The 72,089-nt window shown below is 40.1% G+C and overlaps 1 non-coding gene across 1 annotated transcript; it reads right to left on the bottom strand.

Annotated features, from left to right (window-relative positions):
• Window positions 1-36,124: 36,124 nt before the first annotated feature.
• Window positions 36,125-36,230, bottom strand: LOC114115977 (U6 spliceosomal RNA). Its single transcript, XR_003590077.1, has one exon. It is a non-coding gene; the product is annotated as a U6 spliceosomal RNA (small nuclear RNA).
• Window positions 36,231-72,089: the final 35,859 nt, after the last annotated feature.

Below are 72,089 nucleotides of genomic sequence, written 5' to 3'. Positions count from 1 at the left end.
GTTGGGACTGAGAATAAATTAGAGCAAAAAAGTAGTAGCTCAGTGATTGGGAAGCTGAGATGCAGTTTTTTCAGCATTGTGGTCTTGAAACAAATACAAATTAGAGTCCTTGGGTGGACCAAGGAGGAGGAATGCTCTCAATAATTTCAGATTTCTATTTAGAGAACTACTCCTGGGAGTAAGCAAGTGCTTACTCCTAAGCACACATAAAAGAGTACAACCAAATTTCAAAAGAAACTCAGTCCAAATCATGTACTAAGGTGATTTATTCTTATTTTACCACTTCAACAAAAGCAAAGCAAAAATCTTCTCTGGAGAAGGATAATACCAAAAAAGAGTCTCTAATTATCTCTAATTTTTATAAACAATGTCTGGAATTCAATGAAAAATTAATTGGCAAAGAAGAATACAGGGTCAAATGACCAAAACTAAGAGAAAAAGCCTTGATGAAAGTGAAAGAAGAAAGTGAAAATTGGCTTAAAGCTCAACATTCAGAAAATGAAGATAATGGCGTCTGGTCCCATCACTTCATGGGAAATGGATGGGGAAACAGTGGAAACAGTGGCTGACTTTATTTTTCTGGGCTCCAAAATCACTGTGAATGGTGATTGCAACCATGAAATTAAAAGACTCTTGCTCCTTGAAAGAAAAGTTATGACCAACCTAGACAGAGTACTAAAAAGCAGAGACATTACTTTGCCAACAAAGGTCCATCTAGTCAAGGCTATGGTTTTTCCAGTAGTCATGCATGGATGTGAGAGTTGGACTATAAAGAAAGCTGAGCACCAAAGAATTGATGCATTTGAACTATGGTGTTGGAGAAGACTCTTGAGAGTCCCTTGGACTGCAAGGAGATCCAACCAGACCATCCTAAAGGAGATCAGTCCTGGGTATTCATTGGAGGGACTGATGTTGAAGCTATAACTCCAATACTTTGGCCACCTGATGTGGAGAGCTGACTCATTTGAATGGACCCTGATGCTGGGAAAGACTGAGGGCAGGAGGAGAAAGGGACAACAGAGGATGAGATGGTTGGATGGCATCACCGACTCAATGGACATGGGATTGGGTGGACTCCGAGAGTTGGTGATGGACAGGGAGGCCTGGCATGCTGCAATTCATGGGGTCGCAAAGAGTCGGACACGACTGAGCAACTGAACTGAACTGAACTGAAGAGAAAAATACCATATAGTAGAATTATATGTATAGGTGAAGAGACATTAGAGACATCAGATATGACTTTAAAATAATTGTGATTAATAAATCAAGAAAAGAAATGACAAAATAGAGAAATTCTCCAGAGAACTTGAGTCATAAAGAGAAGTCAAATGAAAATCCTAGTTCTAAAATATACAATAGTTGAAATTAAGGATCCAATAGATGGATTTAGTGAAGGCTAGACATTGAGTGAACTCCAGGAGTTGGTGATGGACAGGGAGGCCTGGCGTGCTGCAATTCATGGGATTGCAAAGAGTCAGACATGACTGAGCGACTGAACTGAACTGAACTGAACTGAGACGTAGAAGAAGATAGAAATCAGAAAGCAGAGCAATAGAAAATATACAGACTCAAGTACAAAGAGAAAAACATGAATAGAGAGATGGAAAAGAATATAAAAGACATATGACACAGTGTCTTTGTCTAAAAATGTATTCTCAGAGTCATGTCTCAGAGTAAGTGGAAAGTAGGGTGATACAAAAACAATATTGGTGGAGATGCTAGCCATAAGTTTTTCCAAACCTGAAGGACATCAATTCCCAGACTCAAGGAGTTATATAAACTCCAAATAGCATAAATATAAAAAAAACATACCAAGACATCTGATTGGTAAAATGCTGAAAAGCAAAGCAAAGAGAAAAACACATGCAAAGCTATCAGGAAAAAAAAAAAAAAAAGACATTCCTTTTAAAGAACGGGTAATATAATTTATGGGGCTTACCTGAATGGCTCAGCAGTAAAGTATCTGCCTGCTATGCAGGAGACTCAAGTTCAATCTCTGAGTCAGGAAGATCCCCTGGAAAAGGAAATGGCAACCCACTCCAGTATTCTTGCCTAGGAAATCCCATGGACAAAGGAACCTGGCAGGCTATAGTCCCTGGGATCGCAAGAGTGGGACACGACTTAGCGACTATACCACCATCATTAATACAGTTTATAGTGGGTATCTCAAAAGAAAATCATGAAAGCAAGAAAACTGTTTGTAGTTTTGAAAGTAACTACCACCCTAAAAGTCTATATCCAGTGAAAATATCTTCAAATATAAATGTGAAATAAAGATATTTTTTGAAAAACAAAAGTTAGAGCATTTATCATTCTGAAAAAAATACACTTAAAGTTGGTAAAACTCATTGTAGGCAAATTACACACTGAAATGAAGCTAATTTTAAAATAAAAATAAATACTAAATGGAATTATTTAAGCAGAAATAAAATTATCCCAGAGGAAAATGTGGAAATATGGAAGAAATAGAAAATACTAGAAAGGATGAATCTGTGGGTAAATCTAAATGAATATTAATTGTATAAGACAATAATTGTAATGTCTTCCAGAGTTTGAAATATAAGTAAAATTCAAATATATGTCAAATATAGAACAGAAAGTTCAAGGGTTAATGTGTTTCAGTTCCTTGTATTTTCACAGACATAGAGACTTACATTCATCCCTATTAAGTTAAGCCTACATGTTATGTTCTCAGTAGTAACCACTAACAGCAGAGAAACACATAACTAAAACGCTAACATATTTTAATAAAATACTATTGTTCTAATAAAGGATTTGGACATCTTTTTTAATGTTTATTACTAAGTAGCTTATATTTTTTTGCTATTAGTAGTGATATTTTAATGTTATTTCTAACATATTATTGCCAGTAGATAGATGTATAACTATTTTTGTGTACTTATATTTAACCAACTAGCCAAATTCTCTAATTCATAATAATAATTTTTTGAGTTTCTATTTGGCAATTGTATTTTTGTGCAAAAGTAATTTTTTTCTTATGTTCTGTTTCTTTCTATTGTTTTATTGTGTTTGCTATAATATTTAATACAGTACTGAGCAGAAGCAGAAACTAGACTTCAGCGCCTTGTTTCTAATGTTTAAGAGAATCTTTATATATGATATTTGTAGTTATTTTTTGTGAGATAACTCTTATAAGGTTAATTAGGTTCTATTTCTAATTTACTAAAATTAGTTTTATTATGAATATTATAAAATAAGTTTTATAGAGCTGCTCAAATCATTCCTTTTTTTCTTATTCATCTGTTAATGTAGCTAATTACATTAATAGATTTTTCTAAAGTTAAACCCTCATTATCAGCATCCCCACCAAAGTGGTACATTTGTTATAGTTAATGAGTCTACCTCATTATCACCTATAGTCCACAGTTTACCTTGGGTTTATCCTTGATGGTATGCATTCTGTGGGTTTTGACAAATGTATAAAGACATGCATCCAACATTATGACCTTTCCAGGTGGCTCAGTGGTAAAGAGTCCACCTGCCAATTCAGGAGACACAGGAGATGCGAGTTCGATCCGTGGGTTGGGAAGATCCCCTGAAGAAGGAAGTACACTCTAGTATTCTAGCCAGAAAAATCACAGGCATAGAGGCCTGATGGGCTGCAGTCCCTGAGGTTGCAAATAGTTGGACACAACTGAGGAACTAAGTGCACGTGCACACACACACACTCACACACACACCCCATTATAGTATCATATAGAATAGTTTTTTGCCCTAAAAATCTGCTGTGCTTTTCCTATTTATTTCTCCTTCTCCCCAACCCTTGACAAACTTTGTTTTTCTCACTGTATCCATAGTTTTGCATTTTTTCAGAATATCATATAGTTGGAATCATTCAGTGTGTGGCCTTTTCAGATTGGCTCTTTTCACTTAGTGATGTACATTTAAGATTTCCCCATGTCTTTTCATGGTTTGATAGCTCTGCACTGAATAATAGTTCATTGTCTGGAGGTACCATCATTTATCCATTTGCCTTACTAGATATCTTGCTTGTTTCCAAGTTTCAGCAATTATGAATAAATCTTCTATATATATCTGTGTGCAGATTTTATGTGGAGATTAGTTTTTTACTTACTTGGTTGAATACCTTGGAACCCAATTGCTGGTTGGTCAGGTGGCTCAGTGATAAAGAATCCACCTGCCAATGCAGGATGCCCAGGAGATGGGTTCGATCCCTGGGTTGGGAAGATCCCCTGGAGAAAGAAATGACAACCCATTCCAGTATTCTTGCCTGGAAAAGTCCATGGACAGAGGAACCTTATGGACTACAGTCCAGGGGATCACAAAGAGTCAGACATGACTTAGTGACTGAGTACCACCCAGGGATACAGGATGAACATTTTTTCAAAAGCTGATTTGCAATCTGTATATCATCTTTGGTGAGGAGTTTGTATTTTTTGACCATTTTAAAATCATGCTGTTTGTTTTATTATTGATGAGTTTTAAGAGTTCTTTGTACATTTTGGATAATAATCCTTTATCCAGATGTATCTTTTGCAATATTTTGTGGTTTGTCTTATTTCTTGACAGTGATTTAACAGAAATCTCAAGAGGGAGATAGAGCAGAAGTTTTAAATTTTAATGATGTCTATCATATCAATTATTTCTTTCATGGATCATGCCTTTATTGGTATATTTAAACAATTATCATCACCAATCCCAGTGTTATCTAGACTTTCTTCTATCTTATCTTCTAGGAATGTTGTATTTTTATGTTTAGGTCTATTATCAATTTTGAGTTAATTTTTGTGAAGTGTTGAATGTTTGTGTCTAGGTTTATTTCTTTTTGCATGTGGATATCCAGTTGTTTCACCACCATGCCAATCTGATTTTTAAGCTATTCAATGAGTTTTAAATTTCAAAGAGTGTTTTTCATTGTTAGAAGCTAGCTTGGTTTATTTGCAAGTCAATAATTTTTTATAACCTTTTTTCCTTGTTCATATCTTGTTCATACCAACTTAAACATTTTTATGCACAGTCATTTTAGTGTGTGTCTGATCACTCCAGTATTTGAAGTATATACGTCAGAGCCTAACATTTGTGACTGGTTAGTTCTGTGAATGCATGGTGAGTTGCTTAAGTCGCATTCGACTTTTTGCAATCCTATGGACTATAGCCCGCCAAATTTCTCTGTCCATGGGATTCTCCAGGCAAGAATACTGGAGTGGGTTGCCATGTTCTCTTCCAGGGTATCTTCCTGACCAGGGATCGAACTCACATCCCTTGCATCTCCTGCATTAGCAGGTGGTTCTTTACCACTAAGGCCACCTGGGAAGCCAGGTTGGTTGATTCTGCTGACTCTTGATCATGGCAGCTCACCTTCTTATGTTTATGATGTTATTTTTTATTATGAGCTTATATTTGCTTGAACTTAATTGATACCTCAAAAGGCCTGGTTTGACAATGCATTCTTCAAAGAAAAATATGTGTTAATTTTGTAAAGTGTTAGGGACATTATTAAGTTAGGACCAGTTACTTAATTTCTTGGCATACTGTTTCCATGACTGAATACGTTGTAGAATTTGAGTCTCAAACCCATTCAAGAGCTGGTCTATGGTTAAAAGTTCTCAGGAGATACTATTATCATCATTATTTTGTATTCCACCTAGAAATGTAGTGAAGACAAGATTCCTCATTTTCTTACTTCACATCAAACAAATTCCTAACCATCATTGAGTCTGCAGCATCTTCACTTGTACTGACTTTTGGTGGAGTTTTCAGTTTCATCTCTAACTTTTCACTGGTCTAATACGGTCATCCATTCCATATTATTACCACTAACCCTCAAGTTCTAGGTTCTGCTTAACAGTACTCGCTATCAGGGTGACCTCTTCTCAACAACATTCTGGTTTCTGGATCTATTCCCTTAAAATTCTGTTTTCATTTCCCTTTTAGGGATCTCCCCCACACTTTTTAGGGAGCTCAATAATGCATAAGTATATGTGTTGTCGTTTATACCTCATCTAGGGGATTTGCTGAAGGAAGGTTTTTCAAATTATCCAGTCTAACATGACTTCAAGAAGCTAAAGCTGTATTGTTTTGTTTTTATATCAACTGTGGATTCATTGCCTTCTCAAATCTCTCTGAGGGTATTGATCAGAGTTGTGGGGATTTTTTGGTTTGTTTTTTTCCCCCCCTGTCTCCAAAATTGTTTTGTCTTTCCTCCCAAGGGCCATATTTCCTACTATTTATTTTTGTATCTTTTTAACATTCTAGGCAGTTTGCTCAAATATCTGATGATCTTAGCTTGTTTGCCCATATTTCAAAGTGAAATAACTAAGAATCTGATTGACAATTTGTGTTACGCTAGCAGAGCTATTTAACCCTTGAATGACAAAGTGGGTAACTCACAGCCACAGGGGTCCCCTAAAAAAGCAAAACTCCCTAAAACCTACATGTCTTCTCTTGAGAATTTCTTAAGAGAGAAAACTGCTGATAGCTTTGCCTATAGGATAGATGCCTAACTGCCTTGAAGGTGCTAGACCCAAGAGAAAAGGAGGAACTGGAGATGGTGATTCACTGTTTCATTGACCTATTTTCAATTAATTTCCAACTGGCTCAGTGGTAAAGAATCCACCTGCCAGTGCAGGAAACACCAGAGACTCGGATTCCATCCTTGAGTTAGGAAGATCCCCTGGAGGAGGAAATGGCAACCCACTCCAGTATTCTTGCCTGCGAATCCCATGGACAAAGGAACCTAGAGTGGGCTAGAGTCCATGGGGTTGCAAACAGTTGGACATGATTGAACAACTGAGCACACACACAGTGTTTTTAGTTTCACACTTAGCTCTAACTTTAGCCTTTCATTGTTCTTGATGTTTCCACAGTTTTGTTGGACTGGTGCCCTCATTAGCTGTAGCTCTGTGCTTATTCTGAACTATGACTCTCCTCTTGCACCATCGGATACCACTCCTCCATCTGCTCTACTTGTAGAAAAATTCTTCTCACTGCTGGAACTTCTATTTCCTTAGTTGTTAAGGTTTTATTTTTTCCATTATTACTTTTGTATAAGATTTCTAGAGGAAGAGGAGAAAATATTTTTACATTTTTTAATCAAAAGTTAATTGTTTTATAATATTGTCTTAGCTTCAGGTGTACAAAAATGAGTCGGATATATATATATATATATATATATACACACACACATATATATTTCAGATTATTTTCTATTATAGGTTATTAAAAATGTTGAATATAGTTCCCTGTGCTATACAGTAAATCCTGTTGCTTTTTTATGTATAGTAGTTTGTACCTGTTAATCCCATAGTCTTAATTTATCCCTCCTCCTCACTCTATTATCCCTGTTGGTAACCATAAGTTTGTTTTATATGTCTGTTTCTGTTTTCTATCTAGATTAATTTGTATTATTCTTTAGATTTCACGTATAAGTGAAATTGTATAATATTTGGCTGTTTGTGTCTGATTCACTTCACTTAGTATGACAATCTCTAGGTCCATTCATGTTGCTGAAAATGATAATATTTCATTCTTTTTTTGGCTAAGTAGTATTACACTGTATATATACACCTTTTTAAACCAATCCTTTTTTTTTTAATTAGAATTTCTGTATGCCTGAACTCTGACTATAATAATTAGGCAGAGTGTCTTCGTTCATTTATGTTGCTATGACAAGATACCATAGACAGAACAGAAATTTATTGCTCACAGTTCTGGAAGCTAAAGTCTAAACTCAGGGCACTGGCAGATTCAGTGTCTAGTGGGGACTCACTTCCTGGTTTATACATAGTGATCTTACTGTGTATTCATGTGACAGAAGTGGCAAAGGAGTTCTCTTGTGATTTTATTTAAAAGATACTAATCCCATTCATGAAAGATCCACCCACATGACCTAGTCACCTGACAAAGGACTCACTTCCAAACATCATCACATTGGGGATTAAGTTTAAACATATGGATTATGAGGAGGCACAAATATTCAATCTTCTGCATAGTCTTTCCAGTTTAGGTGGTCATATATAACTATCTGTGAAAGAATCCTTTAGCTTGAGGTTTTCTGAATTTAAGAAGAAAATATGTTGGAAATAGCTGACTTTATTATTCTGCAGATCAATTCCATAACAATTAAGAACATTGGCTGCAAAGTCAGAAATATCTGATGTCAAACCTCAGTGTTGACATTTATCCTTTTCATTTATGTGTGACCATAAGTCACTTCACCTCTCTGCATCTCACTTTCCTGATCTTTAAAATGGACATACCCATATTTATCTCCTGGAATGAATTGAATGAACATCACATTGTAAACTCTGAGTAAAGGCTTCTCCTGTAATTGAACCTATAATAAGAACCATACAATATGTTCTGGTTATATACAGTCTTATCCATGACACATTATTCCTCAGATATCAGTTTTACATTTTCCCAGAGTTTAGGTGAGAAATTCTTTTTGATTACTACAGGAGGCCATGTTTCCTTTCAGTTGTTGTTCTTTACTCCCAGATTCCTGTATGACTCTTTTGTGATCCCAGAGCCTGAGCCTTTTTCTAAAACCAGCTTGAATATCTGGAAGTTCTCGGTTCACGTATTGCTGAAGCCTGGCTTGGAGAATTTTGAGCATTACTTTACTAGCGTGTGAAATGGTAGTTTGAGCATTCTTTGGCATTGCCTTTTCCAGTCCTGTGGCCGCTGCTGAGTTTTCCAAATTTGCTGTCATATTGAGTGCAGCACTTTCACAGCATCATCTTTCAGGATTTGAAATAGCCCAACTGGAATTCCTTCTCCTCTACTAGCTTTGTTCACAGTGATGCTTTCTAAGGCCCACTTGACCTCACATTCGAGGCTGTCCGGCTCTAGGTGAGTGATCACACCATCGTGATTATCTGGGTCATGAGGATCTTTTTTGTACAATTCTTCTGTGTATTCTTGCCACTTCTTCTTAAGATCTGTTTCTGTTAGGTCCATACCATTTCTGTCCTTTATTGAGCCCATCTTTGCATGAAATGTTCCCTTGGTATCTCTAATTTTCTTGAAGAGATCTCTAGTCTTTCCCATTCTGTCCTTTTCCTCTATTTCTTTGCATTGATCGCTGAGGAAGGCTTTCTTACCTCTTCTTGCTATTCTTTGGAACTCTGCATTCAGATGCTTATGTTTTTCCTTTCCTCCTTTGCTTTTCACCTCTCTTCTTTTCACAGCTATTTGTAAGGCCTCCCCAGATAGCCATCTTGCGTTTTTGCATTTCTTTTCCATGGGGATGGTCTTGATCCCTGTCTCCTGTACAATGTCATGAACCTCCGTCCATAGTTCATCAGGCACTCTATCTATCAGATCTAGGCCCTTAAATCTATTTCTCACTTCCACTGTATAATCATAAGGGATTTGATTGAGGTCATACCTGAATGGTCTAGCAGTTTTCCCTACTTTCTTCAATTTGAGTCTGAATTTGGCAATAAGGAGTTCATGATCTGAGCCACAGTCAGCTCCTGGTCTTGTTTTTGTTGACTGTATAAAGCTTCTCCATCTTTGGCTGCAAAGAATATAATCAGTCTGATTTCAGTGTTGACCATCTGGTGATGTCCATGTGTAGTCTTCTCTTGTGTTGTTGGAAGAGGGTGTTTCCTATGACCAGTGCATTCTCTTGGCAAAATTCTATTAGCCTTTGCCCTGCTTCATTCCGTATTCCAAGGCCAAATTTGCCTGTTATTCCAGGTGTTTCTTGGCTTCCTACTTTGCATTCCAGTCCCCTATAAGGAAAAGGAGATCTTTTTTGGGTGTAGTTCTAAAAGGTCTTGTAGGTCTTCATAGAACTGTTCAACTTCAGCTACTTCAGCATTACTGGTTGGGGAATAGACTTGGATTACTGTGATATTGAATGGTTTGCCTGGGAAATGAACAGAGATCATTCTGTCGTTTTGAGATTGCATTCAAGTACTGCATTTTGGACTCTTTTGTTGACCATGATGGGTACTCCATTTCTTGTAAGGGATTCCTGCCCACAGTAGTAGATATAATGGTCATCTGAGTTAAATGAAATATATATGGTGAATTCTCTCAGTCATGTCTGACTCTTTGCGACCCCATGGACTGTAACCTACCAGGCTCCTCTGTCCATGGGATTTTCCAGGCAATAGTACTGGAGTGGATTGCCATTTCCTTCTCCAGGGAATCATCTCAACCCAGGGATTGAACCCAGGTCTCCCACATTGTAGACAGATGCTTTACCATCTGAGCCACCATGGAATATCTGAGATATAATGGTCATCTGAGTTTTAGAAAAGGCAGAGGAACCAGAGATCAAATTGCCAACATCCGCTGGATCATGGAAAAAGCAAGAGAGTTCCAGAAAAACATCTATTTCTGTTTTATTGACTATGCCAAGGCCTTTGACTGTGTGGATCACAATAAACTGTGGAAAATTCTGAAAGAGATGGGAATACCAGATCACCTAACCTGCCTCTTGAGAAATCTGTATGCAGGTCAGGAAGCAACAGCAACAATTAGAACTGGACATAGAACAACAGACTGGTTCCAAATAGGAAAAGGAGTACATCAAGGCTGTATATTGTCACCCTGCTTATTTAACTTATATGCAGAGTACATCATGAGGCATGCTGGGCTGGAGGAAGCACAAGCTGGAATCAAGATTGCTGGGAGAAATATCAATAACGTCAGATATGCAGATGACACCACCCTTATGGCAGAAAGTGAAGAGGAACTCAAAAGTCTCTTGATGAAAGTGAAAGAGGAGAGCGAAAAAGTTGGCTTAAAGCTCAACATTCAGAAAACCAAAATCGTGGCATCTGCTCCCATCACTTCATGGGAAATAGATGGGGAAACAGGGGAAACAGTGTCAGACTTTATGTTTTGGGGCTCCAAAATCACTGCAGATGGTGATTGCAGCCATGAAATTAAAAGACGCTTACTCCTTGGAAGGAAAGTTATGACCAGCCTAGATAGTATATTCAAAAGTAGAGACTTTACTTTGCCAACAAAGGTCCGTCTAGTCAAGGTTATGGTGTTTCTAGTGGTCATGTATGGATGTGAAAGTTGGACTGTGAAGAAAGCTGAGTGCTAAAGAATGATGTTTTTGAACTGTGGTGTTGGAGAAGACTCTTGAGAGTCCCTTGGACTGCAAGGAGATCCAACCAATCCATTCTGAAGGAGATCAGCCCTGGGATTTCTTTGGAAGGAATGATGCTAAAGCTGAAACTCCAGTACTTGGCCACCACATGCAAAGAGCTGACTCATTGGAAAAGACTCTGATGCTGGGAGGGATTGAGGGCAAGAGGAAAAGGGGATGACAGAGGAATAGAAGGCTGGATGGCATCACCGTCTCGATGGACATGAGTTTAAGTGATCTCTGGGAGTTGATGATGGACAGGGAGGCCTGGCATGCTGTGATTCATGGTGTCGCAAAGAGTCGGACACAACTGAGCGACTGAGCTGAACTGAACTGAGCCTGAGCCCACCAGGCTCCTCTGATCACAGAATTTCTCATGCAAGAGTACTGGAGTGGGTTACCATTTCTGTCTCCAAGGGTCTTCCTGATTCAGGGATCAAACCACTTCTCCTACATTTCTGGTTGATTCTTTTCCACTGAGCCACTTGGGAAACCTTTTAGTACATCCTGAAATATACCAGACTTTCAGTCTCCTTCATCTGAGAGTCTATGTCTACATGGGCTGGTCTCTGGGTCTACTCAAATATGATCAGTGTTCTTTCACCCAACGTGGTGATGGAAAAGAGCTAATGAACTTTGTTCATGGATTCCACACTGAAGATGTCTCATCCACCATTTTTCAGGACCATGATAGTTGTTACTTGACATTTAACAAGCCTTAATTAGACTGTGAGCTAGAGATAAAAGTTCTCTTAAGAACAAACAAGCCTGTGAGGTATATGCAGAAGTAATCTTTCTGTCATTTAATAAATGAAAAGTATTGATGTGCAGAGAAATTAACTTGTGTATCTTGGCCTTTTGGATTTGAAAACTCTGCCTCATTCTGGCCCTCATGTATTTTTGAAGGAACATCTCCAGTTTAAGTTCTTCCTTTTCCCCTGGAGTTTCAAGCTGCATTTTCTGTGCTTTGGCTTTGCAGCTGTAATAGATTTGCTGAAAATTGGATGACTGGAGAGAGGGGGGATTTGGACAGCATACAAGGTGTGTGCAGATCTCTTAGTGCACAAATGATGATTGATGATAGTTGTTGTAAAATGTGAATTAGCTGTGCACGTATTTTTGTGATTGAATTTAAGTTGGAGAGTCTAACCTTAGAGGTTTTAAGTAATGAGGCATTAACTTCACTGTTGTTTTTTCAAATTATCACAAAATACAACCTCATGTCAAGAAATGAATCAGATGATGATAGCTGTTTTATGGGTGGTATTTTTAATGTCATTACTGCCATTGCAAACCCAAGCAAAACAAATCTTGTCATTTCAGCAAAATCCCTAATGAACAATAGTGTCCATTCAGAGGCAAGATTCACATCTTACTAGGTTTGTCCACAGCTCTCAAATGATGTCTAAGGCTCTGTAGGTCATCTTTCCCAGGTTGAGGAGGGCTCTTCTGAGTTAAGATTTCTAACTTGGCCATTCAAGGTTAATGCATAAAGGAAACTGGAATTTTTTTTAATAGATCTAGAGTATTCTTGTAATTTTTTCCTTACAGAGTTGTTAATTCTAATATATCAAGGATTACCCTAAAATTCTTTCATTATCTGCCTTGCTTGGCTTTATTTCTTGGTTCTCTCTCTCTCTTTGTCCAGCTCTATATATACATATGACCTGATCTTATACTGTCGTCCTGGTTCTGATCTTGAACTTCCATAGGATCCAACAACAAGTAACTACACCCTAGAACCTCTCACAAAAACTTCAGTCAATAGGTTGCTAACCATCAAATCTGCTTTGGTACATCCATCTAAGCATTCAGTTCAATGCAGTTCAGTCGCTCAGTCATATACGATACTTTGCGACCCCATGAAACGCAGCATGCCAAGCCTCCATGTCCATCACCAACTCCCGGAGTTCGCTCAGACTCATGTCCATCAAGTCCATGATGCCATCCAGCCATCTCATCCTCTGAGGTCCCCTTCTCCTCCTGCCCCTATCCCTCCCAGCATCAAAGTCTTTTCCAATGAGTCAACTCTTCACATGAGGTGGCCAAAGTACTGGAGCTTCAGCTTTAGCATCATTCCTTCCAAAGAAATCCCAGGGTTGATCTCCTTCAGAATGGACCGGTTGGATCTCCTTGCAGTCCAAGGGACTCTCAAGAGTCTTCTCCAACACCACAGTTCAAAAGCATCAATTCCTCAGTGCTCAGCCTTCTTCACAGTCCAGCTCTCACATCCATACATGACCACAGGAAAAACCATAGCCTTGACTGCTGCTGCTAAATTGCTTCAGTCGTGTCCAACTCTGTGCGACCCCATTGACAGCAGCCCACTAGCCTCCTCTGTCCCTGGGTTTCTCCAGGCGAGAATACTGGAGTGGGTTACCATTTCTTTCTCCAATGCATGAAAGTGAAAAGTGAAAGTGAAGTTGCTCAGTTGTGCCCAACTCTTAGTGACCCTAGGGACTGCAGCCTACCAGGCTTCTCCATCCATGGGATTTTCCAGGCAAGAGTACTGGAGTGGGGTGCCATTGCCTTCTCTGATAGCCTTGATTAGATGGACCTTAGTCGGCAAAGTACTGTCTCTGCCTTTGAATATGCTGTCTAGGTTGGTCATAACTTTTCTTCCAAGGAGTAAGCATCTTTTAATTTCATGACTGCAGTCACCATCTGCAGTGATTTCGGAGCCCAAAAAAATAAATCTGATACTGTTTCCACTGTTTCCCCATCTATTTCCCATGTAGTGATGGGACCAGATGCCATGATCTTCATTTTCTGAATGTTGAGCTTTAAGCCAACTTTTTCACTCTCCACTTTCACTTTCATCAAGAGGCTTTTGAGTTCCTCTTCACTTTCTGCCATAAGGGTGATGTCATCTACATATCTGAGGTTATTGATATTTCTCCCAGCAATCTTAATTCCTGCTTGTATTTCTTCCAGTCCAGCGTTTCTTTGATGTACTCTGTATAAGTTAAATAAGCAGGGTGACAATATACAGCCTTGACGTACTCCTTTTCCTCTTTGGAACCAGTCTGTTGTTCCATGTCCAGTTCTAACTGTTGCTTCCTGACCTGCATACAGATTTCTCAAGAGGCAGGTCAGGTTGTCTGGTATTCCCATCTTTTTCAGAATTTTCCACAGTTTATTGTGATCCACACAGTCAAAGGTTTTGGCAGAGTCAATAAAGCAGAAGTAGATGTTTTTCTGGAACTCTCTTTCTTTTTCCATGATCCAGCAGATGTTGGCAATTTGATCTCTGGTTCCTCTGCCTTTTCTAAAACCAGCTTGAACATCAGGGAGTTCACGGTTCACGTATTGCTGAAGCCTGGCTTGGAGAATTTTGAGCATTACTTTACTAGTGTGTGAGATGAGTGCAATTGTGTGGTAGTTTGAGCATTCTTTTGGCATTGCCTTTCTTTGGGATTGGAATGAAAACTGGACTGTTGCAGTCCACGTGGTTGCAAAGAGTCAAACGTGACTGAGTGACTGAACAACAGTAATACAATATAAATGTACTATAGTTAGAACACTTCTACTCCATAACAGAATTTTAAGTGGACAATGCAGTGCTGTTGACTACAGATATAATGTTGTACAAGAGATCTCTAGAGCTTGTTCATCTTGAAATTGGAATCCGAATTCTAAAGTGAAGGAAAGTATGAAGCTCTCAGCATAGAGGCTGAGAGAGGGTAAAGAGTCCCCCAAAGGCAGGACTTACAGCAGTTTATATCCTTACCAGTATTAATATGTACATTGTTTGGTTGACTTCTGTCCTTAAAACACATCATTTCTAACTAATCAGTTTAAAGGTGGCTTCTCTTGAACCTCAGGTTAAGTTGCCACCCTTTTTCATGTCCCCTGACCGTTTTACAATGGACAAGATGTGTGGGCTAAAGATTGATGATCACCAGTTGTTTTTTTCCTCAGGCATATAGAACAGAAGTTAAATACTACCCTTCCCTGGATATGAGTGTTGATTATTTATCAGACCAAAGCCACACTGCAGGAATTTGGGACAAAGGGTATAGCTTTAGGTTAATGGAGTGAGATGTTTATTGAAACAAGACTGAAATCTCAGAGTTCTACACTGACTGCCACAACCACTAATGCCAAAAACTTGGCTCTTATGCTACTGGAGATCAGTGGAGAAACAACTCCAGAAAGAATGAAGAGATGCAGCCAAAGCACAAACAATACCCAGTTGTGGATGTGACTGGTGATAGAAGTAAGATCCGATGCTGTAAAGAGCAATATTGCATAGGAACCTGGAATGTCAGGTCCATGGATAAAGGCAAATTGGAACTGGTCAAACAAGAGATGGCAAGGGAGAATGTTGACATTCTAGGAATCAGCAAACTAAAATGGACTGGAATGGGTGAATATAACTCAGATGACCATTATATATATTACTGCAGGCAGGAATCCCTCAGAAGAAATGGAGTAGCCATGATGGTCAACAAAAGAGCCCGAAATGCAGTACTTGGATGCAATCTCAAAAACAACAGAATGATCTCTGTTCATCTCCAAGGCAAACCACTCAATATCACAGTTATCCAAGTCTATGCCCCAACCAGTAATGCGAAACAAAGTGAAGTTGAACGGTTTTATGAAGACCTACAAGACCTTTTAGAACTAACACTCAAAAAGATGTCCTTTTCATTATAGGGAAATGGAATGCAAAAGTAGGAAGCCAAGAAACACCTAGAGTAACAGGCAAATTTGGCCTTGGAATGCGGAATGAAGCAGGGCAAAGACTAATAGAGTTTTGCCAAGAAAATGCACTGGTCATAGCAAACACCCTCTACACATGGACATCACCAAATGGTCAACACTGAAATCAGACTGATTATATTCTTTGCAGCCAAAGATGGAGAAGCTCTATACAGTCAGCAAAAACAAGACCAGGAGCTGACTGTGGCTCAGATCATGAACTCCTTATTGCCAAATTCAGACTCAAATTGAAGAAAGTAGGGAAAACCGCTAGACCATTCAGGTATGACCTAAATCAAATCCCTTATGATTATACAGTGGAAGTGAGAAATAGATTTAAGGGCCTAGATCTGATAGATAGAGTGCCTGATGAACTATGGACGGAGGTTCATGACATTGTACAGGAGACAGGGATCAAGACCATCCCCATGGAAAAGAAATGCCAGAAAGCAAAATGGCTGTCTGGGGAGGCCTTACAAATAGCTGTGAAAAGAAGAGAAGCTAAAGCAAAGGAGAAAGGAAAGATATAAGCATCTGAATGCAGAGTTCCAAAGAATAGCAAGAAGAGGTAAGAAAGCCTTCCTCAGCGATCAATGCAAAGAAATAGAGGAAAAGGACAGAATGGGAAAGACTAGAGATCTCTTCAAGAAAATTAGAGATACCAAGGGAACATTTCATGCAAAGATGGGCTCAATAAAGGACAGAAATGGTATGGACCTAATAGAAGCAGAAGATCTTAAGAAGAGGTGGCACGAATACACAGAAGAACTGTACAAAAAGAACTTCATGACCCAGATAATCACGATGGTGTGATCACTCACCTAGAGCCAGACGGCCTGGAATGTGAAGTCAAGTGGGCCTTAGAAACCATCACTATGAACAAAGCTAGTGGAGGAGAAGGAATTCCAGTTGAGCTGTTTCAAATCCTCAAAGATGATGCTGTGAAAGTGCTGCACTCAATATGACAGCAAATTTGGAAAACTCAGCAGTGGCCACAGGACTGGAAAAGGTCAGCTTTCATTCCAATCCCAGAAAAGCAATGCCAAAAGAATGCTCAAACTACCACACAATTGCACTCATCTCACATGCTAGTAAAGTAATGCTCAAAATTCACCAAGCCAGGCTTCAGCAATGCGTGAACTGTGAACTCCCTGATGTTCAAGCTGGTTTTGGAAAAGGCAGAGGAACCAGAGATCAAATTGCCAACATCCGCTGGATCATGGAAAAGCAAGAGAGTTCCAGAAAAACATCTACTTCTGCTTTATTGACTCTACCAAAGCCTTTGACTATGTGGATCACAATAAACTGTGGAAAATTCTGAAAAGATGGGAATACCAGACAACCTGACCTGCCTCTTGAGAAATCTGTATGCAGGTCAGGAAGCAACAGTTAGAACTGCACCTGGAACAACAGACTGGTTCCAAATAGGGAAAGGAGTACGTCAAGGCTGTATATTGTCACCCTGCTTATTTAACTTATATGCAGAGTACATCATGAGAAACGCTGGACTGGAAGAAACACAAGCTGGAATCAAGATTGCCGGGAGAAATATCAATAACCTCAGATATGCAGATGATACCACCCTTATGGCAGACAGTGAAGAGGAGCTAAAAGCCTCTTGAAGAAAGTGAAAGTGGAGAGTGAACAAGTTGGCTTAAAGCTCAACATTCAGAAAATGAAGATCATGGCATCCGGTCCCATCACTACATGGGAAATAGATGGGGAAACAGTGGAAACAGTGTCAGACTTTATTTTTGGGGGCTCCAAAATCACTGCAGATGGTGACTGCAGCCATGAAATTAAAAGATGCTTACTCCTTGGAAGAAAAGTTATGACCAACTTAGACAGCATATTCAAAAGCAGAGACATTACTTTGCTGACTAAGGACCATCTAGTCAAGGCTATGGTTTTCCTGTGATCATGTATGCATGTGAGAGTTGGACTGTGAAGAAGGCTGAGCGCCGAAGAATTGATGCTTTTGAACTGTGGTGTTGGAGAAGACTCTTGAGAGACCCTTGGACTGCAAGGAGATCCCACCAGTCCATTCTAAAGGAGATCAACCCTGGGATTTCTTTGGAAGGAATGATGCTAAAGCTGAAACTCCAGTTCTTTCGCCACCTCATGTGAAGAGTTGACTCATTGGAAATGACTCTAATGCTGGGAGTGGTTGGGGGCAGGAGAAGAAGGGGACGACCAAGGATGAGATGGCTGGATGGCATCATGGACTCGATGGATGTGAGTCTGAGTGAACTCCGGGAGATGGTGATGGACAGGGAGGCCTGGCGTGCTGCGATTCATGAGGTCGCAAAGAATCGGACACAACTGAGTGTCTGAACTGAACTGATGCACTGATGCTGAACAGAAATGCCGAGAGAAGGTTATGGCGGAGAAAAAAATGTGGCTTATTTCTTTGTCAGGCAAAGAGGGAACACAATAGGCTAGCATCTCAAGAACTATGCCCTGCCCCACCCATGTCCCCTCCTCTCAAGCCCCCGACCTCCTTCCCCCCCGCGACCCCACCAACTCTGGGAATAGGGAGAGGTCTTATATGTAAGTAGGTGATTAGGTTCAAGACACTAATGGGCTTTCATTCTTCTGAGTCCCTGATATGGTAAGTATGAGTCAAAAGCATTAACCTTCAACTTCCAGTTTTTCTGGAATCTGCATGCCTTTGGGCAGCATACCATGTTAATTTATCTTCTCCCACCTGGAGTGGGTTTCAGTATCTGTTCAGTTCGGTTCAGTCACTCAGTTGTGTCCGACTCTTTGTGACCCCATGAATCGCAGCACGCCAGGCCTCCCTGTCCATCACCAACTCCCGTAGTTCACTCAGACTCATGTCCATCGAGTCAGTGATGCCATCCAGCCATCTATCCTCTGTCATCCCCTTCTCCTCCTGCCTCCAATCCCTCCCAGCATCAGATTCTTTTCCAATGAGTCAACTCTTCACATGAGGTGGCCAAAGTACTGGAGTTTCAGCTTTAGCATCATTCTTTCCAAAGAAATCCGAGGGCTGATCTCCTTTAGAATGGACTGGTTGGATCTCCTTGCAGTCCAAGGGACTCTCAAGAGTCTTCTCCAACACCACAGTTCAAAAGCATCAATTCTTCGGCGCTCAGCCTTCTTCACAGTCCAACTCTCACATGCATACATGATCACAGGAAAAACCATAGCCTTGACTAGATGGTCCTTAGTCAGCAAAGTAATGTCTCTGCTTTTGAATATGCTGTCTAAGTTGGTCATAACTTTTCTTCCAAGGAGTAAGCATCTTTTAATTTCATGGCTGCAGTCACCATCTGCAGTGATTTTGGAGCCCCCCAAAATAAAGTCTGACACTGTTTCCACTGTTTCCCCATCTATTTCCCATGTAGTGATGGGACCGGATGCCATGATCTTCATTTTCTGAATGTTGAGCTTTAAGCCAACTTGTTCACTCTCCTCTTTCACTTTCTTCAAGAGGCTTTTAGCTCCTCTTCACTGTCTGCCATAAGGGTGGTATCATCTGCATATCTGAGGTTATTGATATTTCTCCCGGCAGTCTTGATTCCAGCTTGTGTTTCTTCCAGTCCAGCGTTTCTCATGATGTACTCTGCATATAAGTTAAATAAGCAGGGTGACAATATACAGCCTTGACGTACTCCTTTTCCTATTTGGAACCAGTCTGTTGTTCCAGGTGCAGTTCTAACTGTTGCTTCCTGACCTGCATACAGATTTCTCAAGAGGCAGGTCAGGTTGTCTGGTATTCCCATCTTTTTCAGAATTTTCCACAGTTTATTGTGATCCACATAGTCAAAGGCTTTGGTAGAGTCAATAAAGCAGAAGTAGATGTTTTTCTGGAACTCTCTTGCTTTTTCCATGATCCAGCAGAGGTTGGCAATTTGATCTCTGGTTCCTCTGCCTTTTCCAAAACCAGCTTGAACATCAGGAAGTTCATAGATTACGTATTGCTGAAGCCTGGCTTGGTGAATTTTGAGCATTACTTTACTAGCATGTGAGGTGAGTGCAATTGTGCGGTAGTTTGAGCATTCTTTGGCATTGCTTTTCTGGGATTGGAATGAAAGCTGACCTTTTTGCAGTCATGTGGCCACTCCTGAGTTTTCCAAATGTGCCGTCATATTGAGTGCAGCACTTTCACAGCATCATCTTTGAGGATTTGAAACAGCTCAACTGGAATTCCTTCTCCTCCACTAGCTTTGTTCATAGTGATGGTTTCTAAGGCCCACTTGACTTCACATTCCAAGATGTCTGGCTCTAGATGAGTGATCACATCATCGTGATTATCTGGGTTGTGAAGATCTTTTTGTACAGTTCTTCTGTGTATTCTTGCCACCTCTTCTTAAGATCTTCTGCTTCTATTAGGTCCATACCATTTCTGTCCTTTATTGAGCCCATCTTTGCATGAAATGTTCCCTTGGTATCTCTAATTTTCTTGAAGAGATCTCTAGTCTTTCCCATTCTGTCCTTTTCCTCTATTTCTTTGCATTGGTTGCTGAAGAAGGCTTTCTTATCTCTCCTTGCTATTCTTTGGAACTCTGCATTCAGATGCTTATATCTTTCCTTTCTCCTTTGCTTTAGCTTCTCTTCTTTTCACAGCTATTTGTAAGGCCTCCCCAGACAGCCATTTTGCTTTCTGGCATTTCTTTTCCATGGGGATGGTCTTGATCCCTGTCTCCTGTACAATGTCATGAACCTCCTTCCATAGTTCATCAGGCACTCTATCTATCAGATCTAGGCCCTTAAATCTATTTCTCACTTCCACTGTATAATCATAAGGGATTTGATTGAGGTCATACCTGAATGGTCTAGCGGTTTTCCCTACTTTCTTCAATTTGAGTCTGAATTTGGCAATAAGGAGTTCATGATCTGAGCCACAGTCAGCTCCTGGTCTTGTTTTTGCTGACTGTATAGAGCTTCTCCATCTTTGGCTGCAAAGAATATAATCAGTCTGATTTCAGTGTTGACCATCTGGTGATGTCCCTGTGTAGAGTTGTTGGAAGAGGGTGTTTGCTATGACCAGTGCATTTTCTTGGCAAAACTCTATTAGTCTTTGCCCTGCTTCATTCCGCATTCCAAGGCCAAATTTGCCTGTTACTGCAGGTGTTTTTTGACTTCCTACTTTTGCATTCCACTCCCCTATAATGAAAAGGACATCTTTTTTGGGTGTCAGTATCTGTAAAAGAGCTTAAATGTATTGTTGGGTATATTCTTTTGATGGTGAAACAGGACATTGCCCCAAGGCTGCACTATTGTTTTTCTTGACTGCTTCTCCCTTTGTCTTGCATCTCTTCCCTTCCCTAATTAGCAACTGCTTAAATACACCTGCTCAAACTCAGGGAAGATCATGAAGGCTGAATGAAGGCTGTTTCCTATAATCAGAGAAATGGGAGACACAGGAAGGCTTTATGCCTAGAAGCCTCACAGGGCCCTGCTCAGCATCATTTTAATTCATTTCAGTCGCTCAGTCATGTCCTACTCTTTGCGACCTCATGAACCTCAGCGCACCAAGCCTCCCTGTCCATCACCAACTCCCGGAGTCCACCCAAACCCATGTCCATTGAGTCAGTGATGTTATTCAACCATCTCATCCTCTGTCATCCCCTTCTCCCTGCCCTCAATCTTTCCCAGCATCAGGGTCTTTTCAAATGAGTCAGCTCATCACATCAGGTGGCCAAAGTATTGGAGTTTCAGCTTCAACATCAGTCCTTCCAATGAACACCCAGGACTGATCTCCTTTGGGATGGACTGGTTGGATCTCCTTGCAGTCCAAGGGACTCTCAGGAGTCTTCTCCAACACCACAGTTCAAAAGCATCAATTCTTCAGCGCTCAGCTTTCTTTATAGTCCAGCTCTCACATCCATACATGACCACTGGAAAAACCATAGCCTTGACTAGACGGACCTTTGTTGACAAAGTGATGTCTCTGCTTCTTAATATGCTGTCTAGGTTGGTCATAATTTTCCTTCCAAGGAGTAAGCATCTTTTAATTTAATGGCTGCAGTCACCATCTGCAATTATTTTGGAGCTCAGAAAAATAAAGTCAGCCACTGTTTCCATTGTTTTCCCATCTATTTGCCATGAAGTGATGGGACTGGATGCCATGATCTTAGTTTTTTTAACGTTGAGCTTTAAGCCAACTTTTTCACTCTCCTCTTTCACCTTCATCAAGAGGCCCTTTAGTTCTTCTTCACTTTCTGTTCAACATCACCACCATTCAACTCGTTGAGTCTATCAATTTGGCTCTTCTAGATACTTATTTAAGTGGAATCTTGCAGTATTTGTATTTCTGTGACTGGCTTATTCACTTAGTATAATGTCCTCAAGACTCATCCTTATTTTCTCTTATTGTAGAATTTCTGTGTTTTTAAAGACTGAATAGTATTCCATTGTCTGCACATACCGTATTTTCCTTATCTGCTCATCTGTCAATGAACATGTAGGTTGTTTCTACGTCTTGGCTGTTGTGAATAAGTGCTAATATTTTTTCAAGATCTTGATGTTAATTCTTTTGGATAAATACCCAGAAATGGGATTACTGGATCACATGGTAGTTCTAGTTTTAATTCTTTGAGGTAACATCATCCTGTTTTGCAAAGTGGCTCTACCATTTTGCATTCCCACTCTCAGTGTGCATTGGTTCTAATTTCTCCATAGCCTCATCAGTGCTTGTCTTTTGTTACTATTATTATTATTATTATTTTGATAATAGCTATCTTGATAGGTGTGAGATGATAGCTCTTTGTGGTTTTAATTTACATTTCCCACATGATAAGTGGCATTGGTAGTATTGTGGTGAGCAGAGCTGTTTTCCAATCAGATTTTATCAGTATAAGATAACCAGGCTTACCACACTGACTTGATATCAATACAGCCAAAAGCCAAAAGTGAAAAAAAAAACCAAAACCTTAAATTGTAGTTAGCCTTTGTAACCTTATTAATATTTTCCATTTAGTTCTGTTATGTTGGAATCTTTACTTTTAAGTTGCAAGTACTGGTTATTTTCTATTTTTTCTCTTGAAGGAGTCTATCTGAATGGGGGCGGGGGTAGCTTCAAGCTACATAGATAAAGCTCAAAGAAGAAAAACAGGTAGTTGCTCAGGAAAGATCTCTAGGGATATTTGGAACTTTTCAGACACATGAAATAATTCTTATAAAGCCAGACCTTCAAGTAGACTGTGAGCTAGAAATAAAAGCTCATTTAAGAATAAATTAATAGAACAAGTTTCAGGAAGATCAATGGACATTATAATGTTGTCAGTGGTATCTCAGGCACAATCATAGTTAAGACAAAAACCAGGTTAAAAAAAAGTGATTAAAGAGGGTGCTAATGGGCTTCCCTAATAGCTCAATTGGTAAAGAATCTGCTTGCAATACAGGAGACACTGGTTCGATTCCTAGGCCAGGAAGATTTGCTAGAGAAGGGATGGGCTTCCCACTCCAGTATTTTTGGGCTTCCCTTGTGGCTTAGCTGGTAAAGAATCTGCCTGCAGTGCAGGAGACCTGGATTCAATCCTGGGTTGAGAAGATCCCCCAGAGAAGGGAAAGGCTACCCACTCCAGTGTTCTGGCCTGGAGAATTCCATGACTGTATAGTCCTGTTATTGCAAAGAGTCGGACATGACTGAGCGACTTTCACTTTCAATGAATAGAAGGCCTCCTGATAACTCAGTGGTAAAGAATCTGCCTGCAGTGCAGGAGACAGTTCTATCCCTGGGTCAGGAAAACCTCTCAGAGGGAATGGCAACCCACTCCAGTATTCTTGCCTGGGAAATCCCATGGCAGGCCATAGTTCATGGGGTCATAAAAGAGTTGGACACAACTTAGCAACTAAACAATGATAATGAATAGAGATTCTGTTCAATTGGTAGGGGGAGGTATGCATCGAGTGATCCTAATAAGCTTTCAGGCAGCATTGTAAACCACTGCTTGTAATCTCAATTTTTAATTTGAGAATAGAGGTTCTCAAATTTTAATGTGCATCAGAATCACCTGGAGGGCTTGTTAAACTAAAAATTGCCCTACCCCAGAATTTCTGACTGAGCAGGATGGGGTAAGAGCTATGCTTGCATTTCAACAGACAAACAGGTAATGTTAATGCTGCTGGTCTGGGAACTACATGTTGAGAACCTAACTAAGGTAGTTATTTATACACTCATCTCTTACTAGACTGCAAGCCCTGCAAAAGATAGAGATCTTGTCTTGGCCAGTTGGTAGCAAAATGTTCAGCACATATTGAATGCTTAAGAGATGTGATATTGTAGACTAGTACATTAAATTTCGGACACAAATCACCATTATGTGAGTTTGAGGATTGGCAAATCACTAGTTCCAAAGCTCAGTTATTCCCATGATAGTCCCAACCTAAAGTTATAGATCTGCAAGGCTGGCCCTGGGGTTGCCATCACTCCAAACAAAGTTTCCAGGATGAATCTCATGGCTCAAGGACTCAGGGTGAAAACCTAAAAGCTTGTCTATTTTCATCAACTGCACTGTACTCTCCTTTTTTAAGACATCAAAGATATCTTTCTTGGCACTAGCTTTTGTTTGTTTGCTAAACACTAGATTTTTATTAATTGTTGGAAAGTGTTGTTTTATAACATTTTTTGATCTCTGGATGGAAAAAATGATCCTGATCAAAAAACTAAATAAAATTATACTGTCTAATGGGTAGGAGATCCAACCATTCATCCTAAAGGAGATCAGTCCTGAGTGTTCATTGGAAGGACTGATGTTGAAGCTAAAACTCCAATACTTTGGCCACCTGATGCGAAGAGGAAAAGACCCTGATGCTGGGAAAGATTGAGGGCAGGAGAAGAAGGGGACGACAGAGGATGAGATGGTTGGATGGCATCACCGACTCAATGGACATGGGTTTGGGTGGACTCCGGGAGTTGGTGATGGACAGGGAGGCCTGGTGTGCTGCGGTTCATGGGATCGCAGAGTCGGACACGACTGAGCAATTGAACTGAACTGAATGGCTGTATCATAACATTTCTGCTTTCCTCTTTACCAGATTCAGTAAACACATTTTTAGGAGATAACTGGAATCTTTCTTCCTTTAGCAAAGCTTTACTGGCCATGCAGCATCTGTGTCCTACATTCAGGAACACGTGGATGAGCAGAATCCAGCCTGGGCCCTCCTGAGGCTCACAGGCCACTGAGCCTAAGGCAACATGGAGAGGACCAGAGGTGGTTATCAACCCCTGTGTGGTCCCAGGCAGCATGAAGGGCGACCTGTAGTCCAGGCCAGGAGAGAGCCGAGTGGGGAAGGAGGGTAAGCCAACCCTAAGTGAAGAGACAATTTTACCCTTCACTTAGTGAATCCTTCTGAGGCTGCTTTTAAAAAATTTTTAAAAAAAGCGAAGAGTCTCTTAGGACTCAAGTGATGAGCAAATTCCATTTCAGAAATATAGGGAACAAGCAGGTTTCCTTCTTAAAATTTAACTATTGTTACAATGGAGTAAAAAAAAACTGAGACTCTGTGGTCCTCAGGATTTTGGTTGGTTGATCAATGCCTGTATCCACCCCCTCCACCCCATTTAACCATCACACAAAGCAAACCCTCCTTCCCCATTCACAGATACATGCAAGCACACACTCTTTAAATCTTCTCCTGTAATTTTTTCAAGTGAATCCTTTGTTTGCTCTGCTATATGTAACAGCATCAGTCACTCTGACTCCCTGGCAGACATTAAGGATAAGGAAGCAATTATACTCTTGAAAAAGCACATTTATGGACACTTTACATGTCCATTCAAACCTTTTCCCCTTGCAAGTCTTGCCTTTGGCTGCCTCTATATACAAAGGGCATTTTAAAACCATTATGTATGTATGTGTATGTGTGCGTGTGTACAGTTGTAGCTTCAAAAAGCATTTACACATTTAGAGTCTGTTCTTACCTTTGCCTTCCATTAAAACAAATAAGGATCATGATACTTGATCTTGTATGGGACATCACTTTTGAAAAATGGTTTGTTTACCAAACCCCCAAATAAAAGGCTCTTGGTTTTCATAGTTTGTAGAGAATACATTCTCCTATAAAACATGTTTTTTGTTTTTGGTATTTTTTTTTTAGAAAAGACCTCATTGATTTTCAGATGGGCTTGTGGTTATGGTGTGCACAGTTGATTTTGATTCAAGAATACCTCCAGAGTTCTCTTTTAGATGGATCAGTCTGTGTGTCTTACTACGGTATAATAATGAGATGATTTTAATCAGAATAGGATATTTTTCTTTACTATTGAGCATCTTTTATATTGTATTTTTCTCAATTATTTTTAATCTTAAATGAAAGAAAGATGTGCGTTTATACTACTCTTGATTCCCAAGCTGAATATTTTATTTTGCACACCTTTTTCTCATCAGAAACTAGAGGAAAACTGCATTTTTTTTCTTGCTTCTCTGTGTTTTGAAACTTTCTTATTTTTTCTGTATATCTGCAGTATCTTTGTAGAGGCCTGATTTGGGCTTGACTTTCATTTCAAGAAGCATTCCACTTTAAAATAACTGTTCCTTTACCCTATTAACGAAAGCACGGGAAAGTAATACGAGTAATACACATAGCTTAAAATGTTCACTCAAGAAGAATAAGATGTAAGAAGAGATAAAAGAGACAAAGATGAACTTGGAGCAGTACAATTTAGGTTAATTGTATCTCTGTCTAAGGGTTGTTGTGAGGATTAAATTAATACACATAAAGCAATTGTAAGAGTGTCCTACCCTGTAAGCACTCAATAATGGTTAGTTAGTGTTATTATTATCTGAAAAAAAAAAAACAAACATGTAACAAAATAGCCTTTACATACTGTATTTCAGAGTGAACAAATCTGGTCAAGGATTAAAATACAGAATTTTAAATTTATTTTAAATGTTCCACTCCCTTGTTTTTTAAGCTTCCATTATTCTAGATAGAAGTCAATATATTTTTCACATGGGAAACTAAACAGCCTCTCCTCTTTAGGAGATGGTGATCTCTAAGGCACACAAAAAGCAAACAACAACAACAACAACCACAAAATCCTTTCTTGAAGCCATTCTTTTCTAAGTTTGTTGTTGGCTGGTCACTGGTTCATCGATCAGAGGGTCCTGGGTTTGGGGCTACATAAGCAGCTCTCTCTCCAACAGTATGACTCTCCACTAATTGGAATGAGAAGTTAATCTCTCTTCAACTGAACCCAGCTGAGTCTCTGAGAGCAATGATGTATTTAAAAGATCTGTGGCAGTCCAGGGCATGTGGCACTAACCGGATTTAGCTCATTAGCAAATCCACAAGGCCCTGCTGACACTGCACCCAGAATAAAATACATGAGGCCGGCCTGTGCCCTGTGGGCACCTACAGCATGACTACATAATAAAAAGGCATTTATTAATAATCTCATTGGTCACACAATACAAAGGAAGGCAACAAGAAGTCAAGCACTGTCATTTGTCGTGACTAGAGAGGCATAATTAAAATAAGTGTCATGTGATTAACCTTTGAAAAATTAATCTGGAATGAAAAAAGGCACAAAAACAAGGAGGATAGGCTCTTAACATGAATTTAATACAATAGACAGCTGTTGTATGCTCTTTGATCAAATTCCATATGCTTGTGAAATGTTAGTGCCCTTGATAGCAAAGAGCAATTAGCAAAATTTAGCAAGTGAGGTGTCTATTGTTAAGAAATAACAGCAGAGCACAGAGGAGCAGGGTGAATAGTGGTAAAGGCTGCCAGTTTTGGTGTCATCCATCTGGGTTTGAGTCCAGATTCCTCCCTTTACCATCTATGTGTTCTTGGGCAATTTTCTCAGCCTTTTAGTAACTCAGTTTCCATATCTGTAAAATGGAGATATTTATACATCATATATGATTCTTGTAATGACTAAATAAGGTCATATATGTACAAGTCTCAGCGCAGAGTGAGGCACACTATAGCTCAAAAAGTCTTAGCATTGATAGAAATTACTTGTGAGTTAATTCTGGATGTGGAGAAGTTTTCTCTGCATGGAAAACGAGAAGCGCACACTCCAGCACTGTGATCTATGATGCCTCCGTGCTAGTCAATGGAATTTTTCCCAGGGTCTTGCTGGCAGTGATCTTATCTTGTGATTTAATGTCAAAGGTGGCACATCAGTAATTCTGAAGGAATGTTACAGGCTATGGCAGAACAAGCAGACTCAAGAATAACATTTGTACATTTGGGCTAGCCCCAGAACGCTCAGCTCACATCCTGTAGGGCCAGGCAGTAATGAACTAGCCAGGAAGTGGTGAGGGCTACAGAACATGTACTCCCCACTGGAGGCAGCTGTCACTCAGATAAAGCCACTTTTTGTCTTAAGGAAATGCAAGTCCAGTGCTGCCAGTTTTAACAAAGGATGCTAGAAATACTGATTTTCATGAGAAATATCCCGTTTAAACAAACAGTCTACTGGCCACACCCAGCCCTTCATCCAAGGCTGGGACTAGGGTGAGTTAAGTGGGGTATTCATCTCAGATGCAAAATTTAAGGGAACACCCCAACATTTAAAAGAACCAAAATAAATAGTGTATTGATACAGTATTTCAAAAGTCAAATTTAAAGCAAAATATCGTGATTTAGAAAATATCAAGCTGTTAACATAGGATCTATGTTACTGATTTTTCCTTTTGTCTCATATTCTGACATATCTCTACATGACACTGGCTTGCCTCTGTCTGGCCTCTAAATTTCACTGCCACCAAACCGCTAGGCAGTTGCCAGCTTCTCAACTGGACCAATTCTTGGAACAACCAAAATATTGCCCAAAATAAAATAGAATAAATTGTCAGTTGGTTGAGGAGCTATTCAACTCCATCTTTATTCAACAAAATTTCATTAACATCAACAGATTAGTCTGTTTGTAAATAAGTGTTGTTTTGCTTTTGAATACAGTTATTTAAAAAAAAAATAATACTCTAACAAAATAGCTTAGTGGATGACCTGCTTTTATGAACAGAAGAAATTTATAAATAGGCAGTAGGATAGGCATTCTTGAGTTCAAAATTTTCTTTGAAATCATATGCAACATTTTGATTCTCACTTTTCATAAGATTCTTAAAAGGCTCAGGACCACTTACTCTGCCCCCACCCTGACCAAGACTTGGAATTATTGAAGTAAAGCATGACAATGAGAACATGAGCCTGAAGCCAGACAGGTCTGGGTTTAAATCCTCTTTCTTGCCTTGATTCCTTGGACAAGTAATTTCTTTCTTAGTTTTCTTATCTGTAAAAGAGACCATCTCATCAACTTGTTGTAGAGACCAGAGTAGATAACACATGGTGTTATCTCTTTGTTCTTAGTCTGGTGAGAGACTCTGAGTATATAGTAGTTGTTATCATCATTTATCATATTCACTGGAAACCATGCCCTGCCAACATCCTTAAAAATAAGTGATTATACTTAAGTAATTTAAATAGGTCCTTTATTTATGCTATTAATTTTCTTTGTTCACCTTCATAAACAGCACAAGATTTAGCTTCAGTTTGGGTGGAATTACCACAAATCCTGAATTTACTGGGGCCTAAATTTAAAAAAAAAAAAGCTATCCTTGATATGACAAATTTTTTCCCTTTAAATTAAAAAGAAACAATTCCATAGCATTAAAACAATAAACTAAATGTAAACTAAGCTAAAAGTAAAAATAAATGGTTATGGCCTTATTGCACATTCTGTAAGGAGAATGACTACTGAGTAGTTAGCAGGTCAACCTAGTAGCCCCTTGGGGTGCTGTGGGATGTGACTCAGGAGAACTGTGATGGAATTCAACCTTAGCAGCCAGGTTTTCTGGTGTTAAGTTCTAATAATGTTCCTGATGCCACTGAATAACCTGAATGCTCCCAAGGTGAGCAACAGTTCTGTCACTCAGTGGCTATGGGTTCAAATCCCATTCCTGCCACAAATTTGCAGAGTGACTCAGGGCAGGATCAATTAACTGATTCAAGCCTTAGTTTCAGCCACTGTAAATTATTTCCCCATAAGGCTTTCCCCTGGAGCCCTGTCACGTGCATTTAAGAAAAATGTGAAACTTGCAAAGCTTTGCTATACTCTGCAATACATCTTTATTTTATGTTCTCTTTCCTCCCAGCTATTCTAAGAAGTAGCTAGAATTTCTCATTTAATCAGGAAGCCATTTTTTATCATCAATGAAAGTGTAAAACTGCTATCAGTTAGAATTGGATATTTATGTCAGGTTCATCTGATTAGAACTTTACTCTATTTCACTAAAACAGAGAAATGTCACCCTTTTGACTAATGAAACACATCCATAAGAAAGCGATATTTTTAAAGGTATATCATTGGAAATAACCATATGCAAAATGTCTTTCAGAGCATGTGCAAGGTTTTCAGTAGCAGTTCTTTTCTCTCTTGTGTACATCCCAGACCCAAGTGAAAATTTCTTTTGACTGGAAGAGGCAATGTTTTATTGTGGAAAAAAACCAATTTCCATTGCTTCCCCGTCCGAGGAAAATATTTTCTGCATTAGCTACTCCCCTAAGGTATATTTAAAGACAGTATAAAACTTTTTATTTAAAGCATTCAATGCCACAAATAGCAGCTTTGACTATGCCTTGGAGAAAAGCTGAAGATTTGTAAAAACATTTGAAGCCAGTTATTCTTGAGGCATTTGTTATGCTTCTCTCCTTCACCACCTTATTGAGTCTCTGCTCAGGAAGAACCCAAGTGAAGGGCTTTTAAAACAGCACCCCAAATCTGGTTAGGAAGGCTCGTCCCTTCTCCCTCTTGAAGCATCTTCAAGAAGATGAAGAAGCCAAGAGTAGGGTCTTCAGAAGAAATCACTGAACACATCGTATTTCTGGCGCTATCCTCTTAGCTTCGCAATACAGGGCTGGCTGATTTAGCAATGTAACATTGAAATGTGAGCGCAGGGCAGCCAACTCCATGGGAAGGGTTGGTTTCTCACTTTCTCTTCTCTGTCTTTCTCTCCTCCCTTCTTTCCCTTCTCTCCTCTTTGCCTCTCTTCTTTCCTTGCTTCCTTTCCTTCTTTCCCTACCAATCTATCTATTCAAAGAACATTTATCTAGGGTCTGGTATTTCAAGTACAACATTAGGCTCTGGGAATACCAAATGAATCCCCTTGGGGAGTCCCCAGTTTAGTGACAGGAAGTCTTCATTTATTAAATAACCCCCAAAATGGTATGGTCTGTAAGAGAGCTCAATGGTGAAGGAGATCACCTCTGCTTACCTGGATGAGGAAAGAGCAGGCAACTGAGAAATGGCTTGGAAAAGAGCAATCTTGAGCTCACCAGGCCAGTGTAGTCATTCCAGCAGAGAATGCAGTAAGGGTGTGGGCATGGTACTTGGCAGTACCCAGGTGGCATAGTGTGCTTGAACTGCTTAAGTGGGCAGTATAGGGGAACTGGGGTGTTGGTGCAGGAAGGGTTAAAGCTAGACAGGTAGCCAGAGAGGACAACAGTGCCAAATGAAGGAAAGCTACCCAAATGGATCTGACAGATGTCTTTGGAGCCCCTACTGTGGGTTAGACACTGTTCTTGGTGCTTGGGATACTGCCCACACTCTCGAGAAGCTCATATTATTTGATGGAAAGAGATGATAAAGAAGTAAATAACCTCAATCTGTCAAATACTGATAAGTGCTGTTAAGAAAATAAAACGGTAATAGAGTTTAATAGGACAAAACCCTGGGGCCAGTGTCCTTCAAATAGGTGAGGAGGGAAGCCCTCTCCACAGAGGTGACATTTACTTTTCATATTTAGCACTTCTGAGACGAGATCTTCCTAGGTTTGTATATGTATTGGGCACCTGATGCATGACTACGGTGGAACAGACCTACTCCAGGAGGAAGGCCACCAGAGTATTCTATACAGGAAGGGTGGCCTGACTGGTGTGTGTCCGAAAGAGTGAGCTTGTAGTGAGGAACACTGGCAGCTGCATGGAATGCAGCTTGGAGCTTTAGACTGGAGGCAGTGAGGCCTGTTGGGAGTCCAGTGGGTAGTGTTCGGGTGCTGACAGGTGGAATTGTATCTATAGGCTTCTGTCTGCAGAGGTAACAATAACCTAGGCCGACTAGCATCAAAGTTAGGATCATAAGAGGCGGAAAACCACAGTAACTGTGCCTGCATACTCTAGGCCAGCCATTCCCTTGGATGGCTCTCCTAGAAAACCCTCCTCACAGAGGTGGAATTCACTTCAACTTTGCCTAAAACTAAAATGCTCGAACTCTTGAACAACAGAGATCAAACCATTCAATCCTAAAGGAAATCAATCCTGAATATTCACTGGAAGGACTGATGCTGAAGCTGATGCTCCAGTATTTTGGCCACCTGATGTAAAGAATGGACTTGTTGGAAAAAACCCTTATTCTGGGAAAGACTGAGGGCAGGAGGAGAAGGGGGCGACAAAGAATGAAATGTTTGGATGACATCAACTTAATGGACATGAGACTGAACAAACTCTGCAAGATAGTGAAAGATAGGGAAGCCTGATGTACTGCAGTCCACGGGGTCATAAGGAGTCAGGCATACTGGAGCAACTGAACAACAACAAAATGCTTGAATTTAGAGTTCAGTACACTTCTCCTATAAAAGGCCACATAGTAAATATTTTAGGTTTTGCAAGTCATATGGCCTCTATCACAGTTCTTTAACTCTGTGGTTGTAGCTCATGGGCAGCCATAGATAATATGTAAGGGAATGGCCGTCACTATGTTTTAATAAGGCTTTATTTACAAAATAGGCAGCTAACTGGTTTGGTCCATGGGTGGTATCATTTCCCATCTTCAGCTCTATTCTGTCCAGGAGATTCTTTGGATTGTTGTTCTAAACTCTAAAGGAAGGAAATCAATGACTATCTTCCTGTGTATGTATGCATATTGTAAATTATTTTTTTTTAATTTTTATTAAGCAGCAAGTTTAGATTTTATTTCCAGCTCTCTCGGTTCTGATTTTGTGCTTTGTTGGCTAGGGGAACTATCATACTCCATAATCATATAGGTGACAATATAGCGCAGCGTGAGAGCAGCCACAGGAATCAGGTGGTCTGGGTTTAAAGTTCATTTAAAGTTCCCTTGCAGCATGGCTTTACTTCTCAGAGCCTCGGTTTCCTTTTTAATAAATTGAGAGCATCAGACTAAATGACTTTTAAGGACCTGTCTGGCACTAATACCCTAATTCTGGGTACTTTGTTCATCAGCTGGAATGCTAGTGATGTTTGATAAATAGATGCCCAAAGAGAAGAGGCGGAAGTCAACCAGATGAGAAATGACTCAGGTCTGGATGAGGGGTTTGGCAGCATGGATGGAGATGACAGCACACAGATGACAGATGCTTGTAATGTGGTGCCAAGCACACTATTAACATTAAGTGAATGAGTGAGGTTGTCACTGTGAATGACAATTGGATGGATGTGGATACCGTGGGAGAGGAAAGAGTAGAAGATGATCCTGAAAGCTTGAGTCTGAAGGGCAAAGGCTTGAATAAAGGATGGAGAGTTGATGGAGGCAGAACCCAAAACAGTGACTTGGAAGTGAGTTGTAAAGTGAGAACTAAAAGAGTCCGGCTGAAGATCTTTGAAATGTGGGCATGTTCACTCTGTAAAGTTGGTCTCTACTTCCCCATCCAATTCTATCTGCTGCATGACTTCTAGATAAACATTCCCCAGCACAGAGCTTTTATCCTGTTATTAGAGAGCTCAGGAAACTGTGGTTCCCCATCACTTATCTTTTTGAACCAGCATTCTAGATCTCTGTAATCTGGTCACCTGAACTTTAATGTCCTATAGTTCCCTTTAACCTTTTCACGAATCCTACAGTCCTGCATCCTGACATCTCACTGACCTCTGAATATACATGAACTTTTTCACCTTCATGTCTACCTTGAATCACATGCTTTTCTTACCTGCAGTGTACTTCCTCCCTTTTCTTTATGTGTCTGAAATCTGTCTCTCCTTCAAACCTCACTATTATTTTTAATTTTTTTATGCTACCAAGTCCATAGTGGCTTTGTTCTTCCCCAAACTTCCCAGTGCTAATCTTGTGGCCACTTATTTGGTATCTTCCACCTGCCACCTAGAGGCTTCCCAACTGGTGCTAGTGGTAAAGAATCTGCCTACTAATGCAAGAGATGCAGGTTCGGTCCCTGGGTCCAGAAGATCCCTTGGAGTAGGAAATGGCTACCTACTCCAATATTCTTGCCTGGGAAATCCCATGGACAGAGGAGCCTGGAAGACTACAGTCTATGGGGTTGCAAAGAGTCGGACATGACTGAGCAACTAAGCAGCAATAGCAGTAGCTGCCTAATACAGAAACCCTGTTCCTACAGCACGTCTCTCCTATACAGAAACATGTAGACTGTATGAATTTATAGAGCCTTTTGGTGACTTTGACAATTTCAGTCTCAATTCCCATTTGGGATGACTGAAGCTCACAGAGTGGGTACCAAATGGACTGGAGAGAGGAGTTAAAGACAGGAAAGAACTAGCTTTGAACACCTACGATGCATCAACTGCTATTTTGATATCTTAGAAACATTATTCAGAGAAGGCAATGGCACCCCACTCCAGTACTCTTGCCTGGAAAATCCCATGGACGGAGGAGCCTGGAAGGCTGCCGTCCATGGGGTCGCTGAGGGTTGGACACGACTGAGTGACTTCACTTTCACTTTTCACTTTCTTGCATTGGAGAAGGAAATGGCAACCCACTCCAGTGTTCTTGCCTGGAGAATCCCAGGGACGGGGGAGCCTGGTGGGCCGCCGTCTATGGGGTCACACAGTGTCGGACACGACTGAAGTGACTTAGCAGTAGCAGAAACATTATTTCACTTTGCAATGACTCTGCAAAGTCAGTTATATAATCGTGATTTTTATAGGTGAGAAAACTGGTTCAGAATAATTAGGTAACTTGTCCAAGATTACCAGACAATTAAGTGTTGGATCTGGAGTCAGGAGGGATGTATAAGACTGAAGACCACATGATGTGGCTAGAGGAAGCGCAGCACAACATAGAGTTTTTTTGTTGTTGTTGTTTTTTGTTTTGTTTTTTTTTTCACAACATAGAGTTTTGAAGTCAGAGGTCCCCACGTTATTCTGGAGATCAGATGTTAAGATGTCTAACCACACCTGGCTAGAGCAGGTGTTCAATAAATTTTAAGTCATATTTAGAGGATATAATATTTTAATTTTCTCTTTGAACTTCTCATGTTACTTAGCAAAGCTACAATTTAGTATTTGAAATATAATTGATATAAGAGCTCTTTGATTTTGTCAAACAATTGGTTTGATTGTTTTCTTTTTCAAAATTGGATGGGTGTGCTGTGTTCATATGTCTTCACACAAAAGAAGATCGCCTTCAAGAGCCCTAGAATATGTGGTGTCACGTGTAGCCTGTAATAAGTGCTCTAAGAGCTGTAGTTTCATCACTGCCATTGCTAGCACATGGTGGGTGTTTAACAAAAATATATATTCCATGATGCTAGTGAGTGAATGAGTATGTGCACGAAGTGCCATCGAACATCCTAGCATCACGTTGAGCACATTTACTCCTATTCTGACAATTTTACTGAATGGATCTAGATTCTATTCCAGCTATTCTGGCTAATCACCAAAACTTCTTGTTTGCTATTTGTTAAGTCACAGATTCTTAGGGTACCTCACAGGAGAATCTGATTGATTGGCTCTGGGAGTTTAAGAAGCACCCTGGGAAGTTTTGCTCACCAGACAGGTTGGAGATACCACATATCTAGATGGTGATGACCACCTTCTACTCCTGCGCCTGCCACATACGCTCTCCCTTTAGCTGATGAGGCACTCAGTGGCAAAGAGTCAGGTTTCCTAAGACTGACCAACCACCAGTGGCACTATTGTCCTTCCTTTCACTTCATGATGGTCACGAGCTTCCTGAAGACACTGCCCACTGGAAAGGAGACAGCCACTACTATTCAGGTCTACTTGATGCTAGAAGAGCAAAAGAGAGCGGAGGTAAAGGGAAAGATGAGGGACCCTTCAGGAGGGACCCTTGAGAGGCCACCCTGCCAAAGAAGGCTCTTGATACTTTTGAGTGTTCATTAGGAAAGCACCCTGATAATACCCTTTCTGATGTCAGGCTGGAAATGCTCTTCTTGACAGAGCTTCCAATATGCCATGAAAGTGAAAGTGAAGTCGCTCAGTCGTGTCTGACTCTTTACGACCCCATCGACTGTAGCCTACCAGGCTCCTCCCTCCATGGGATTCTCCAGGCAAGAGTACTGGAGTGGGGTGCCATTTCCTTCTCCAGGGGATCTTCCCGACCCAGGGATTGAACCCAGGTCTCCCACATTCCAGGCAGATGCTTTAACCTCTGAGCCACCAGGGAAGCCAAAAAATATGGAACACTTCACGATTTGCGTGTCATCCTTGTGCAGGGGTCATGCTAATCTTCTCTGTATCATTCCAATTTTAATATATGTGCTGCCGAAGTGAGCACAATATGCCATGAGGTCACCTTAAACCCCTCTTACCAAACTTTCCATCCTCTATCCCTTGGCCTTAACCTTTCAGATACTGAAAGTTTTCTTGGATCTTCTAAATATCCCTCACATGGCCTGAAGTCAGGCTTAAGGGCAATTCTCAGAAATGTCATGGTGACAAAAGCCACTTTTTGTGAGACAGTCAGTATGTCAGAGGGGAAGCAGGCAAAGTAGTGATATGGGGACTCCAGAGCCATGTTTAGGGGCCAGGAAGCCCTTTGACTGTACCATGATCTCATTCTGCCCTTTTCTTCCTGAGTCAAAGCCTGGCTTTCCTAGACAGGCAGAGATAGACTCTCAGTAAAGTACCAAGCCAAATTCAACTTCTGTTCCAGATTGTGGGAAATATAAACCTAGATGGGTCACCAAGAAAATATGATCCAAAGTATGCTTTGAAAAAATTAACATGCTAAAAAAAAATAGCAAAAAGGTAATTGCAAAAACCTTTTTGATAGCAGTTCATGCTAAAAAAAAATAGCAAAAAGTTAGTTGCAAAAACCCTTTTGATATCAGTTCAGTTCTTGAGAATGCAAAGAAAGTTTGAAAGAGTTCTAGCAATATCAAAGAATTCAGATAGATATTATCATTGCTTGACCCAAAAATATTTTAATTAAAAATTTAATACCATTTAATTTTAAGATTAATAAAAATAACACATAGTACTCTATATAGTTTAGAAACATCCACAGCAGTAGCAATTTGGTTTTGTTTAATTTTTTTAAGTTTTTTGTTCTTGCCTTATGACATATTAGAATAATGGACAGATTTTTTTATTGTGACAAAATGTACATAAATACAATATACTGTCCTAATCATTTTTAAGTATGCAGTTCAGTGGTATTGGACAGATTTTTTTCCTTTTATTTTTTGTGCATTATCTTGCTATATAAGTCTTGCTAATTTTTATTTAGTTTAACTATGTATTCAAAGATATGTTTTGATGTTGTGTAGATACTCACCTTTAACTAATTTCCAAAACATGTGCCAGTTAACATGTTGTATGTTTCATATGTCTTGTCTCATTTTCTCCTTGCAGGAATCCTCTGAGGAAGGCACTCTTCATAGGTCCCACTTTATAGAAAGCAAAATTAGGGTCAGAGAGGTTGCATAGTTTGTTCAAAGTCACATGGGTCTGAATACCACAGATTGTTCACTTTGCTGAAGACAAAATTAATGCACGTCATAAATCCATGCTTATGTCTCTTGGGTTCTACCACTGTTGAAAAAAAAAGTCTGAACAGATAAAGCAAATAGAGACTGACTATTTTATAATTTGTTTTCAGCCTCCCTGGTTACTCTAAATAACTGTCACAAACCAGTATACCCAATGATAAGACAGAACTGTCCCTACTTAACCAAAAGTAGAACCATAAACTTTTTATTTGTATACGAAAGAAGGGATCAGCATTCATTCATTATTATGTCGTACTATGGCTAGAACTCAGATACTATAGTCAGACTGTCTGAGTGCAAATCCTGAACTCACACCTTGTTAACTACTACTTCATCTCTCAAAGCCTCAGTTTTTTAATCTCTACAGTGAGACTTAGAGTAATACTTATCTCTTCAGGTTGTGATGATTAACTAAAGTGCCTGATATATTGTTAAATTCTAAATAGAGTCATTCTGATTAGTTACTTGTTCCTCAAACATTTATTGAGTTCATCTTGTATATCAGACACAGGACTGACTTTCACAGATGAGATTAAAGCTTTGCTTTAGCCGTTCATACTCTCCAAGGGGTAGACATAGACAAGCAACATATTCTGTTATGGAGAAAATTATAGTGATCTCTACTAAATGGAAGAACAGAGGATAAGAGAGGGAATGGATGGGAGCAGGGGAAAGAGGAGGCTTCAGGGAGGAGGTGGTTTATCCTCAGCTAACATCTACTGCGTTTCTATACTATGCAAAGCAAACTGTGCTAACATTTTGTCTAAGAAAACTATTTAAAAAGAATATTTTAAACGCATAAATTCAAAAAATACCTTCATCCCCCTCAACTAAATTGTAAACAAATAGCAATAACCACTAGGAAAAGAGAGTACTTGAAGCTTTTTAATGATTAAGCAGAACCCTGCTTGCCACTGGTAGTGCTCTGGGCTATAGACAACTCAGGATTATCTCTGGGTCCTGGAGAGCAGTTCTGTATGAACTGAATCTGACATTCTGAGCTAGTTTCGTAAGTCAATATCATCATTGAAAGGAAGCCATTGATCAATGAAGTAAAGCTACTAAAAATGGATTCCAGCCTGGGAAAAATTCACTGGGGAAGCTGTAAATGTGCCTGGCCTGTAATGGCCAGGCTGGGTTCTTTGTGATTCAAGAGCTGAAGGCTGCTGGCCAGATAAACCCCTAGCAATAACACATCTCACCAGGCTCCAGATCCCCATCACCCACTTGAGACAGAATGAAGGGCAGAAGGAAGGAGCAGGCCTCATTGGAGTAGACTGGGCAGAGCTGGGGTCTGCTGGGACTCAGTGACCATCCTCACGCCCTGGCTAATTCCAGCTTCCCAGAAGCGTGACTCTATAATAAGGGGCTGGTGGTGGCCTTGCCGCGTCTCTGCCCTCTTTTCTGGCTTAGTGGCTCATCACACATTGATGGAGATGAACAATGGGGGGAGGGGCTCAGAGGCCAGTAGGTTAGACAATGAAATTGTGCCTTGGCTAGATCCACGCCAATTATGTCTGAATAAACAAATCCATGGTACAAGCCAAAAGCCTTTCTTCCCTCACTCCCCCAACCCACTTTTTAATTTTTATCTTGTTCTGAAAAGTTGGACATATTCCCTGTACTGTCTTGGTACCCAGATGGCCTGTTTGCGTAAGCAGTGGGGAAGAAGGTCAATAATACATCAGCATGCACAGCCTCCACTAAGGTCAGTCCTGCATAAAATACACCGTGACAACCTGAGGGCAAGTTTTAAATGGTGCTCCACAACAAGGTTGCGGGGATGATAGTGAGGGCGGTGCATATGTTGCCTTCTCACACAGGCTGCGAAACTGACTTCTGCCCCCCTCTCCCCGCTGCAAAGATATATTTTCCTGAGTTTGTTTAGTAGTCTTTTAGGCAAAGTTTTCTTTACACACAGGAGTGCTCATGTTCCAAATGAGGAAGGTTTTAAGAGGGTCTGTCTTCATCTATAAATACTTGTCATGGTAGGGTTTTTTTTTTTTTTTTTTTTTAATAATCAGATCTAATGCCTCAAAGAAACACAATGGCTACTGCAGTGTCTCAAGTTCTAACTTATTGAATCAGCTCCACGTTTTCTTTTTTTTAAAAAAACTCTAGATATGTTTGAATAAGATTTGAGTTCTGAGCTAGACAGTGCCTGTGAGTTTTTAGCTAAGATTTATATTCTCGAGTGGCATTTCTCAAATATATTTGGTTATGACTAACTAATAAAGATAAAAGCAGGTATGTGTACATAGTCTCTCAGGATTCTATAAGGGTTCTGCTTCTCTCTTCCTTCTTTCAAGATTGGGGAATCCAGCAGCACTTTTTGAATGTAAAAAATAGAAGACAAGTCCATTTCAGTTAGGTTATTTATTCAAATTGGAGGTGAATACTGACACACATATTCTTGAAGATTGATCCAGGTTGAAGCATGTTGCACAAGGGTTTACTGTTCAACTTGCAAGTAATTTGTAAAGCCAGAGTCAGTCTTGACTATGAAACATTGTATCACTGTGATTGGAATCAATAGTTCTTGCACTGTCATTTGTCACATATTTACAAGCTTGAAAAATAGTTCATTTTGTCCTCATCCCATAACTCAAAAGATTGAATCAGAGCCCTGGAGGGATCTGCCAACAGGACACATTCATTACTGATCAGCCGTCTTGGTGAGGCTATAATCACAACCATACCAAAAAAAGAATATAAATAAAGTTAAAGCACTGCTCATTTGGTACACTCTTAAATATTTTTAGCTTCAAATATTTAAAAGTCTGCTGGGAGATTTCAAACACCTTGGTGACCTACCTCAGTGACCACAGACAGAAAATTCATTGAGGCTGATTTTCCCGTCACACTCTCAAAACATTCAAAGGTATCATACTTTCTTTTTCTTTAATATAGAAAAATCAAAATCTAGAGTTAATGGTCCAAAACCTTCATAAAGTATGCTTCTTCCAGTTGCCTTACATATAGTTCGTAATGACCTCCTATTCCCAAGAAAGATTTTTAGAAGATTTTTAAAGATAATGCTTTCAATTTTAAGATAAAAGATTTATGAATGATAGAACTTGTGTCTATGAAATCAGTAATCCCAACCTTCTAATATTTCAGATGAAGGGCTTCATAAAATGAAAAGACTGACCATAAAGTTGTACTATACCTGCTGTCAGAGACAATCAGTAATAGAATTGCAAAGTGAATATTGAAAAGGATGTGAGACATGTACATTTGGGGTTATAATAATGTATTTAAGTTCCCTTCACTCCACTGTTGTATTGATAAAGTATTAATAATTGAGGTTTGTGAGGCTAATTTAAATTCTTTAAACAAGTCCCTTGGACTGCAAGGAGATCCAACCAGTCAATATTCAGGAAATCGGTCCTGAATATTCATTCATTGGAAGATCTGATGCTGAAGTTGAGGCTCCAATACTTTGGTCACCTGATGCAAAGAACTGACTCATTGGAAAAGACCCTGGTGCTGGGAAGGTTTGAAGGCGGGAGAAGGGGACGACAGAGGATGAGATGTTTGGATCACATCACCAACGCGAAGGACATGAGTTTGAGTAAACTCCAGGAGTTGGCAATGGACAGGGAGGCCTGGTGTGCTGCAGTCCATGGGGTCGCAGATTCGGACACTTTGAGCGACTGAACTGAACAGAACTGAAACAAATCCCCAGATATTAGCAGAAGAACACATTGTTTATCAAATTTAGTTTGATAAACATGTCCTAGGGTTGCAGCTAGTTTCTACAGGCATTTTCCTCACTAAATTCAACCTAAGGGAGATCAGTCCATTTCTAAATCTGAGCTTGTGCTAATCTAAAAACTCCAGATTGCCATCCAAATCTTCAGTTGAGTGGTTCCATATAGATATAGCCTAAATTCCTTTTGCAAAATAAGGCTGAAAATTGATGTCATGTATCAGTCATTTGCTGACTAAATCTCTAATTTGAAACCTTAATATTTAGGTTCTACGACTTTACTATTTATTTTGTGAAGCAACCGCATTTCCTCCAGAAACATCTCTACTGAGAATGGCTGAAATTCAACTAGAAATCATCCTGAGGTTAAGGATCTAAATATCTTCATCTTTTGGGAAAGAGATGGAAAAGCATACCTTCTCATGAAGAGGGAGCTCTGAATTTGAACATATCTGCATTAGACAGAGTTCATGATATCTGCTCATCTGCATATCTCCTTTTTAGAAAGAGTGTGGGTAGTGAACCAGGAGACTTTTACCTGCTCCTTCTGCAGCTGATTGGACTAAGAGTAGACCTCTTATCTAGAGGTGCCCCATTCATGAACTAGTCTATTGTGTCCTGGCTTTAAAAGATGAGCTGGGTAAATCAGACTCTTACACTAAAATCTAAACTGAGAGACTGAAGAAGTTGTCAGTAAGGTGTGTGCTAGAGGTAAAGGTTTCATAATATGACTGGGGCCATCACTACTGTCCGTGTGCAAAATGAGACAGCTTAACCCTGAGAAAGAGAAGAGAATGCAGGATCCAGGCAGGAGATGTTCTGAGAGAAAGGGAGAGGAGAAAGCTGACCCTGGGAGCAGCCCTATCACTGGCCCTTTTGGAGGCACAGTTGTTCAGTTTTGCTCAGATTTTCATGAAACCTCTCTGACAATGTATCTCTTCTCTTTTGTTTGGAGCTAGTTTAAATGAGCTTCTGTCCCTTGAAACCTCAAAACCCAGAATTAGATGCAGTTAATGTTGGGATCAAGTCAGAGCTAACCTTTCAAGATTGGAGACGTTGTGCCATTCACTGGTACTGGCTTGCTTCTCTGGCTCAGTGCACATCAAATTTTAGTTTTGCTGTCTGACTTTGTACCTCTTTAACTCTAATAGGAGACACAAGATATTCAAACACAAACAATTAGAAAAATACCTGGTAAAATGGTTACGTGCTGAGACAGGCTGTGAATTGTGCTAATAACTGAAAAAACTAATTGAAGTCTCAAATATCCTATCAACAGAGGCACCTGACTTAAATTTGTGGACAAGAATATGAGGAGATGACACTGCCCAAAGTGTGGATTCTAGACAGAGGAAAAACTTTTCTTAGGGCAAAAAGCATAGAGTAGAGTACTCAAATTAGGTAGTTCAGTTCAGTTCAGTCCCTCAGTCATGTCCAACTCTTTGTGACCCCATGAATCGCAGCACGCCAGGCCTCCCTGTCCATCACCAACTCCTGGAGTTCACTCAGACTTGCGTCCATCGAGTCAGTGATGCCATCCAGCCATCTCATCCTCTGTCATCCCCTTCTCCTCCTGCCCCCAATCCCTCCCAGCCTCAAAGTCTTTTCCAATGAGTCAACTTTTCACAGGAGGTGGCCAAAGTACTGGAGTTTCAGCTTTAGAGTCCATGAAGTCTATATTTGAGTTCTGACTCTGCTACAGGTCAAGATCACAAGGCTGTGTGTCCTTGGACAAGTTACATAATGTCTTAGAGTCTCAACTGTATTTGTAAAATTGTGATAAAAATAGTAGCTTTTCTTACTGAGGGGAGAAGATTAAATAAGATAATGTATGCATAAATATTTATGTGATTTTCTGAGACTGAAGGAAAAGATTTAGTATCTCCATCACTGAAGCTTATTTCCCCTGTCAAAAATCTATTGAGGAACTCATCACATGTGCTACTTAAATATTTTTTAATATAGGGAAACTGAAAGAATTCAGTAAGAATCCTCTCTGACTCACAAATCATTTCTGAAAACTTGTTTGGAGGCAAATGTTAATGCACAGATTTTACTGATGAAAAAGCAGTTTCTCAGGAAATGAAACTCAAATTAGGTAGCAGTGACACAGTACTTGAAAACAAAGCTACAGGGTATTTGGGCATATGCTATATCCACTCAAGTTTACTAAGGGGACTTGTGATTGTTGCAAATCATAACCACTTATTTAATTCTGTGGCTGTGGGATCCAATAAAGTATTGGTTTATTGTTTTTAATTTTGGCAGCAAGCTAATGTTCAAGCAATAAACTTCTCATGAAGCTATCCTTATACGGTTTTATTATGCAATTTCAGAACTGCATTCATGCTTATCTACTTAAAAAAGGAATTAGGCTATGATCATTATTAATACTTTAAGCTTATCATGACCATTTCTGATATTAATCTACATATGTGCTAATTTCTCATCTGCTACTCAGCAATTGAATCTCTCATTAGGACCTTCACCCACTTCATTTGTTGAAGACAGGTGGAAGATAATTGCTGAATGTATATTTTTTTATCCTCTATATCCTAAATTTCATTGTCATGCTTAAAGATCCAAATTGCCTTTGACATTTGTCTCTCTGTACATGAGAATATTTTTATTAATAGCTGAAATTATACATATATCTATTATATATGTGTGTGTGTATACATACACACACACATAATGACTGCCTTTCTATCTTGCTGCAGCCTCTTTCTCTAATCTGAATAATTTTTCTGGGACAAAATGTCATGGTGAATTAATAAGAAAAGAATTCAAAGATATACAGACTAAAGAAGGAAATAGTCTCATCTTGATTCATATTTTTTTAATTTCTATTAAGGTTAGACATCATTTATACAATTTAGCTATTTGTATTTGTGTGTGTGTGAATACTATTTGTCTCTATCCTTTGGTCATTTTTCAACTTTAGTAGAACAATATTTTTAAATGTTAATTATGAAAACTACAGTTTTCCCACACTGGCCCATATTTTTAAAATTAAGTATAGAAGGCCTAGAAACACTGTGGTCTTTATTTCCAGAAGAAATAAAATGTACAAACATACATTTGTTCAGTTATACAGCATTACATTAGTCATTTGATAGTAACAGTGTATTTCCTAGAATTATTGAATTTTAACTTCAAATCTACTTCAGTTCAGCCTTTTATGTTTAGCACAATATCCTCTTTTCAGTCTTGATGGCAAGGTCATAGCAACAGTGAAACAGCAGGGAGATGACACCAGTACTACCTGAAGTGAGATTAGAGAATAGATCATGTAAATGGGATATCGTGGCTTCAGGGATGCTGTAGTGAAGCCACTGAGCCATCTTATTCCTCAAACTTCCAGACCTGCCAGAGGGTTTATGTGTTTCTAGATATACCTACCAACTGACAGAGCAGAAAAGGCTCAAGTCTTTTCCTAAGTGCAGCATTTTGCCAGTTTGGGAGCAGTAGCAGTGAAACTCATTTGTGCTGGTCCCATGTGGCTCTGTGTCTGGTATAGATTGTTCAAATCTCTCAGTCCCACCAGAAAACCTATAAGCATGATGCTAAGTTGTCTCCTGTGTGTCATTTTGGCTCATATCGGTTTGCTCAACCTGTCATCCTTCTATAAAAAGGGCCTCTTGAAGGACATAGCAGTCCCTACATATTCCAGCAACATCAAAATCTTGCCATAAAATGCATTATCCTTTATCCATATTCCTCCTCTCTAACCTGAGTGAGGAGAGGAGCAATAGACCATGCCTGGAAGCTTGCGAGATTCTGTTCTGTCAAATAAAGGAAGAAAATTTTGGAGCTGAAATCATCCTCCTTTGCTTCTACTACTACTGTATTCTTTTTCTCCTATGTGTGTCTCATTCATCTCAGATCCAAAGTCCTATCACTAAAGGGACACTTATCTTCATTTATACAACTAGCATTCCCTGGGATGGCTTCCCTGGTGGCTCAGATGGTAAAATGTCTGTCTGCAATGCTGGAGACCTGGGTTTGATCCCTGGGTCGGGAAGATCCCCTGGAGAAGGAAACAGCAACCCACTCTAGTACTCTTGCCTGGAAAATCCCATGGACAGAGGAGCCTGGTAGGCTACAGTTGGACACGACTGAGCAACTTTACTTTACTTTACTTATTCCCTGGGATATGGCAATGGAGGTCAGTCTCACTTTCTAGAAATGATACTCAGACTTTCCTCCAAAATGCACATTTCCAAACTTAACTTGATTTGTGTGTGAATTTTCCAAATAGAAAATGACTTGAGATATACTGAAAATTTTCAAATTCTGCTGGCAGCAGATAACTAATAGAATCTTTTGATGTCTTTAATGAACTGGATCTGAGAGATTTTTTTTTTAAATGTGGACCAAGGAATCACATCTCACACAATTTCATCCAGAATTTATAAAGTGCTGCAAAATAATGCTTATTTGTATAGTTTTTCATGTATGCATTAAATGTTTCAACATATTTAGGGTAAATATTAAAAATATGATCAGTTTTTTCAAAATAGTAGTTACATATTGTAAACAAAATATATGTAAGATATCTTGGAGTAAAAATCAATATCTTGGAGTTAAAAGTACATTTATGTGCTTATTTAATGCTTAATTTATTTAGTGAATTAATAAAGCAACACAAAATAGGCTTTTTAGCTTCTTATTCTATGTAATGTTCATCCTCCTCAATTTGACTACTTCTTCCCTGAGACAGTAAAGCTCTTTAGGGTTTTACTTGTCATCATTTCAAGACCCTACAGGCATCTGTTCCAAAGCTATTATTAAAATTGCTGAAGATGTCCTCTAGCATCCTCTTGCAGATTCAAAGGCTCATTTCCTTTTCCTATAGACTCGTGTTCCTTATTTGGAAGCACTCAATAATAAACAAGGCAGGAAGCGGCAAATGCAGGCCCCTTCTGAAATGGCTGAGCAACATTCAATCTGTTGACAAAAAAATAAAATTATGCTAGTAAGGAAACATCACTTACAAATATACTCAGGAAGCAGAGAAAGGCCATTCATTCTGGGATTTTATAGTAAGGCACATATAATGTATCTTTCCATCTGAAAAAAAATGCTAACCCCACTTAACAAGCAGACTTGAAATAGGGAGGCATGGCCTAAAGAGTACCATGCATGGTTCCGTGTGAAGGTTGGATGTTTTCATTGTGGCTGGGGATATGGGGTAAGTCTCAAACATCACAACGGTGGCCCAGAAGAGTCTCTCTGAGACTCACAGCTTATGTCTATACCATACTCCTTCCCTCATCTCTGCCACTGGTCTGGACTCACCTTCTCAGTTCTTCTGGAGAGGTCCTCTTGCTTCACCATTTCTGGCTTAAAAAGTAATAAGCCTTTTATACTCTCATGATGTGTGCATGGCATCATCAGTTTCGATGTCTGTTCCACATAGATGAGGCTCCATCCTGTTTCTAAAGAGTGGATTCCAGAGGAATATAATAGGGAATAGATAATATTCACATTAGGTATTTCTAAGTGATGAGATTATGAGATAATAATAATTATTATTATTATTTTACTTATTTTCCTTTTTTGCTTTTCAGTGAAGTTTCAAATAGTAAATATTTTAGGTTGTCCAGACCATATAGTTCAACCCTACTCAATACTCAATTAGTGGTATGAAAGCAGCCACAGATAATACTAAAATGAGTGTGACTGTGTTCTAATAAAACTTTATTTGCAAAAATAGGTGGAAGGACAGATTTGATCTACAGATCATAGTCTGTCAATTCCTGCTCAAATGTTTCTATACTGAAAGTCTTTGACTTGCATGATTAAGAAATATAAACATTTATAAAAATAGAAAAAATGAGACACATTGGTAATCATAATTAAGACCTAGTAGTTGGGAAGGCAATGGCACCCCACTCCAGTACTCTTGCCTGGAAAATCCCATGGACGGAGGAGCCTGGTAGGCTGCAGTCCATGGGGTCGCTGAGTCAGACCTGACTGAGCGACTTCCCTTTCACTTTTCACTTGCATGCATTGGAGAAGGAAATGGCAACCCACTCCAGTGTTCTTGCCTGGAGAATCCCAGGGATGGGGGAGCCTGGTGGGCTGCCATCTATGGGGTCGCAGAGAGTCAGACACGACTGACGTGACTTAGCAGCAGCAGCAGCAATTGGCTCTTTCAGGAGTGACAAAATTAGATGATAAAAGCTGACCCTCTCCTTATCTATGGTTTCCTTAGAATGCTGGTTTACTTCTAGACAGGGAGGTCTTAGACTCTAGACTGGCTTGTCCCTCTACCATGCTATAACCTCTACACTGGCTTCCTGAATCCTCCAAGATTAATAACTGCTACAGTGTTGCACTTTATAATCTAGAATGAAAATGTACATTGTAAGATGAACTAATTTATCCCACCCCTCTAGTAGCAATAGAATAACTCTGAGAATCTTGGGGAAAACTTCTGACAAATTTAACATGGTCCCATTGAATGAGCATGACTTGCTTTTCCTCTTCACTGCGTTTAGGATCTCCTGACCTGTTCCTGCTGACAGGCCTGGGACCTTTTAGGAGAATGGGATGTTGCTGAGCAGCTCTAGAGAATTCTACCTTTTGCCCTGAAATCTCTGGGGAATCCTCACAATCCATATTCTATGGTGGGGTGGTGGGGTGCAGACTGACCAACACACTTCCAAAATGCTGCTTAGTTTCTGACTGCATTCGCAGGCCCCAACTGTCTCTTCTAAAGTGTGTCTCTCTAATCAGCAGATTTGCTGTGAAGGAAACACCAAGTGTGGCAGAAATTGTCTTCTTATTGGAGAACAGTGGGAGAGCAGGTGCTTGAATGTGGGAATGTCAGAGCTCAGAGTGAAGACAATTATTCTCCCCCATGTAGCTCAGCATGAAAGAGAAATTAGCAAGAAAAGGGCAGGCAGCTGCTCTCCCCCGGGTGTTATGGGCAACTACAATGAGAGGGGCTCCCCTACACCTGGGCATGTTCAGCCTGTGCTGGCCCTGCAGGCCTCATGGGCCAGTGCCCAGGATTCTAAGATGCACTGCCGCAGCCCATGCCAGGAAGGAGCTGGAAGGAAACTGATCACTTCTGGACCCCTGGCAAGAGCTGAAAGTGAAACCAGTAATGTGATACTTAGGTATCTTCCACAGCAGGGACGTTTTCAGAATCAAGATTAATTCAGGAATAACATTATATCCCCTCCTCCCCTTGACATTCATCCATCCATGTTCAATTTTTACCCAAATTACATGACACAACTGATGGTTGTCTGTTCCATTTTCTATTCAGTTCAGTTCAGTCACTCAGTCGTGTCTGACTCTTTGCGACCCCTTGAATTGCAGCACGCTAGGCCTCCCTGTCCATCACCAACTCCCGGAGTTCACCCAGACTCATGTCCATCGAGTCAGTGATGCCATCCAGCCATCTCATCCTCTGCCGTCCCCTTTTCCTCCTGCCCCAATCCCTCCCAGCATCAGAGTCTTTTCCAATGAGTCAGTGCTTCACATCAGGTGGCCAAAGTACTGGAGTTTCAGCTTTATTTAGCATGAGTCCCTCCAATGAACACCCAGGACTGATCTCCTTTAGGATAGACTGGTTGGACCTTCTTGCAGTTCAAGGGACTCTCAAGAGTCTTCTCCAACACCACAGTTCAAAACCATCAATAAGTCCAAAGATGGGGCTCCAATATACTTATCTAGTGAGAATGGGGAGAGTTTTAATAGGATGACTTTTTCCCAGGCTTCTTTCAAGGAAGGACAAGCTATTAATTTAGGCTGCCCAGGAGCATACACTGTCAAACCCAGCTGGACCCTGGTGATCAGGAAGGTTCGGGTTCCTTTTGGATCACTCTTGTGTGAGGATTCCCTGTCCCACTCTGCCCTTTATACTATGTGGCATAGTTAAAAGATTCTAACAGAGGCCTGAGAGCAGGAGCACTGTGTTGGCCAAAGGAAATGGATTTTTTAAACAAGCAACTGTCATTTCTATTTGACTAGGTAGTCCTATACTAAATGTGAGTTTTTAAGAACTCATTTGTTTCAAAGTCGGAAAATGAGAATTCCACTGGGGCCTACCAGCTTTTGGTTCCTAATTATGTTAGTGACTGTGTTAGCCCAGTCCTATAACAAATGAATTTTCAAGTCTCAGAGGTTTGAAACAGTGTAATTTTTTTCTCATATATGCCAAAGTTCAATGCAGATGTACCTGTGTGACAGGCAGCTTTACTCTCCATGGTCATCCAGGGACCCAGGCTCCTTCCACCTTATGACCCTTGCTTCTTCAGAGTCTTTTTCAGTCACTGACAGGCAGGGAACAGAGCAAGGGGAAGACACATCTGCTTCTTATCCACTCAGAACCAAAAAAGATACACGTCACTTCTAACCACATTCCATTCATGAATATTAATTGCACAGTCACACCTAGATGGCAGGTAACTGTAGCACCAATCCTGGCTGGGCAGCCACTTCACAGCAACAAGCTGACATTAAGAGGAGGGTGCACAGGTCTGGGGTGGTCAGCTGGCTGTGGGCATACTTACAGCCCCTTCAGCCCTTCCAAGAACTGCCCGCTAATGTTGTGGCTCAAATCCAGGATGACTGTCCCTGAGACGCTGCTTCATTTTGCTCTGCCACTATCCCTATCTTCTTAGAGTTCCCTCAGGTAGCATTTCTGCAAATACTCCATTCAAAGCGAAAGGCAGATTTGGAGCTGTGGTGGCAGAATTCTTAGTAGGAGTCCAGCCTGGATGCTTCAATAGAAGTCAACAGTGACTACAGTAGGGCCAGGTCTGCTTGGAGCTGTGGAATTGACAGGGAAGAGTTAATGGTCTCCTGCATCTTGACAACCTGAGATATGTGACTGTCAGCTGGGAGGCAGTCTGAGATGGCTTGGTGAGCAGAGTTCTGGTCAAAGTCCTGGCTCTGAAAGAGACTACGAGAGTTTCTTTACACCAAAAATGCATGATTAGGTGAATATTTAAAAAGAAAACTTTGTAACAATCCAAATTTATTGTGCCAGCCTAATTCCCAGTTTCTTCTGATCCATTTTAACACAACTCTTCTGATAAATCTATCTTGTATGCTTTTTTCTTCTCTAAGATATTACCCAGGATCTTTACATTTCTAGAGCATTTAAAAATTATTTCCAAGTTTTTTGGAATCTAGTCTCTCCTTGTCCCACAGAAAACTCCTGTAAACCAGGAAGTACACAGAAAGCTTGAAAGACACAGGCCATCTGATGTCACACTCAGATGTTCCAGATGTCCCAAATGTTCCCAGATGCTCCAAATGCTCTGACTCTCGGGATTCAGATTTAATTGGACTAGGTTACCTTTATCATTCTTTCAAAATTCATTTCACCCCAAAAACCTTTGGACACTAAGCAATGGGTAATTCACCTGTCACTTATCCCATCTCCTCCTCCTTATAATCCCTTGACAGCAATAGGTCTCAAAAGTTTTCTTCAAACCAATGTAATTGGAAATACCCTCAGCGTAGGTTAGCACACTTTTGTCATTATAGAAACAGAAAGAATTTTCACAAATCATCATACTCACCATCCCCATCTCCAAACAAGTCAAGACCCCTCAGCATCTCATTGGGGATAGGGACACTGAGCACATGCTGAGAGTACCATGTGCATTAATGGAAAAGAATTACCACTCTGTAGCTCAGGTAGTAAGGGATCTGCCTGCAATGCAGGAGACCCTGGTCTGATTTCTGGGTCGGGAAGATCCGCTGGAGAAGGGATATGCTACCCACTCTGGTATTCTTGGGCTTCCCTGGTGGCTCAGATGATAAAGAATCCACCTGCAGTACGGGAGACCTGGGTTCAATCCCTGGGTTGGGAAGATCCCCTGGAGAAGGGAACAGCTACCCACTCCAATATTCTGGCCTGGAGAATTCCATGGACAGAGGAGCCTGGGGGGCTATATTCCATGAGGTCTCAAAGAGTCAGACACAACTGAATGACTTTCACTTAACTTCATTCAGTAGTTGACTTTTTGCTACATGCTCTCCCTCCAGGGGGTAGGAAGAGTTATTGCTCCTAACATGTTTCTTGGTGATTTTTGTTGTTGTTTTTTTTCTTTAGATTCGAGTGAATGAGAGACAGCCTAACTGACTATGCAGAAGATGAACTCTCAGGTCAATTGATGTGTTCAAAATCTAGTCTCTGCCATGCAGTAGTGTTTGATGTGATCTTGAAGAAAACGCATAACTCTCTCTTCCTCAATTTCTCATCTGTAAAATAGGAATGATAACCTATATAATAGGGCTGTTGTGAAGATTGACTGTGTCAGTAATAAAAAGCACTTTTAATCATGTCTGGCACATAGGTAATGCAACATAAATATTTGCTATTTTAATGTGCGCATTATTTGCCAGGTCTTATATGCCAACTAGTGGTGGAAAGCGAGTTAGACTGTCCTCAGCCTTACATGCTTCCTGAAATCCACATCCTTGGTTGGCTCACTTAGGTTTAGTGCCCTCCAGGGGAAGAAGAGTAATAAGGAATAGAAACTATGCTAGCAGGATACTTTTGCACTTGCTGAATGTCTGGCTTGCTCCCATACTTATCCTTTGGTTTCCATATAACTTATGGTTCAAACCAATCAGGCTACATTTAAGAGTTCAAATATGTTAAACAAAATGAGACACTATGTCAAGAATGAGAAACAAGGAATGCTCTGGACAAATCAGGGTGTACATGTGTGATAATCCTAATTGCTGCTTATTTTAGGTGGACTGCTTAGCCTGCTGCAGCACTATGGCAAGAATTCTGACATTGAGTATGCATTTATTCAAATTTTTTTTACTCCTTTCAACATCCTTATAAAGTGGATTTTATTATTTTCCCATTTTACAAATAAGGCAATGAACGTTTATTGATGCACTAAAATTATACCAATGGTAAACAACACATTTTTTTTTCTTATTCTACCAGGTTGCAGTTCCCCTTATTCCCAGACAACTCCCAGTTTCTGAACATCTTAAACAACTTTGGGCAACTGTCTGGTCCACATGCTTATAAGATTTGTGTTGCTTATTTATTCTCTGACTAGGTTGGTGCTTATGACAAGCCATATTGTTTTTAATCAAAAAGGATTCTTTAAATTCTACAGTACTTTACAATTATCAAAAGTATCACATATATGATTTCTTATAACCCCATAATAACCCACTTTTAAAATCTTCTACCCCTGAATTGGCCCACTTTCGTCTCCTTACTGATTATCACTAGTTTGCTCTCTATTTCTGTTAGTCTGCTTCTTTTTTGTTTTATTCACTAGTCTGTTGTATGTTTTTAGATTCCACATATAAGTGGTATCACATAGTATTTGTCTTTCTCTAACTTATTCCACTTAACATAATACCCTCCAACTACATCCATATTGCTGCAAATCACAAAATTTTATTCTTTTTTATGACTGAGTAGTATTTCATTGTATTTATATACCACATCTTCTTTTATCCATTCATCTGCTGATGGACACTTGGGTTGCTTTCATACCTTGGCAATAGTAAATAATGCTGCTATGGGCATTGGAGTGTGTATATCTTTTCAAATTGGTGTTTAGCTTTTTTAGATGTTTATGAGTCATATGGTAGTTCTATTTTTAGTTTTCTGAGAAATCTCTGTACTTTTTTCCACAGTGGCTGCACCAGTTTACTTTGTTACCAACAGTATGAGGGTTCTTTTTTCTCCACATCCTTGTGAACACTTTTTATTCATGCTCTTCTTTGATAGCCATTCTGGCAGATAAGAGGTGATATCTTATCCAGGTTTTGACATACGATTCCCTGATGATTAGCACCTTTTCATGTTCCTGTTGACAGTCTGCATTTCTTATTTGGAAAAATGTCTGTTTAGTTCTTCCATCCATTTTTTAAATCAGATTGTTTTTCAAATCCTAAAATTAATTTTAAAAATTAGTAAAATAGATGTGTGAGTTTATCTTTTCTCTGGGTCACAATATACAGGAAAATGGGTTTTGGAGAAGAGGAAAATTTAAACTCTGGCTTTGTCAATCATTAGCTACGAGATATAGTTCAAGTCTCTTGCATTCTTTATACCACAAGTCCTACACCTGTCAGTTCAGTTCAGTTCAGTTCAGTTGCTCAGTTGTGTCCGACTCTGCGACCCCATGAACTGCAGCACACCAGGCTTCCCTGTCCATCAGCAACTCTCAGAGTCCGCCCAAACCCATGTCCATTGAATTGGTGATGCCATGCAACCATCTCATCCTCTGTTGTCCCCTTCTCCTCCAGCCCTCAATCTCTCCCAGCATCAGGGTCTTTTCAAATGAGTCAGCTCTTTGCATCAAGTGGCCAAAATATTGGAGTTTCAGCTTCAACATCAGTCCCTCCAATGAACACCCAGGAGTGATCTACTTTAGGATAGACTGGTTGGATCTCCTTGCAGTCCAAGGGCCTCTCAAGAGTCTTCTCCAACACCACAGTTCAAAAGTATCAATTCTTTGGCCCTCAGCTTTCTTTATAGTCCAACTCTCACATCCATACATGACTACTGGAAAAACCATAGCCTTGACTAGATGGGCCTTTGTTGACAAAGTAATGTCTCTGCTTTTTCTACATCCTTCTGGAATTGTGAGCATATCCTTACCATATCTGTAAACTGGGAATAATAACACTTGGCTATCTTAAGGATTAGATGAGATATTTTAGGGAAAGTGTTTAGCAAATAGTAAGTACTAAAATTTTCAGTGATTGCTATTATAATAGTAATTATTACCATAGACTTAGAAGAATAATTTTTGAGATAAATGAGTTGACAACAGGATAAGCAAATAACCTACCCTGGGAGCTCAGATGTTATAGAATCTGCCTGCAGTGCAGGAGACCTGGGTTCCCTGGGTGGGGAAGATCCTCTGGAGAAGGAAGTGGCAACCCAGTATTCTTGCCTGGAGAATTCCATGGACAGAGGATCCTGGTGGTCTATCATCCATGGGGTTGCAAAGAGTTGGACATGACTGAGCAACTTTCCTTTCATTCCACTAAGCAAAAACCAGCAATCGGAAGGCCATAAAAGAAGGCATTCTCTGCCTTCCTGCCAAAAAATGAATGCTCTGCTTATATAAGTGTGCAAGTGTGTAAAGATGCATACATGAGGATTTTCAACATTTCATTTCATAAATGAAGAGCACAAAGTATCTTTGGCTAATTGGTCCTGGTGTCTCTAGCACTGAATGAAATGAGCAACCTACTTTGTGTAAGAGGAAACGCTCTGGGTCTGGCCACCAGAATTCAGATTGAATCACTGGAGTAGAAAGTTTCAGCCCTATTAAGCCCCATACTTGAGCGAGAGTGCAGACCAAAGTCCCTGGAATGGAGTGAAGTTTGGGTCCCCTAGAGGAAGGAGCTTGCTATGCTGCCAAAAATATATACTGTAAGTCCCCCTTTTAGACTTTTAGTGGTATAAGTCAATGGAAAACTATACCAGCCTGCTAGAGGCAGGACTGCTAATGGCCCAGTATCTTCAGGAATGAAGATTTAGGTCACCCCACCAGACAGGGAACACCTTTAGCCCAGGAACGACTCTAGCCAAGATGCTTGCCAAAGAGCAAGGAAATATAGAATGGGCAATCAGAGAAGGTATAAATACTTATAAATACTAAGTGTAACCCTGTGACAAATTGCAGAAACAAAAACTGTAATTGTTATGAACATTTCTACCATATTTTGATCTAAATATATTTGCATACATATTTATCTTCCCCTTTCCCAGTCCTCTAACATAGAATGTTAATCTCATCAGAAGGAAAAAACAATGTGAATACGGGAGGTGATAGATGTTGATTAAACTTACTCTCAACGCGGGAGACCTGGGTTCGATCCCTGGGTTGGGAATATCCTCTGGAGAAGGAAATGACAACCCACTCCAGTACTCTTGCCTGGAAAATCCCAGGGACAGAGGAGCCTGGTAGGCTACAGTCCATGAGGTCACAAAGAGTTGGACATGACTGAGCGACTTCACTTTCACTAAACTTACTCTGGTGATTGTTTTGCAAATATATGCAGACATCAAGTTACACCTAAAACTATATAATATTGTGTGCCAATTATATCTCAATAAAACTGGAAGAAAAAGATATGTAAATAGCAATTAACCTTATAGCCCAGTATGTAAATCACAGGCTATCAAAAAGCAAGTATTACTCAAAAGAATGAACATTATCTCAATATGAGTAGAAAGACTTTACATCTTTTTTTGTGGAGAGGGTTAGTATTTTTTGTTTAAAAGGAAGATGTTATGGGGAGGGAGGTGGGAGGGGGGTTCATGTTTGGGAATGCATGTAAGAATTAAAGATTTTAAAATTTTAAAAAATAAAAAAAATAAAAATAAAAAAATAAAATAAAAAATAGTTACATCGTGTCATCTATAAGCAAGATTTTGCGGTTGTCTTTATCTGGATATTATGTGCAGGTAAAGATAATGTGTTTGGAAGCTGTGTGTGCAAGAGGTGGACTGTAGTGGCTGCACCTTTTGTCAGCTTTGCTGAATTGGAACTGTGTGTCCCAGAGTTCTCTTTCTTGTATGATTTTGGATTAGGGTTGACCACAAGAGATACTGACATAAGATGTTGGAGGTAAAGTTAAGAGGCAACCTTTTTCAGGCTTCAAAGGTGGCTGTCGAGCGCTGTGACAGCCCATGTGTCTTGTTGCTGATCCACTGACTCACCTTGTCAGCGTGCGGCAGCACTCAGGCCTGCAGCTCCTCCAGCTCCCATCAGCTCTCTTCTCTCACCTTCTCGGGCAGATGCAAGTTTAGCCTCGTGAAGGAAGGTGCCAGCTCCTGCAGGTTACCTACTTCATCAAAACTAGAGTAACTGAGAGACATTCACAGCTTCCAGTCTGCCCTTGCTGTCTCTTAGTTCATGTCCTGTTTGTTTGTTTTTTTCTTTTCCCCCAGCTGCTCTTACAGCCAACCTGTTGTAAGTTTTGTCCAACACCAGCTGCAATAGCCATACAGAGACTCCTTCACCACCTCTCACAGTTGTGTAAGGACTAGTCCCTGTTAAAAATCATGTATTCTTATCACTCAGAGTGGTTCTGCTTCTGTGATCAAGCTCTGACTGATGCAATAGGATTTCGCTTTTTATTTAAAATGTGATCATCTGGATATATGGCTTTTCATGACAGAAAATTTTATTATGCTGATCCCAGACTTCCTGTGGCCACAATTAGCTGAAACTGAGCGGCTGCTCCCTGGGATGATGCATGCACTGTCCAGCTTGCCACAGGCCCCAGCTGGACATCTTCACTCATCTATATTTCATGCCTGGTCCCCCAAAGCATTTGGGTTTGTGACTCTTAGACTGGAGGCATTCTTAAAAGGTCTGGTCTGATTTCTACCCACTGGGCGCATAAAGCCTTCATGATTGCCTGACCCAGACCAAACAGTGTTTTCTGGTTGTCTGAGTGGCATGTAACAAAGGTTTCACTGCTTCCTGAAAATACCTACTTATTCTTTATTACACTTATTATTCTATCCTCAGTGTATATCCTCAGTATATATTCTATCCTCAGTATATATAGCATAGCATTTGTATTACTCAGTCTTACTCATTCCCATCAATTACATGATAGAAAGTATGCTTTTTACAAACTTTAGAGTTGAAAGAGACTTGAGACAATATCCAGTTGAACCAGTATTCCAAGCCAGATATTAAACTTTGCTCCACCATCATCCACACTCCTCTGATACTCCCATGATTCAGAGATGAGTCTGTGATCTCCACTCCATTCAAAAACAGAGGCCTCAAGTTACTTGTTTCTGCTTAACTTTTACTGTAAAGTAGGGAACTTATCTCCCCTTTTCATTTTACAGATGAGAAAATTCAGGGTTAATGAATCCTAAGGCTTTTTAACAGCTACTCAATGAAGTGCAATAAGATCTCAGGACTCCAGACTTCCATCCCAGGATTAAGCCTATAGACTCTCTGTCTCAATAGGCAATTATCTTGCTTGTACCAGGAGAACTCAGAATATACCCCAAGACCAAACAGATGTGGGTAGATCAGCTACATGACCAACCCAGAAGGCTGAACCTAAGAAGCTGCTGGTTCCCTCCAGGCTGTGCAGAGGAGACATAAAACCCTTATCCCTTATTATCAGTCCTTCCAGGTTTCTGAACCAGGAGTTGAATGAATAAGAAATAGAGAAACATTCAGAAGTTATTTATTTCCCTATTTAACTGAGGTAGGTTTTTTTTTCCCCCCTTAAAGAAGAGGCATCTTGTTCCCTTTACATCCACTTAGACAAAAACTAGATGTTATTGACAGAAGGCCTGTGATATGCATCTCAGGTTTTATATGGGGATTTTCATTTTGTCACATCCAGTTTAAGCCACCAGCCTAATTTAATTACAATTAATGAATCACCATTTACCCTGAGGCAAAACCAGGTTTTCTTGCTGAAGAGGTGTTCAGTGCATAGCATTCAAATTCATGACCTAGACCTCAAATTAACAGGCTGTCCATTAAGAATGGATGAGTGGCTTTGAAGACTGCATTTATCAGTTGTTGACAGTCTTCTCTTGCAGTCTTCAGCAGTCCCTCTGGAAGAGACAATCAGAATGGGAAGATACAGCAGAGGGAAAGTCCAGGGCTACCTAGTGCAAATAAGGTTTCATTAAACCACCAGCTTTGCTCTTGTGTGGATAGAGTCTGTGACATGATAGTTAGAAATCAGTCTGCTGAGAAATGGGGTTCTTTTCACAGCAGGAAATGGTTCCATCCTGTGTCCTACCTCCAAGGATTTATGGTTTAAAAGAAAGCTAATGGAGCCCAATTGATTGAGTGAGGATTTAGTGAGTACCTACTATGTGCCTAAACCTCAAAGTATTTAGAAAACAATACCAAGAAGGATGGGTGTGTGCTCAGTCATGTGGAACTCTTTGTGACCCCATGTATGGTAGACCACCAGGCTCCTCTGTCCATGGGATTTTCCAGGCAAGAATACTGGAATAGGTTGCCATTTCCTCCTCCAGCGGATCTTCCAAACCCAGGGATTGAATCCATGTCTTCTCCTTGGCAGGCACCTGGGAAGCCCTGCTAAGAAGGGTTCAGTTCAGTTCAGTCACTCAGTCGTTTCTGACTCTTTGTGACCCCGTGAATCGCAGCACACCAGGCCTCCCTCTCCATCACCAACTCCCTGAGTTCACTCAGACTCACGTCCATCGAGTCAGTGATGCCATCCAGCCATCTCATCCTCAGCTGTCCCCTTCTCCTCCTGCCCCCAATCCCTCCCAGCATCAGAGTCTTTTCCAATGAGTCAACTCTTCGCATGAGGTGGCCAAAGTACTGGAGTTTCAGCTTGAGCATCATTCCTTCCAAAGAAATCCCAGGGCTGATCTCCTTCAGAATGGACTGGTTGGATCTCCTTGCAGTCCAAGGGACTCTCAAGAGTCTTCTCCAACACCACAGTTCAAAAGCATCAATTCTTCAGCACTCAGCCTTCTTCACAGTCCAACTCTCACATCCATACATGACCACAGGAAAAACCATAGCTTTGACTAGACGGACCTTAGTCAGCAAAGTAATGTCTCTGCTTTTGAATATGCTATTTAGGTTGGTCATAACTTTTCTTCCAAGGAGTAAGTGTCTTTTAATTTCATGGCTGCAGTCACCATCTGCAGTGATTTTGGAGCCCCTCAAAATAAAGTCTGTCACTGTTTCCACTGTTTGCTCATCTATTTACCATGTAGTGATGGGACCGGATGCCATGATCTTTGTTTTCTGAATGTTGAGCTTTGAGCCAACCTTTCACTCTCTTCTTTCACTTTCATCAAGAGGCTTTTGAGTTCCTCTTCACTTTCTGCCATAAGGGTGGTGTCATCTGCATATCTGAGGTTATTGATATTTCTCCTGGCAATCTTGATTCCACCTTGTGTTTCTTCCAGTCCAGCGTTTTTCGTGATGTACTCTGCATATAAGTTAAATAAGCATGGTGACAGTATACAGCCTTGACATACTTCTTTTCCTGTTTGAAACCAGTCTGTTGTTCCATGGCCAGTTCTAACTGTTGCTTCCTGACCTGCATACAGGTTTCTCAAGAGGCAGGTCAGGTGGTCTGGTATGCCCATCTCTCTCAGAATTTTCCACAGTTGATTGTGATCCACACAGTCAAAGGCTTTGGCATAGTCAATAAAGCAGAAATAGGTGTTTTTCTGGAACTCTCTTGTTTTTTCCATGATCCAGCGGATGTTGGCAATTTGATCTCTGGTTCCTCTGCCTTTTCTAAAACCAGCTTGAACATCAGGGAGTTCACGGTTAATGCATTGCTGAAGCCTGGCTTGGAGAATTTTGAGCATTACTTTACTAGCATGTGAGATGAGTGCAATTGTGCAGTAGTTTGAGCATTCTTTGGCCTGCTAAGAAGGGTAGCATAATGTAAATATGAGGGATCTAGACAGTCTTGGGCTGGTATAGGAAAGAGGTTCATCTTGTAGTTGTTAGTCATGCCATGTTTGCTAGAGTTGATTATTCAGCGGATCTAACTGGCCAGCATGATAGCCCTTTCTTCCTTTCATTTCTCCTTTGTCCAAAGAGATCACTATTCTATGAGAGAAAAAAAAGTCATTCTTAGAGATTAAAATTGTTGTGCTTCCCTGCTAGAACTCTGATGGTACAGAAATCAGGGACTGAGATGAGCTGACTGTTGAGAAGGGGCTGAGAAGGGGTATCTCAGGAGGTGAAAGAATGCCCAGGACGGTGAGAGAACTCAGGGTCTGCATTCCTGGTACTGACTTCAGGCTGTACAAAAGCAGTTCACAGCTAGGTCCATGGATAAGCAGGATCCTACTCTGCCTGGAGGGGTGAGGTCCTCTTGGTGGTGAGCAGGAAAGATTGCTGGGTCAGCCGCCCCAGTGTTTGTACTCCCTCTCTACAGCCTTCACTGAGTGAATACTGTGGCTGTGGCTGCTTTGAGTGGAACACTGCTCTCCTACAACTAATCCTTCACATGGCTGCCTCACAGTTTTCTCTTTTATTCTTGTTCAGTGCTTGGTGATTCCCGGCAGTTGTGTGACCTTAATGACCCAGTTATTCGCTCACAATGGTCTACTCTAGACTTTCTCCTGTCTCCTGACTCCTATCCCTGGCTTATTCCCATTTCTCCCAAGGAACTCAAAACAGAATTTCAACATATCCTCTTCAAATTTCTAACTCAGCCACTTTCTTATAGTTACTCTGATTTGAACAACCTCTCTTTTGAGGTCAACAAAACACCCTGCTGCCTTCTCTCTCAAATTCTCTGTAGGAATTCTAACTGGACATGAAACTGAAAGGTGGGAATGATGAGCTATGTTGCTATGAGGAAATGCTGTAACTCTGAGAAATGAAATTTGTGCAGATTGAACTCCATCTCCTCCCTAATAGTGTTGCCAGTGAATTTAAAATTCTTGTTTTTTGTGTGTGAAAGAATTCAGAGATAAAGTGATATGTAAGAAGCAGACTTACTTAGAGAGACGCACACTCCACAGAGTGTGGGCCATCTCAGGAGTCGAGAGAGAGAGAGAGAGAGAGAGAGAGGAAGAGAGAGAGTGCTTTGAAATATGGTGCAGTTAGTTTTTATGAGCTGTGTAATTTTGTAGGCTTATGAGTAGGAGTATTCCAATTATTTCAGAAAAGGGGGAGGATTTCCAGGAATTGGGACACTGCCCACTTTTCGGCCTTTTAACATTAGCTTCAGACTGTCATGGTGCTGGTGTGTATGTCACTTAACAGGCTAATGTATTATAATGAGTGTATAATGAGGCTCACAGTCTGCTGGAAGTTGAATCTTCTACTATCTTGGATATAGTCAGTTCTAACCAGTTTCTGTCATGTCCAATGGCCATGTCACTCTTTTAAAGGTTGTGCCCTTTCCCTTTCCCTTCTGTTTCAATAGCCTCCCTAATTCCTCTGACCAGCATCTCTGCTTTCTCTTTCTAAGACACATGGCACATTATGAGCTAAGTCTGAATGTTCTATTTGATACAATCATTCCTTCAGGGGACAGGATATAGAGGCTGTGGGATCATATGGAAGCCAACAACCTGGTTCTTGTCCTCAAAACACTGATCATCTTCTTGAGGAGACATCATCATCATTCCCAATAACACACCACAGGCACAAACACACTCACATTCATACTCATAGTCACTTTAATAGTGAGACAGAAATGACAGGATACACAAAACATCAAATCAGTGTTCTCAACCTTAAATGTCATATGAGTTGGGTGGAGGTAGACTCTCTTTGGATGGTGTGTTCAGGACACACTTTGTAAAAGTGATATAAGCTTGTCTAAAAAGAGGGTGAGAATTTGATAAACAACTTTGAAGTTTGCCATGATGATATAACATTTTGTAGACTTATTTAATGTGTGTCCAGGTTGTCTCCTCAGCCAGACTGCAGGTCTTTGAGTACATGAGCACTGCCCTATGTTCCTTCTGGATCTTATTCTCCAACATTAGTCTCACAGTGAAAAACATGTTTTCTTGGAGTATATGCCAGAGACATGCACTGATTTGAATCAGATTAAGTCACACACTGAGGCATACATGCTGGACTTGTCCACATAGGAGAGAACATGAAGTCTAAGGCCAGCATGAGTAAAAAAGGATCTTTAGGCAGCAAAGGTCACCTGGATCCTCACAGGAAACACACCCTTTCCTTTCTCTGAGCAACTGCAGCATGATCAGAAATTCTCCCTTCTAGCCTATAACCTTTTTTGAACACCAAAAGAGTTTGTGCTAATCATTTTTATAACAATTATCATCTGATTACTCCATTTCTCAAGGTAAGATTGTCGTGAAGCTTAAGATTTATGGACTCTCACTTGCCCAGACACCTTTTAAAATCTTGTACACAATAAATTTTATTCTTTTCTTAAAGAGAGCTGTCCAAATTGTATTAGCTTCAGTCCCTAGAAAATTTGGATCTGCCCTTGCAATTTGTCATGCATTTACTAAATGCTGTTCTCATGGAGGTCTCACAACAGTCTCATGAAATAAATTCAATATAATTTACACTTTATTAAGAGTCCCAGAGAGGTTAACTGACTTGCTCAAGATCACACAGCAACTTAATAAGGATATAATTTTCATAAATGAATTTAGAACAGAGATAAAATATTCTTAAAAGCTTAAACATTGGAGTTTTTCATTTCCTCTCCCAAACAATAAAAATGAGAACATATCTCTTAGTAATATTATATTCTTCCAAAGCTACCATCTATCTGTAAGGTGAAAGATTTAGGGTTGGGGTTCTAGGATAGCAGTGCTCTCGGAAGTAGACATTAAGTGGAATTCTGTAGTTGTGTCTTGGTTAAAGTCCCCCACATTCTCTACTTCAAACTACTGCTGCAAAGGGATAGAAAACAGTGTTGGAAAAACTGACTTTATTTAAAGCCATATCTGGGCCATTCAAACTTTTTATAGTTTCTGAATTTCATTTTGTTTTCTGTTTTTTTCTTTGGTGCAGGGAAGTCAATCATGTCCCATAAAATGGTTCTTTCATACAGGAAAGAAGTGTGCTAACATCCAGTCATTTGTGAATAGTTACTCATGCACTCATCAAACATTTAGTGAGCATGTGCTGTGATTTAACATTATGTGAGAGGCTGGCCACATCCTAGCTGCAGAGTCACAGATTCTGCAGAGTCACAGGTTATTTAAGCAACTCTATCTCTTAATGCAACTCTTAGGGCTTAGATTCCCTTAAACCGAGGCCCCTCAGAGGGCCAAGAACAGGGATGGAGGGCCTATCGGAGGAGGCCATGTGGCTAAGGCCTTCAAATGTAGATTTCTGACCTTTTCTTAAAGTGATATTTTAGAGATAGGAGAATAAGATTGAACAAAGATAATCATAATACATCTTGAAACATGTATGGCATTTTTAGACCACACAGCCTGCTAGTCATGGGCTTGAATGATGCTTTTAACCACTTTGCTCTTTTGCTTCACTCTCTTCTGATTTAGATAACAACAATAGTCATAATTAACAAAAATGGCTACATTTCTTGAATACTGTGCAATTATGGCTATGCGAATTGTTTATAAAATTATCTTATTTCTACAAAGCACTTCTTAAATGGGAACTATTGTTTGTCTCCATTTTATAGATGGAGAAACTGAGGCTTACTAGGAGTCAACTATCCACTCATGAACTATTTAGATAATGTTGAATATAAACCAAAGGGATGGTCACATGGAATCCACATAACGTAGTTTTCCTTTGCCAGATTTAAATTATAAAACACACAGGGTTTAGTAAAAATATTCAGTGAAGCAATTTCATACCAGACTCTTTCTCAGAGGCTGCTACTGCTGCTAAGTCGCTTCAGTTGTGTCCGACTCTGTGCGACCCCATAGACAGCTGTCTCTCAAATGAGAACCCTTCTATTTCTGGGAGTTTTATGTTATTTTCAACAATTATTTTTCAGTTCCCTCTGCTGAGCAAGCCAATAATTGGTGACTTCTCATCTAGTCACTTCCCTGGATGACAAATTACATTACTCTGAATTCCCTGTCTCTTTCTAACTCTCTTCAAGGTAGGTGGTCAAAAACAACAAATCAAATTTTGGTCTCCTGTATTCGGGAAAACTGGGCTTTCAAGGACTTCTGGTTGCTGGTGACAAGGCCCATGGCTTCTGGAAGCCCTGGCTCCTTGGGACTTCTGTGTGGATATGGATCAGGCAGAAACAAACCTTGAAGGTGTGAGGCTGTATTATTTTATTGTGACTGCCATAACAGATTACCACAGACTTAGTGGCTTAAAACACTAGAAATTTCTTCTTACACAGTTCTGGAAATTTATTTTCTCCTTGAAGTCCAAGAGCAAGGTGTCTACAGAGCTATGCTCCCTCTGGAGGCTTTATTGGAGATGCCTTGCTTGTCTCTTCCTGCTTCTGGTGGCACCAGGTGTTCCTTGTCTGTGACTGAATCACAACAATCTCTGTCTCTGTCTTCAAATGGCTTTCTTCTCTTCTGTCTCTCCTAAGGGCTCTTATCACTGGATTTAAAGGCTACCAGGTAATCCAGGATGATCTCATCTCAAGATTCTTATGTCTAGAAAGATCCTTTTCCCAAATAATAGCACATTCATGGGGACTTGGGAACCATCATTCAATCCACTACAGGGTCTATGCAAAGTTCTCTCAGCAAGCTCTGTTTTTAGCATGTATGTGGCAAGAGGCCGATATATATCATTAAAGTTGCACACATGCCCAGCTTTTAAATAACTTGGCTATTATTTCTCAGCTTCTGTTTAGAAATAATTACTGAACACCTAGTATGCCAGGCACTGGGAGCTCAGAGCTAACTTGAATTGCAAGTGTGTCTCCACTTCTCAGAATCCAATCAGACAGACTGGCCATGACAGATATGATGGAACTAATGCTTGAACCTAGAGATTCTGACACTTACTCAGAGGCCACATCTTTCTGTTTTCAGTGTAAAACAAAGAATTTGTCCTCTCAGAAGGAAGATCTTCATGTTTTTAGTGACTTTCCTTTGGCTTTTATAAACTTTTGTTAGATCTGTAGAGCCACTATGGGGGAAGCTTATATAGATGGGTGGTTATCTAAACCTTGTTGCTTTGTGTCTCATTGTTCTGTCTTTTCTTCTTTTCTTTACCTCTTCCTTTTCTTTTCTGAGTCGGGAAATGCACTGGATATGGAAACCCAAGCTTTCTCTTGATAAGATGTTTTGAAATAGCAATGAGACAAGAGAGCAAGGTCCTAGGCCAAGAAATAGTATAAACTGTAATTTTATTAAACATGTTGCAGATTGACTTTCTTCTCAGCCTTTGCCTCTGCGAGATGCTCTGTGAAGCCTTTGAGGTGACCTTGCTTCAGTCTGCTCCTCTATCTGTCTTATTTTACTCTATTCTCTCATTCAGAGGCTCCATCTGGGAGGAGGCATAGAGAGAGGGACCCAAGGATTAACCATGGGTACATAGGACGTCTTCAGGATTGTGCTCACCCAAGACATTCCCATTCAGCAGATTTACTGAGCATCTACTAAGAGTCAGTAATTGTGCTTGACAATGGGATGCAAAGACAACTGAGGAAGAGGTTCAGCCTTTAAAGAGCTTACTGTCTGATGAACTCATAGGACAGAGACATTTACTGATGAGTGGAAGGAGCAAGTACATTTGAAACACCCTGTGCCAAGGTTTCTACCAGTAGGCCTAAGGTGTAGATGGATAAGCCATGGCAGGTAGGTGGCTGCAGACAGGTCATACTTGCAGTGAGGCATGGAGACTAAGGAAGGCACGTTTCTGTATTGCTCATAGAATAATGGGTTGTACTGAACCTGCCTATGGCAAAGTTGCGGTGGGGTGATGGCAAAACATTCCCTGATTCATAAACTCTTTTTTAATCCAGATGATATGGATCAAGTTTTCTGGCTTAAAGAATTTTGATATTAGAGACAACCACCCCCACCTCCTTTAATAGGAGTGTATTATAAGAATAAAAAAGGTAATAAGCTAGAATAAACATTTATTATGTTGCTGATTAGGCTGGGTTAGTCTGTACATTCAGGTTTGCTGCTGGGCATTTTCTGCCCTGAGACAAATGCCGGCACGGTCCAATCATGGACTTTTTCTGGGCCTTGGTTGCTTCTTTCTGGAGATCAGTGGGTTGTAGGTAAACTCTATTTTTTTTAATGTACTTGATTATTTTGAAATTCCAAAAGAAATTATTACTAAAATCAGTTCTAAGCTGAAACTTCTTCATTGTCAAGAGCTATTGTAGCTATTTTTCAAACTCTATAGATTGTGTCACAGAGAGAAGAGCCTTTGCTCTTTGTTATTCAAATACAAAAGAGAGCATTACAAATGTGAGAAGATGTTATAAAAGGGAAAGGGATAGATGCAACATGCAAGTGTCCCAGTTGGGTAGGACTTAACAGAAACCCACTGAGGAGATAATAGGAGCTCAAGACAGCATAGGTCCACATACAGTTTTAGGGCCCTGAGATAGATGTAGACTTCTCACTTATATCCTGGACTTCTCCTTTCTGATCCTAGTTTCTGCTGTAGTGCATAACAGTTTCTTGAACATGAGATACCCTTCTACTAAGCAGAGAAAGAAGGTCAAGTGTGAACACTTAATAGACAGCATGTTGATCCTGGGATGAGTGACCGTTCTGAAGCCCTCTTATGCACTTCAAGTCCTTGTAGCCTTCCCTGTCTCTTGTGCCAGCCACTGCTGGTTCTGCCACACTCTGCAGGTTCCCACCAGCTTTTCACACGTGGACTCTGGGAGCATTGTGCTGAGGCTTGTGCTGCACGTGTTGTTCCTACCCTGGCTCTGCTGCCTTTAGCCGTAGGAGCTCACAGGGGCTCATTGACATGGCTCAACCTGAGACTTCCTGTCTCATAGACTCTCAGAGACTTCAGGGGCTAATGGTTGTGGTGAAGGTTTTACCTCAGAAATGAAGAGAGACTATTTCCAGTAAGCTCTAGACTTATATATCCAACAACTCAATTGATATGTCCACTTGGATATACAATATACCTTTCAAATTTTTTTTAATGGCAAAATAAAAATTTAACTTTTCTTTCCACACCTATTCTTCTCTGAATTTTCTTATCCCCATAAATGGTACCACCATAAATATACTCACCTCCTCAGGTCTATACTTTAGTATAGCTTTTGTCTTCACCCATTACATTTCATTTATCTACAAGTCCTATTGATTCCACCTGCTAAACATATCTCATGTCTGCCCCAGTTTGTTCGTTTTCACAATAGCTACATTTGTTCACGGTACTACCATCTCTCATTTGGATAACAGAAATAACCCTTGGACACTGATCTCTCTGGTTCCCACTCTTTCGTTCCCTGACAGGTATGTCTTTATACAGTAGATGAAAGAATAACTTAAAACTACAAATCAGATAATTTTACACTTAAAATTGTCCAACTGAAACACTGACATCACCAAATGTTGACAAGGGTGTCAGAACAAAAACTCTTATTCCTTTTTAGTTGGAATACAAAATGACACAACCACTTTGGAAGACAATTTGGCAGTTTCTTGCGAAACTAAATATACTTTCACCATATAATCTGGCAGTCAAGCTCCTTGATATTTACTCAAAGGAGTTGGAAGCTTATGTCCACATGAAAACCTGCATGTGAATACTTACATCATCTTTATTCAAAACTGCAAACACTTGGAAGCAACCAAGGTGTTCTTCAGTAGGTGAATGGATAAATACAGTGTTGTACATCAAGACAATTACATATTAATCAGCCCTAAAAAGAAATGAGCTATCAAACCATGAAAAGACATGGAGGAAACTTAAATGCAAAATTACTAGGTAAAAGAAGCCAATTTGAAAAGGCTACATACTATAATTCCAACTTTATGAGATTCTGGAAAAGAAAAAGCCATGGAAACAGTAAGAAGACCAATGGGTACCAAGAGTTCAAGGGGATGAGGGAGAACAGATGGATTAATATGTGGAGCATGGAATTTTTAGGGTGGTAAAAGTATTCTGTGTGCTTGCTTAGTTGTGTCCATCTCTTTGCAACCCCATGGACTGTGGCCCTCCAGTCTCCTCTGTCCATGGAATTTTCCAGGCAAGAATAGTAGAGTGGTTGCCATTTCCTACTCCAGAAATTATTCTTAATGATACTGTAATGGTGGATACCTGTCATTAAGCATTTGTCCAGACTTATAAAATGTCCAACACCAAGAATGAACCCAATGTAAACTATAGGCTCTTGCTGTCTGATCACACTGACCTTTAGTGTCTTAGGCGTACATGCTCATTTCTTACCTCAGGACTTTTGCACTTATTGGATGTTATTCTGAGAACGTTCTGCTCCTGGTAGTGCTTGGCTGATTCCTTGTTATTGTTCAGGTCTCTGCTTTTTATCGCTTCCTTAAACAGTCTGTGCTAATTACCACACAAACTAGGATATCCCCTTGTTCCTGCCCTGCCACTGCTTTACTATGTATTGATGTCTGCTTGGTACAATTTTACCTTAAAAGTATTTTATTTATTCATGTTTGCTTCATCCCTGCCACAAACCCTAGCATATCATGGAAACTCAGTACTTATTTGTTGAACTTGTGGCATAGGAAATAAAGTTTTAGACAATATTTGCCATAGGGAATCATTAGAAAATTGCATGTTCCTATTTTATTTATGTCTCTATCCCTGTCACATCAAGTGGCTCTGACCTGCAACCTCATGGTGAGACCAGAGACCAAATTATTGTTACTCATTCATAATGTAGCCCCTCGTCCAGCATTATGCTTGGTTCACTGTAAGTGCTCAGTAATTATCTGATGAAGGAGTAAATAAATGAATGAATGAAAGAATACAAAATAATAATATCTACTTTTACCTATGATTATAGCTATGATTACCTATCACTGATGTCAGTTTTTATGCCATGTTTCAAATTAAGGAATGAAAGCTTGGCTGTACTTTTCAAAATTTATTTGATTCAACAGAGGCATACTCAGAAATTTTATAATCAGTAGCATCAACCCTTTCCTCTCTTTTGTACCCTCAGTCCAATCAGTCACCATGTCTGGTAGATTCTACCTCCTTGATATCTCTCAGTACTACTCTCGACTTCCATAATCTCTACCTTCACCTAAGACTTAGGGCTTCTTGCCTGGGTGATTGGTCTTCCTGCTGCCAGTTTCATTGCTCTCTGATTCCTCCTTTCATAGCTGCACAGTCATCTTTCCAAATAAATCACAAATCTGACACTGTCACTTTTTTGATTAAAACACTTCAATGACTCTCCTTAGCTTCTAGGATGAAGCTCAAACTTCTGCATCTCCATTTAGCCTCTTCTTCTGTCCTACCTCTAGTTACAATGACCTTTAGTTCCCCAAAGAGCACACAGGTTCATGCCTCTGTGTGACACTACTCTGGTTTCCTCAGTGTAGAATTCCTTTCCTCCTCATTCTTCCAAAGACTCTCAGTTCAAGCTTCTTTCCAGAAGTCTTCTGCAGTGTTCCCTAATCTCCCCACCCTTGTCTTTCTGAGATCTATCGTACACGCTACCTTACGTATGCTGCTGCTGCTGCTAAGTCACTTCAGTCGTGTCCGACTCTGTGTGACCCCATAGACAGCAGCCCACCAGGCTCCCCTAGCAACATGTTAAATGGTCTGGGCAAGTGACTTAATCACTCCCTCTCTGCCTCAGTTTATCAGTAAACTGGGAATAATAGAAATATTGTGAATGACATGTAAACCATTTTTTAAAAGCCTGGGCTTTAGGTATGTAGCACTTCTCTTATTATATATAATTATAAATTCATATTGCCCTCTTATTCTCTGCAATCATTTCTACCTCCTGCCTACCAAAACAAATGAGCTTCAAATTTCAGTATGCTGGTGGTTAGGGTCTTGTCTTGGCCCAGGGAGAATAAATACAGGCTTGTTTTTTTAAACTTATAGGGGAAATAATGGTAAATTTTTCTGGACAGATAAACAGTGTCCCTCAGACAAGGGATGCCATGTGTCTGTAAAGGGATACACAGGGGCTGAGTCTCATTCTCACCTAGAGGAGGCTGGATGGGGAATGGTGCCTTGCTGGCTACCTGGCCACCATGATGTAGGTGGGACCCTTGGTGAAATAGTCCCTGGTCCACTATTGGTGCTACATGAATGGAGGTGCTAACATGTCTTGGTATGTGATCCAAGACCAGGGCCCATATTCCTACAACAAGATAACTGCCCCATACTCTTGTATAAACCCTAGGGAGACGAAGGTGAACCCTAATATGACAGATGAAAACATCACAACTTTATGAACAAAGGCTCAGAGCCATATTTCATTTCATTTAGAATGTATAAGCTTATTTGAAATTATTTTTTTCCATCTGAATTACGTGGGAAAATTCATACTCTTCCCATTTATATATTGTGTAAATCTCTGTATGTGCATGTGTGTATTTATTAGTCTGCATGTCATGGTACTCATGATCTGAGAAGAAATGGCGGGTGCCAAGAGTTGCAATATTTATCAAAAATACCAGATGCACAGTCATATTTAAATTCCATATACACACAAATTATTTTTTAGAATAAGAATATCTCATGAATCTTAGGATGTACTTATATAAAACTGTATTGTTTATCTGAATTCAAACTTAGCTGGGCTCCTGTATTTCATTTGGCAACCCTAGCAAATATGGCTCAGACGGTAAAGCATCTGTCTACAATGCGGAAGACCTGGGAAGATCCCCTGGAGAAGGAAAAGGCAATCCACTCCAGTACTCTTGCCTGGAAAATCCCATGGACAGAGGAGCCTGGTAGGCTACAGTCCATGGGGTCGCAAAGAGTCGGACACAACTGAGCGACGTCACTCTCACAGCAGGTATGGGTGTCTATGTGTGCGTGTGTATGTGTGTGCACGTGTGTGCATGCACCTGTATGTATGAGGCTGGGGGACTCTGCTTGCAATATTAGATTAGATTAGATTTATTCTCTTGTTTAACATGGCTAAAGATTAAATGTACATAGGAAAGAGTACCTGACATAATACAATAACTGAGAATATTTTCAGATTCCCTTAAAACACACTGAGCCAAGTCAAGCACATAAAAACTTATTTGGCCAACTTCTATGTCCCATCCTCTTTTCATTTTTTCTCCTCTATGATGTCGCCTTTGCTTTGATTTACAATTTTACGAGGACAGCAGTGCTTAACAATGTTACATGTTATGTTTTATTGTCAAGCATACTGTCTAGAAATAATGAAGCTCATGCAGGGACAAGTGTAAGTCAAAACTGCTCTATAATCAACCATTTGACCCAGTCTTACTAGTGCTTTAGGTTTAAGACCTTCTTTGGGTCTGCTTACATTCCTGATCTTTTCAGGTTTGATGTTGTTATCCTTGACATAACCCAAAGAAATACAGCTTTGCTAGATACAAAGGTGCATTTCCATAAAAAGTACAGCCTATCTCTCTGGATAATTATCACATTCAAATCAACTTATGTGGAAGACTCCAAGAGGAACTGCACCATTGTGTTCAATATGTTCAAAGTCTTCCTCCTCCTGAGCAGTTCAGTAGTATTCTGGGGATGGTATCTGTAGTGTGTCCCCAGCTGTTCCAGCTTAACTAGCTCACTCCCTGCAGCTGGTCCTACCATTGCTTCTGCAGTAGGATAAGATTTGAACCTGGGTATTTAGCAAGATTTCTTCCACTAACTTGGGCTGTTCACTGCTTCATTGATCTATCTTTCACCTCTGCATTTTTCTTTCACTTGACTACCATGCCACTGGAAGACTATTAAAATATCCATGGATTTAATTAATTCTACCCTCATAAGTCAATCATTGAATGCTTTCAACTGCATATTTGCAAAAGCTAGAGCTCTCTTTGACTTGAATCTCTTGTTGTGGTCTTAATCCCTCTAGGCTTATGTCAGTTGCTGCTTCAAAGGGCCAATCATCTTGGATGATTCCACAGTAAAGACTTAAAGTTTGTCTACAAGGCCAGACGGAAAGAGCTCTTTTCCAGTTGGCTTGGTTTTATCAACCACAGTAACAGCCAGTCAATGAGCTATCTATGGACTCATGCATGGTTGATCCAATTCAGTTGCTAAGGTGCCTGAAATAACATCATCCCATTGATTACTTTGCCATTAATGACAATCAGCTCTTATGATGCCCAAAAAACCTATTTAATTGGGAAATTTTCAATAAAGTCATAATCATGGCAGATGTGTAGATATGGCCCAGATGGGTCCCAGGGGATGTTTCCCTTCCTTAATTCCAAAATATAAGCTTTCCTGATTGTGATTATAATAAGGAAATGCATTGTGTGAGGAGTGGGGAGATGCAGGGTGTCAGCCACTTTAGGACAAACAATCCTTTTCTCAGTGAGCACATGCGAGGTTCTTCCTCTGATCAGTGATCATAGCCAAAGGGACTTTAACTATTT

The sequence above is a fragment of the Ovis aries genome, chromosome 7 (assembly GCF_016772045.2).
Source record: "Ovis aries strain OAR_USU_Benz2616 breed Rambouillet chromosome 7, ARS-UI_Ramb_v3.0, whole genome shotgun sequence".
Lineage (NCBI taxonomy): Eukaryota > Metazoa > Chordata > Mammalia > Artiodactyla > Bovidae > Ovis > Ovis aries.
Note: the sequence above shows the minus strand (reverse complement) of the source record. Positions and strands in the feature narration are given on the sequence as shown.